Source organism: Halichoerus grypus, chromosome 11 (genome assembly GCF_964656455.1).
Source record: "Halichoerus grypus chromosome 11, mHalGry1.hap1.1, whole genome shotgun sequence".
NCBI lineage: Eukaryota > Metazoa > Chordata > Mammalia > Carnivora > Phocidae > Halichoerus > Halichoerus grypus.
Window position 1 is genome coordinate 100720407 of NC_135722.1, and position 72089 is coordinate 100792495.

Here is a 72089-nt window from a genome sequence, read left to right on the forward strand (position 1 = left end):
CTGTCTCACATTGAGGTCTTTCATCCATTTTGAGTCTATTTTTGTGTGTGGTGTAAGGAAATGGTCCAGTTTCATTCTTCTGCATGTGGCTGTCCAATTTTCCCAACACCATTTGTTGAAGAGACTGTCTTTTTTCCATTGGACATTCTTTCCTGCTTTGTCGAAGATTAGTTGACCATAGAGTTGAGGGTCCATTTCTGGGCTGTCTATTCTGTTCCATTGATCTATGTGTCTGTTTTTGTGCCAGTACCATACTGTCTTGATGATGAAAGCTTTGTAATAGAGCTTGAAGTCAGGAATTGTGATGCCACCAGCTTTGCTTTTTCAACATTCCTCTGGCTACTCAGGGTCTTTTCTGGTTCCATACAAATTTTAGGATTATTAGTTCCATTTCTTTGAAAAAAGTGGATGGTATTTTGATAGGGATTGCATCAAATGTGTAGATTGCCCTAGGTAGCATTGACATCTTCACAATATTTGTTCTTCCAATCCATGAGCATGGAACGTTTTTCCATTTCTTTGTGTCTTCCTCAATTTCTTTCATGAGTATTTTATAGTTTTCTGAGTACAGATCCTTTGCCTCTTTGGTTAGATTTATTCCTAGGTATCTTATGGTTTTGGGTGCAATTGTAAATGGGATCGACTCCTTAATTTCTCTTTCTTCTGTCTTGTTGTTGGTGTATAGGAATGCCACGGATTTCTGTGCATTGATTTTATATCCTGCCACTTTACTGAATTCCTGCATGAGTTCTAGCAGTTTTGGGGTGGAGTCTTTTCGGTTTTCCACATAAAGTATCATCTCATCTGCAAAGAGTGAGAGTTTGACTTCTTCTTTGCCGATTTGGATGCCTTTTATTTCTTTTTGTTGTCTGATTGCTGTGGCTGGGACTTCTAATACTGTGTTGAATAGCAGTGGTGATAGTGGACATCCCTGCTGTGTTCCTGACCTTAGGGGGAAAGCTCTCAGTTTTTCCCCATTGAGAATGATATTCGCTGTGGGTTTTTCATAGATGGCTTTTATGATGTTGAGGTATGTTCCCTCTATCCCTACACTCTGAAGAGTTTTGATCAAGAAAGGATGCTGTACTTTGTCAAATGCTTTTTCTGCATCTATTGAGAGGATCATATGGTTCTTGTTCTTTCTTTTATTAATGTATTGTATGATTGATTTGCGGATGTTGAACCAACCTTGCAGCCCAGGGATAAATCCCACTTGGTCGTGGTGAATAATCCTTTTAATGTACTATTGGATCCTATTGGCTAGTATTTTGGTGAGAATTTTTGCATCCATGTTCATCAGGGATATCGGTCTGTAATTCTCCTTCTTGATGGGGTCTTTGTCTGATTTGGGGATCAAGGTAATGCTGGCCTCATAAAATGAGTTTGGAAGTTTTCCTTCCATTTCTGTTTTTTGGAACAGTTTCAGAATAGGTATTAATTCTTCTTTAAATGTTTGGTAGAATTCCCCTGGGAAGCCATCTGACCCTGGGTGCTTGCTTGTTGGGAGATTTTTAATTACTGCTTCAATTTCCTTAGTGGTTATGGGTCTGTTCAGGTTTTCTCTTTCTTCCTGGTTCAGTTTTGGTAGTTGATACATCTCTAGGAATGCATCCATTTCTTCCAGGTTATCTAATTTGCTGGCATGTAATTGCTCATAATATGTTCTTATTATTGTTTGTATTACTATGGTGTTGGTTGTGATCTCTCCTCTTTCATTCATAATTTTATTTATTTGGGTCCTTTCTCTTTTCTTTTTGATAAGTCTGGCCAGGGGTTTATCAATCTTATTAATTCTTTCAAAGAACCAGCTCCTAGTTTCGTTGATCTGTTCTACTGTTCTTTTGGTTTCTATTTCATTGATTTCTGCTCTGATCTTTATTATTTCTCTTCTCCTGCTGGGTTTAGGCTTTCTTTGCTGTTCTTTCTCCAGCTCCTTTAGGTGTAGGGTTAGGTTGTGTATTTGAGACCTTTCTACTTTCTTGAGAAAGGCTTGTATTGCTATATACTTTCCTCTTAGGACTGCCTTTGCTGCATCCCAAACATTTTGAACAGTTGTGTTTTCATTTCCATTGGTTTCCATGAATTTTTTAAATTCTTCTTTAATTTCCTGGTTGACCCATTCATTCTTTAGTAGGATGCTCTTTAGCCTCCATGTATTTGAGTTCTTTCCAACATTCCTCTTGTGATTGAGTTCTAGTTTCAAAGCATTGTGGTCTGAAAATATGTAGTGAATGATCCCAATATTTTGGTACCATTTGAGACCTGATTTGTGACCTAGGATGTGATCTACTCGCTTAGATGATCTGTCCATTTCAGTGAGGAGGGTGTAAAAGTCCCCTACTATTATTGTATTGTTGTCAATGTGTTTCTTTGCTTTTCTTATTAATTGGCTTATATAATTGGCTGCTCCCATGTTAGGGGCATAGATATTTACAATTGTTAGATCTTGTTGGATAGACCCTTTAAGTTATGATATAGTGTCCTTCCTCATCTCTTATTATAGTCTTTGGTTTAAAATCTAATTTGTCTGATATAAGGATTGCCACCCCAGCTTTCTTTTGATGTCCATTAGCATGGTAAATGGTTTTCCACCCCCTCACTTTCAATCTGGAGGTGACTTTGGGTCTAAAATGAGACTCTTGCAGACAGCATATTGATGGGTCTTGTTTTTTATCCAATCTGATAGCCTGTGTCTTTTGATTGGGGCATTTAGCCCATTTACATTCAGGGTAACTATTGAAAGATAGGAATTTAGTGCCGTTGTATTGCCTGTAAGATGACTGTTACTGTATATTGTCTCTATTTCTTTCTGGTCTATGTTACTTTTAGGCTCTTTCTTTGCTTAGAGGACCCCTTTCAATATTTCTTGTAGGGCTGGTTTGGTGTTTGCAAATTCTTTTAGTTTTTTTGTTTGTCCTGGAAGCTTTTGATCTCTCCTTCTATTTTCAATGACAGCCTAGCTGGATATAGTATTCTTGGCTGCATATTTTTCTCATTTAGTGCTCTGAATATATCATGCCAGTCCTTTCTGGCCTGCCAGGTCTCTGTGGATAGGTCTGCTGCCAATCTGATGTTTCTACCATTGTAGGTTACAGATCTCTTCTCCCGAGCTGCTTTCAGGATTTTCTCTTTGTCTCTGAGACTCGTAAGTTTTACTATTAGATGTCGGGGTGTTGACCTATTTTTATTGATTTTGAGGGGGGTTCTCTGTGCCTCCTGGATTTTGATGCCTGTTTCCTTCCCCAAATTAGGGAAGTTCTCTGCTATAATTTGCTCCAATATACCTTCTGCCCCTCTCTCTCTTTCTTCTTCTTATGGGATCCCAATTATCTAATACTGTTTTGTCTTATGGCGTCACTTATTTCTCAGTCTGCCCTCATGATCCAGTAGCTGTTTATCTCTCTTTTTCTCAGCTTCTTTATTCTCCATCATTTGGTCTTCTATATCACTAATTCTTTCTTCTGCCTCATTTATCCTAGCAGTTAGAGCCTCTATTTTTGATTGCACTTCATTAATAGCCTTTTTGATTTCAACTTGGTTAGATTTTAGTTCTTTTATTTCTCCAGAAAGGGTTTCTCTAGTATTTTCCTGCTTTTTTTCAAGCCCAGCTAGTATCTTTATAATCATCATTCTGAACTCTGGTTCTGACATCTTACTAATGTCCATATTGGTTAGGCCCCTGGCAGTCGGTACTGCCTTTTGTTCTTTTTTTTTGAGGTGAGTTTTTCCATCTTGTCATTTTGTCCAGAGGAGAATAGATGAAAGAGAGAACAAAATGCTAACAGGGTAACAATGGCCCCAGAAAAATATACACTAGACAAATCAGAAGAAACCTAAAACGGGGGGGGGGGGGAGAAAGGGAAAGAGAAAGAAAGAAAGAAAATATGATCAACTATGATCAGGCTGGTGAATAGATCAGTGCCACACACTAGATTTTGGGTGTATTTTAGTTTGTTAGAAGAAACTGCCTCCCAAAATTTTAAAGAAAGAAAAGCTTATATATGTACAAAAATAAGGGTAAATACGATGAAGGGATGGAATATGACTGTAAAGATGAAAATTATAAAAGATTTTATAAAAGGAATTGATAAGATAAGAAACTGGTTGAAAAAAGAAAGAAGAGAATTTAAAAAAAAATAAAGGGAGAGAATGTGATTAGGCAGGAGACTAGAACAAAGCCATACACTGGAGATTTAGGGTATATTTTGGTCTGTTAGAAGAAACTGTATCTCAAAATTTTAAAGAGAGAACAACTTATATATATATAAAAATAAGGTTAACTACAATGAAGGGATAGAATATGACTCTAAAAATGAAAAATAAAAAAGATTTTTAAAAAAGGGATTGATAAGATGTTGGCTGAAAAAGGGAGAAAAATTTTAAAAAATAGAAAAAGAAAAAAAGAAAGTTAAAAAATTAACTTTGAAAGACTAAAGAATCATGGGAAAAAAGCCATGGATTCTATGTGCATTGTTCCCCTAGCGCTGGAGTTCTGCCGTTCTCATTGATCGGTAAACTTGGTCTTGGCTGGCTGTTCTCGCTGATCTTCTTGGGGAGGGGCCTGTTGCCATGGTTCCCAAATGTCTTTGCCGGAGGCGGAATTGCCCCGCCCTTGCCCGGTCCTGGCTAAGTAATCTGCTCGGGTTTGCTCTCGGGAGCTTTTGTTCCCTGCAAGCTTTCCGTACAGCTTTGGAGGCCGAGAGTGAAAATGGCGGCCTCCCAATCTCCGCCCCGGAGGAGCCGAGAACTCGGGGCCCCGCTCCTCAGTGTGCCCCCAGAGAAAAGCAGTCAGTCACTCCCGTCTCCCCGGTCTCCGGCCGCACTCCGTGCTCACCTGGCCTGTGACCGAGCGTTTCTATCTCTGGCACCCAACCGGTGTGGAGTCTCCAAACCCAGCAGATCCCTGCGGTGCGCTCCCGTGCCGCTCCTCCCGGGGGAGGAAGGGGAGTCTCCCCGGATCTGCCACTTGTCGGGTCCCTGCTGGAGGAGCAGTGGCCCGACTGTGCCGCGGATCACGGTTTATGGCAACCCCGAGCTGAGAGCCCGTGCCTGGGCTCCGTCTCTGCAGCTGGCTTCCCCGCTCCGATCCCTGGGAGCTCTGCCACACTCAGGCACCCCCGGTCTTTCTGTGACCCCGAGGGTCCTGAGACCACACTGTCCCGCGAGGGTTCCACTCCCCACTTAGCCACTGGAGTGACGTCCCTCAGCAGAGCAGACTTCTAAAAGTTCCGATTTTGTGCTCCGCGGCTCTATCACTTGCCAGAAGCGGCCGACGGAGGCCCCTCCCCCGCCGTCTATCCTCCCGAATATCACCTCGGATTCACTTCTCCGCACGTCCTACCTTCCAGAAAGTGGTCGCTTTTCTGTTCAGAGAGTTGTTGCTATTCTTTTCTTCAATCTCCTGTTGAGTTCGTAGGTGTTCAGAATGGTTTGATCCCTATCTAGCTGAATTCCTGGGACCAGACGGAATTTAGGTCTCCTACTTCTCCGCCATCTTGCTCCTCCTCCAAAACAACATTTATTTTAAGAAAGACTTCTTTTTGTTTTATTTTTAAAGGCTTTATTTTTCATAGAAATTTTAGGTTCACAGGAAAATTGAGAGGCACGTACAGAGATTTCCCATCTACCCCCTGACACCCACTGATGCACAGCCTCCCTCATTATCAACACCACTCACCAGAATGGTGCGTTCATTACCAAGTATCAACCTACACTGACACATCCTAATCACCTAAAATCCATAGTTTACTTGAGGGTTCATTCTTGATGTTGTCAGTTCTATGGGTTTGGACAAATTACATTATATGTAATTACATATATCCATCATCATAATATCATACAGAGTATTTGCACTACCCCAAAAATCCTCTGTGCTCTACCTATTCATCCCTCCCCCTACTCCAGCAACCAGTGCTCTTTTGTTGCTGTAGTTCTGCCTTTTTCAGAATGTCCTATAATTGGAATCACAGAATATGTAGCATTTTCAGATTGACTTCTTTCATTTAGTAGTGTGCATTTAAGTCCCCTGCTCCCAGGTCTTTTCATGGCTGATAGCTCATTCCATTGGCCAGATGTGCCACCCTTTATTTATCCATTCACCTACTATAGCAAAACTTGGTTGGTTCCAAGTTCCATAAATTATTAATAAAGCTGCTATAAACACCCATGTGCGGGCTTTTGTATGGACTTGTTTTCAAGGGCCGTTGGTTTTTATGCATTAATTTTATTAACTGCTATTTTGCTAAATTCTTTTATTTTTTGTAGTAACTTTTCCATCGGTATTTTCGAGTTTTCATGATAAATAACCATTGCACCTGAAAAGTTGTTTTAATGCTTCCTTTCCAATTCTAATGTTTCTAGTTGCTTTCTCTTGCATAGTTGCATTAGCTATCTCTCCAACCTGATGTTAAATAGTAGTGGAATAGTGGGCATCCTTCTCTTATTCCTGGTTTTGGTGGCAAAACTGCTAGGGCTTTCCCATAAGTAAGATGCTAGCTTTTGATCTAAAGTATATTTCTATGTCCAAAGAAGATCCATCAATTTCTTTTTGTTGAGTGTTTTTAATATGAATCAGTGCTAATTTTGTCAAAGTCCTATTGTGCATTTATGGAGATAATTGCACAATTTTTCTCATTAGCTTTATTAATATGATGGATTATATTAAAGGATTTGCTAAAACTGATCCAAATTTATATTCCTGGAATAAAACTCTCTAGGTTATGATATTTTTTCTAATATTTGTTTGGATTTTGTTGGCTAATATTTTATTGAAGATTTCTACGTAAATATTCATAAATCTATAGTTTTCTTTGATACACATTTTATCAAGTTTGGGGAAATACACTATACTTACTTCATAAGATGACTTTGGGAGTGTTTGTTTGCTTGTTTTTCCAGTATGCTGAAATTGTTTAATATTGGGATTAACTGATGTTTAAACTTTGATAGAATTCCTCCAATCTATTTTTGTCCTTTTCTGTGGGAATACTCTTTTACTTTTTTCTCTATTTTTCTATGATGAATTTATTTATTTAGGCTCTCCACTCAAATCAAGTTTAATAAGTTGCATTTTCTTAAGTATCCATTTTATCTACAGTTTTATATGCATTTGCTTAAAATTGTGAAAAAGTCTCTTGTGACTTTTAAGTTTTTATCTTCAGAGGTTTTCCTCCTAAGATTCTAATTGTGCATATTTGTGTTTTGTTCCCCTTTGTTGTAATTAGATTAGCCAGTAGCTGGCCTCTTTTGATTATTTCATACCTTGGGTTATAATCCAACACTAAATTATTTTGCTGTTCCAATTGTTACAGCTTTGGCCATTGAGAGCTCTTGCAGTTGGCTCCTGTGTTTGTTTTTTAGTACTTATTTTCTGGCACTATAATATGCTTCAGTCTCATCTTGTATATTCCTTGCTGTGTCCTAGAATCAGCCATTTATTCAAGGAGACCTGGTTCCTTTTATTGGAGAATGGTATTATAAATCAAGATCTGGGCACTGAGTATGTTTGTTACTATTAGAGTGTCTTTGTTTCTAGACTGTCTCAGAAGACAGAACTCAGAAATACATATGCTACTATAACCAATAATACACATATCTATAATTCATGTGTGTGTGTGTGTATATATATATAAATATATAAAATCTGAATCTCTACTAAGCTAAATATGAATTCATACTAATATTTCTCTTATCCATTATCCTTTGGTTCACTCAATGCTTTCTCTCCTGCTTATCTGTAACCCTTCACTCCCACAATGAGAAATCTGGTTCCCATCAGTCATTGTCCATTTTCTTATGTGTTCAATCCCATTATACATATACAATGGCTTCTGAATTGTTAACCAATAGTACAGTGCTTACACGCAATTGCTTATACGCAATTCCTAGACTTATTATTCCTTTTATTATTCCATAAATAAGTCTACCACTCATTTTCAAAGTTACTAGGTCACCCTAGTGATTTTTAAAAATTTTGCATACATTAAGATTCATTGTTGGTGCTGTAAGCTTGTATGGGCTTTTGCATAGTGCCATGCATCTACCATTACACTGTCATAAAGAATAATCAATCTTACTGCCCTAAAAAATCCCCTGTGCTTAGCATTTTTAGGGCAGTGAAACTATCCTGTATGATACTATAATGATGGATATGTGTCATCATACATTTGTCCAAATCTATAGAGCATACAACAACAAGAGTGAACTGTGATGTAAACTATAGACAGTGGATGACTATGTTCTATTAATGTAGGTCAAAAATTGTAACAAATGTACCACTCTGGCCAGAAGGGAAGTTTTATAATGAGGAAGGTTGTGTATGTGTGGTGGCAGGGGACATATGGGAAATATCTTTACCTTCCTTCCAAATTTGTTGTGAACCTAAAATTGCTCTTTAAAAAGTCTTAACATTTTCTAAAAAACAAAAAGCCAAAAACGCCTGTACTTCACCTATTTAACCCCTTCCTCTCCCCTAACCCTTGTCAATCACTGATTAGTTTTCCATCTTTACAGTATTTTTCAAGAATGTCTCATTAATTCAACCATTATAGTATGTAGCCTTATTTCTCTTAGCAATATGCATTTAAGTTTCATCCATGTTCTTGCATGAATTGATCCCTCTTTTTTAATTGTGGGATAATATTCCACTGTATGACTGTACTACAATTTATCCTTTCACCCACTGAAGGACTTCTTAGTCCAGTTTTTGGCAATCATGTGCAGGTATTCATGTGCACATAAATATTAATGTGCAGGTATTCTTGTGCATGTAAATTTTCAAATTAGTTAGATAAACATGTAAGTTGTGAGGTTTGTGTCTAGGCTCATTATTTGCCTCTGGACATCTAATTGTTCCAGCACTACTTGTTGAAAAGTCTATCATTTTCCCATTAAATTGCCTTTGTCAAATATTAGTTGATAATATTTGTATAAGTTTATTTTTTTATTATTAATTCCAGTATAGTTAACATACAGTGTTATATTACCTTCAGGTGTACAATATAACAGTTTAACAATTCCATATATTACTCAGTGCTCATCAAGGTAAGTGTACTCTTAATACCATTTACCTATTTCACCCATCTCATCACCCATCTCCCCTTTGGTACCCTCTGTTCTCTATAGTTAAGAGTCTGTTTTTTGTTTTCTCTCTTTCTTTTCCTTTGTTTTGTTTCTTAAATTCCACATATGAGTGAAATCATATGGTATTTGTCTTTCTCTGACTTATTTTGCTTAGTATTATACTCTCTAGCTCCATACATGTTGTTGCAAATGGCAACATTTCATTCTTTTTTATGGCTAAATAATATTCCATTGTATATATATACACCACATCTTCTTTATCCATTCATCAGTCAATGGACACTTGGGCTGCTTCCATAATATGGCTACTGTAAATAATGTTGCAACAAACATAGAGATGCATATAATCTCTTCAGACTAGTGTTTTCATATTCTTTGGATAAATACCCAGTAGTGCGATTGATGAATCATAGGATAGTGTTATTTTTAATTTTTTAAGGAACCTCTATTCCATCTTCCACAGCAACTGCACCAGTTTGCATTCCCACCAGCAGGACACAAGGGTTCCTTTTCTCCACATCCTCACCAACATTTGTTCTTTCTTTAGTTAACAGGTTTGAGGTGATATCTTATTGTGGTTTTGATTTGCATTTCCCTGATGACGAATGATGTTAATCATCTTTTCATGTGCCTACTGGCCATGTATGTCTTCTTTGGAGAAATATCTGTTCATGTTTTCTGCCTATTTTTTTTTTCTACAGAGAGCAAGCACGTGCGAGTGGGGGGGAGAGAGGCAGAGAGAGAGGAGATAGAGGGAGAGAGAATCTTGAGCAGGCTCCACACTAGCACAGAGCCTGACAAGGGGCTTGATCTCATGAGATCATGACCTGAGCCAAAATCAACCAATTGAGCCACCAGGTGCCCCTGCCCATTTTTTAATTGGATTATTTGCTTTACGGTGTTGAGTTGCATGTGAGTTGTTTTTGTATGTTTGTGTATGTGTGTATGTGTGTGTGTGTGTGTGTGTATATATATATATATATATATATTAATTTACATGTACATGTATATATGATACTAACATTTTACTGGTTAAGTCATTTGCAAATATCTCCTCCCACTTAATGCATTGGTTGTCTTTTAGTTTTGTTGGTTTCCTTTGCCGTGAAGAACCTTTTTATTTTGATGTAGTCCCAATAGTTTGTTTTGATTTTGTTTCCCTTGCCTCACGAGAGGCAAAGATATTACAGCCAATGTCAGAGAAATCACTGCTTGTGCTCTCTTCTAGGATTGTTATGGTTTCAGGTCACACATTTAGGTCTGTAACCCATTTTGAGTTATTTTTTGTGTATGGTGCAAGGAAGCAGTCGAGTTTCATTCTTTTGCATGTAGCTGTCCAGTTTTCCCAGCAGCATTTGTTGAAGAGATTTTCTTTTTCCCACTATATATTCTTGCCTCCTTTGTTGGAGGTTAATTAACCAGGCAATTGTAGATTTATTTCTGGGCTTTATATTCTGTTCCATTGATCGATGTGTCTATTTTTGTGCCAATACCATACTGTTTAAATCACTACAGCTTAGTAATATACTTTGAAGTCTGGAATTGTGATAATTCCAGTTTTGTTTTTCAAGATTGCTTTTGCTATATGGGGTCTTTTGTGGTTTCATACAAATTTTAGAATTGAGGAAACTAATATTACACTGTATGTTAACTAACTGGGATTTATATAAAAACTTCAAAAAATTTTAGAATTGTTCTATTTTGTGGAAAATGCTGTTGGTATTTTCATAGGATTGCACTGAATCTATAGATTGCTTGGGCTAGAATGGACATTTTAACAATATTTGTTCTTCCAATCCATGAGCATAAAATGTCTTTCCCATATTTTTGGTGTAATTAATTATAAATGGGATTATTTTCTGAATTTCTCTGCTTCTTCATTATTAGTGTATAGAAATGCAACAGATTTCTGTACATGGATTTTGTATCCTGAGACCTTACTGAATTTATCAGTTCCATTAGTTTTTTGGTGGAGACTTTAGGGTTTTCTACATATAGTATCATATTGTCTGCAAATAGTGAAAGTTCTACTTCTTCCTTACCAATTTGGATGCCTTTTATTTCTTTTTGTTTTCTGATTGCTATGGCTAGGACTTCCAGTACTATGTTGAATAAAAGACCTGAGAGTGGACCTGACTTTCTTGTTCCTGACCTTAGTGGAGAAGCTCTCACTTTCCCCATTGAGTATGATGTTAGCTGTGGGATTTTCATATAAGGTATTAATTGTGTTGAGGTATGTTCCCTTTAAACCTACTTTATTTAAGGTTTTTATCATGAATCAATGTTGTATTTTGTCAAATACTTTTTTTGCATCTATTGAAATGATCATATGGTTTCTACTCTTCCTCTTAATGATGAGATGTATCAATTGATTGATTTGCAAATATTGAACCACCCTTGCATCCTAGGAATAAATCCCACTTGATCATGGTGAATGATTTCTTTCAATGTATTGCTGGATTGGGTTTGCCAAGATTTTGTGGAGGATTTTTGCATCTGTGTTCATCAGAGCCATTGGCCTGTAGGGTTTTTGTGGGGTTTATTGTTTGTTTGTTTGTTTTGCTTTTTTTGTTTTGTTTGTGATGTCTTTATCTGATTTTGGAATCAGGGTAAAGCTGGCCTTATCGAATGAATTCAGAAGTTTCCCTTCCTCTTCTATTTTTTTGGAAAAGTTTGAGAAGAATAGACATCAACTCTTCTTTCAGTGTTTGGTAGAATTTACCTGGGAAGGCATCTGGTCCTGGACTCGTTCATTGGCAGTTTTTTTTATTACTGATTCAATTTCATTGCTGGTAATCAGTCTGTTCAAATTTTGTATTTCTTCCTGCTTCAGTTTTGGTAAGTTTTATGTTTCTAGGAATTTATCTATTTCTTCAAGCTTGTCCTATTTGTTGGCATATAATTTTTCATAATATTCTCTTAAAATTCTTTGTATTTCTGTGGTGTTGGTTGTTTCTCCTTCTTCATTTCTGATTGTTTATTTTAGGTATACATTGTCATACTTTATATCCCTTTATATCGTGAGTCCCTTGATTGATTTTTCCAGATATACTTATTTTTACTGCTTTTATGCTTCCTATTTTTCTCACTCTTATTTATGGTCTTTCCTTTCTACTCACAAACTTCCCTTTAACGTTCATTGAGGGGCTGGTTCAGTGATCATGAACTCTGGTTTTTTATTTGTCTGAGAAACTCTTTATCTCTCTATTCTGAATGATATTGCCTTTGTTGGATAGAGCATTCTTGGCTGCACATTTTTTCCTTTCAGCACTTTGACTTTATTATGCCATTCTCTTCTGTCCTGCAAAGTTTCTGTTGAAAAACCTGCTGGTGGCTTTCTGGTGTTTATCTTGTATGTAACTGTTTTCTTTGCTCTTGCTGTTTCTTTCTTTTCTTTTCTTTCTTTTTTTTTTTTTTTTTAAGTAGGCTCCACTGGAGCCCAATGCAGGGCTTGAACTCGTGACCCTGAGATCAAGACCTGAGCTGAGATCAAGAGTCAGATACTTAACCAACTCAGCCACCCAGGCACCCCTCTCTTGCTGCTTTTAAAATTCTTTATCACAAGTTTTTGCCATTTTAATTACTGTGTGTCTTGGTATGGACCTCCTTGGGTTGATTTTGTTGGGGGATCTCTGTGCCTCCTGGATTTGAATTTCTATTTCCTTCTCCAGATGTGGGAAGTTTACAGGTATTATTTCTTCAAATAAAGTTTCTGCCCCTTTTTCTCTCTTTTTGCATTCTGAGATCCCTATATTGCAAATGCTATTATGCTTGATGGAGTCACTGTGTTCCCTAAGTCTATTCTCATTTTGCGTAACTTTTTTCCTCTCACCTGCTCATTTCCATTACTCTGTCCTCTAGATCACTGATTCATTCTTCTTCTTCTAGTCTGCTATTTATTCCATTTAGTGTGTTTTTAATTTCAATTATTGTATTCTTCATTTCTGTTTTTTTTTTATCTCTTTGTTAAGAATTTCACTGTTGTCCTCCACCCCTTTCTCAAGTCCAGTGAGTACTTTTATGATTATTTCTTTACGTTCTCTATCAGGAATATTACATTTCTCCATTTCACTTAAGTCTCTTGCTGTAATTTTGTCCCGTTCTTTTATTTGGGACATATTCCTCTGTCTCCTCATATTGTCTAATTCTCTGTGTCTGTTTCTGTGTGTTAGGAAAATCAGTTACATCTCCTGCTCTTGAAAGTAGACGGCAGGGCATGAACTTATGATAAGGTACACATGTTCTCCACAGGCGGTGACTGGCCTCCCATATAGTGCAAAGTCAGAAGACATGGTGTTGGCAAGGTTTGCACTATTTTTCTCGGGGAGGAGACCTGCAGCCACAGGGCTGAAGCAGTCCCAGCTGGAGGGGGCATGGCAAAATGTAAGCAAGTTAAGTAGTGAATGTCCATGTCATGCTGGTTCCTGAAGGGGGGCATGTGTTTATGCTGGGGGGTAGGAGAGAGATGGCAACTGCCAGTTCCTTTGTTCCTGGTCAAGTCTCTTAGAGAACCCTGCACCCCAGGACATGCTCTGAGATTAGTAAATAACTCCCTTCCCATGTAACCCAGGCATTTTTCAAACTGCTGCTCTAATGCTTTATCTCCAGAAGCTATTTGTCATGCTGTCTCTTCCAGGGTGGGGACCCAGTCTCCTATGGCCCTCCCAGCTGTCCCAGAACTAAGCCCGCTGATTTTTCATGTTCTAGGGTTTTAGTCCTGCTGGTTTTAAGAACTCACAAAATTTGGCCCCTCTAGTTTTAAAACCAAATGCTATGGGGATTCATCTTCCCCATGAAAGCTCCCCAGTGTGATAGTCTTTTTCTCTTCCCTCTCCATGTCCGCAGCTCCCCCCCACTTGTGGATGGTCACCATTGGTTTAACTTCCCACCATGTCTCCACTCTTCCTACCCTCTTTGGTGTGGCCTCTTCTCTACCTTTAGTAGCGGAGTTTGATCTGCCAGTCTTCAGGTCATTTTTCTGGATTATTTACACTGATGTGAGTGTTACCTAGTTGTATCCATGGGGCAAAGTGAGCTTACGGTCCTCCTATTCCACTGCCTTCTCCAGAAGTCCTATATGTTTACTTTTGGGCTCTCTATTCTGTTCCCTTGATCAATGTGTCTTTTTTTTTTTTTTTTTAACCAATACTACATTGTTTGATAACGGTAGCTTTATAGCAAGACTTGAAATAGAATAATGTGAGTACTTCAACATCAGTTCTCTGTATTTATATATCTGATTCTGCTTTTTGTTTGTTTTTTAGATTCCACATATGAGTGAAATCATGGTATTTGTCTTTCTCAGTCTGACTTATTTCACTTAGCATAATATCCTAGGTCCATCCATGTTGTTGGAGATGGCAAGATCTTATCCTGTTTTATGGCGACATAATAGTGCAGTGCATGTGTGCATGTGTGTGTGTGTCTCTTCTTTATCCATTCATCTATCTATTGACACTTTGCTTCCATATTTTGGCTATTGTAAATAATGCTGCAATAAACATAGGGGTGCATATATCTTGTTGAATTAGTGTTTTCATTTTCTTTGGGTAAATACCCAGTAGTGGAATTATTGGATCATATGGTATTTCTATTTTTAATATTTTGAGGAACCCTCATACTGCTTTGCACAATAGCCGCATCCGTTTACATTCCTACCAACAGTGCACAAGAGTTCCTCTTTCTACACATCCTTGCGAACAGTTGTTACTTCTTGTGGTTTTTATTTTAGCCATTCTGACGGGTGTAAGGTGATATCTCATTGTGATTTTGATTTGCATTTCCCTGATAGTTAGTGATATTGAGCATCTTTTCATATGTCTATTGGCCATCTGTATGTCTTCTTTGGAAAAATGTCTATTCAGGTCTTCTGCCCATTTTTGAATCTGTATTTGGTGTCAAGTTGTATAAGTTCTTTATATGTTTTGGATATTAACCCCTCCTTGGATATATCATTTACAAATACTGAACAATCTGAAAATTGTTTTTAATCGGTAGAATAAATCCATTTATATTTATTGATGTGATAAATATGTTTGGTGCCATTCCAGCATGTTTTATGTTATAAACATCTTTTATTGAATATTCTGTTACTTAATGAAGTTTATATTTTTGTTCTAATGGTTTCTTTTTTTTTTTTATTTTTTTTATTGTTATGTTAATCCCCATACATTACATCATTAGTTTTAGATATAGTGTTCCATGATTCATTGTGCATAACACCCAGTGCTCCATGCAGAACGTGCCCTCCTCAATACCCATCACCAGGCTAACCCATCCTCCCACCCCCTGTTCTAATGGTTTCTAATACTTTTGTTTTTGTTTTTTTTTTAAAGATTTTATTTATTTATTTGACAGAGAGACACAGCGACAGAGGGAACACAAGCAGGGGGAGTGGGAGAGGGAGAAGCAGGCTTCCCGCGGAGCAGGGAGCCCGATGCGGGGCTCGATCCCAGGACCCTGGGACCATGACCTGAGCCGAAGGCAGACGCTTAACGACTGAGCCACCCAGGCGCCCCGGTTTCTAATACTTTTGTATAACCCTCTCTTTTTTTGTCTCTTGCTTGATACAAAGCAATTGGTCCCTTATCATGAAAAATATTGAAATTAGCTAGTAACATCCTTTTGTCCCAACCCTGGCTCTTCCTCATCTCACTTAAAGTAATATCCTTTTACTCCAGTTAATGACTCTCAATCAGCGAGCTAATTCTGCTCTTTTCATCTCTCCACTTTCTCCAACCATTTTTATAGTTTTACTGCAATTACACTGTCAGAATACACAGCCATTGTATACCATACCCGCTACCATATAAGCATTATTTAGATTTATTTCTGTAAGTAAATATATATTATTTCCTAACACAAATCCTTATTTAAAATTCTCCAGTCATTTTGGTTGTTTGAAGTTCATTCTGCTTAATAGATTGCTTAGGAAGGTCTCAGGGGAAATTGTTCCTGAATTTTAATGTGTTCATAAGAATTTGTGGTTTTTAAATTGAAGGTCAGATTGCCTTACTATAAAATGTCTGGCTCATATTTCCTTCCTTTGAGTTTCTTAAACATTTTATACCATTGACTTCTGGCACAAATTGTTGATGTTCAAGAGCAAAGAAAAAGACATGAATAAGCATAAAATGAGATGCTACATAAGGAACAATCTACAAAAAAGATGTGATCCTACATTTGGGTGATTCTAGCAAAAAAACTCAACATACAAAAGCAAAAACAGAATTATAAGCTAAAATTGATATAGGCACATAGTGCGAAATTGTATTACATCATTCAGAAACTTTTAAATCAAACAGACCTAAAATTAATAAATGAATATAAGGTCTGAATGCAATTGATATGCATAAGCTTGATCTAATAGATAAACATTGAGAAGTAGGGAGGCAATTTAAGGGATTAAGGGATATATTTTTATTTCAGATACTGTTTTGTTCTGTTGTAATTCTGTTTGGTTCTTTAATATTTCTCTATCTTTGCTGAGATTTCTTATTTTTCCATTCATTACTTTTTTTTTTTTTTTTTACTTCATTGAGCATAGTTATAATAGCTGTCTCAAAGTCTTTGAGGTTATACATCTAGGTTATCTGAGGGTTGGCTTCCATTAATTGTCTTTTCCTTTGGGCAGGATTACATTTTTTCTGGCTCCTCCAAGCTGTGTAATTTTGAATTGTATCCTGGACATTGTGACAGTTATGTTATGGAGACCTTAGATTCTGTTTTACTCCTCAGATTGTGTTGATATTTTTGTTGTGGCAGGCAATTAACTTGGTTCAACTGAAACTGCAAATTCCATCTCACCTGTGTTTGGAGTAACTCAAATCTCAGTTGAGTTTTTTTACTTTAGCTGCAAATTGCTTTGCGTCTACCCCATAGGTATGCTTCAGGGGTCAGTAGAGATTTGAGTAGTGTGTTCATACTCACAATTTGAGTCATGCCCTCCTCTGGTTCTTACTGATCTGGGATTTCACCCTCTTTCCAGTGACTGTGGCTGCTGCAGACCCAGCTCCCAAATTGTTGAAGCCATTTTTTAAAAAGGGTAGGTTTCTATTGCATTTTAGCTACTCCAGGCTTCTCTGTAAAATGTGTTCAGGTTAAAGCTTCAAAAACTGAAAACTTACCTCTTCATGGCTCCTTCTTCCAAGTTTCATCTTTCAGAATTTGCCTGTCTTTGTTCACTCTCCATAGCCTTCAAGTATTTGTTTTTAGTATTTTGTTCAGAGTTGCTTATTGTTATGTGAGGAAGAGTCAATCTGTCACAAGCTACTTGGCCATATATGAAGCAGATCTTTTTTCTTAACTTTTTTTCATTCATTCTCCACCCATACTCCATTCCCTTTTTCCTATAGTCACCCATTCCAAACTACTATTCCCCACAGGAGTCCAGCTCTTATTCAATACATATATTTAGGCATGTATGTGACCTTGAAAGGCATATGGTATTGTGTTAGTGTATTTATCTTACTTTACATAAAGGCTTTTTTATTCAAAACTATTTTATATGTCTAATTTACATTGTTGTATGTAAATCTAATTCATAATCTCAGAGCTGCATGTATTCCATTTTATAAACATACAAAGTTTAACTTATCCATTCTCCTAAATTAATTGGATCCATCTGTTTCCTTATGTGTCTAATAAAGTCATAAACATTTTGTATGTTTTAATTTACATTTTTGTCTATTTTTCTATTGAGCTTACTGACATTTTCTTTTTTATTTTCAGTAGTAACTTTTATACTCTATTTCTGAATTCTTTATTCGTTTTAAATGTTCCATACATATTATTCTAGTCTGTCACCTATCTGTTAACTTGATTATGGTGTCCTTCACTTGAATAAAACTTTTATTTTGACTAACTGAATAAACACTTTTTCTTATAGTTTCTGTTTTGAGAACTTTTTAAGAAATACGTCCTGATTTGAGGTCATAAAGAAACTATAAATTTCCTTATATTGCATTTTTAGTTATAACATTCATATTGAGGTCTTTAATTCATTTGGGCTTTTCTGTATGCAGCATGAGATAGGAATCTTTGCTTTTTTAAACTTGTCACAAGTGAGACAATTTTCCCAATACAATTTACTAAATATAATTTTCTGATCTGTGATGTTACCACTGACATATAACCAACTGCCATATATAAGCAGGTCTGTTTCTAGAGTATCTATTCAACTTGATCGGTTTATTTGATACTACAGTTGTATAATACTGTTTTATTATGATAATTTATGCTAGGTGTAGTCCTATTTTTTAAATGTTTCCCAGGTATTCACAGACTATTAGGTTCCACAGAATTTTACAATCAGGTTTTCTCTCCCCAACCCAAGAAAATCTTCTCAGGAATTTAATTAGAAATAATTAAAATTAAGGGAATTTTAAAATTAAGGGAAAATTAACAATTTTATAATATTAGGCCATCCTACTTTTCAGTCTTAGAGCTTTTCACTCAGATCTTTTAAAAATGTCCTTAAGAGAGTTTTCAAAATGCTTCCATGAAGGTCAGAGCTTATCTTCTATTGTACTTTCTAATGATTAGATAAATGCTATTGTTTTTTTTCTCTTTTGTGCATTTTTATTGAAATTCTAGTTAACATGCTGTGTAATATCACTTTCAGGTGTACAATATAGTGATTCAACACTTCAAGACAACACCCTGTGCTCATCAATCACAAGTGCATTCCTTAATCCCCATCACCTATTTAACCCATGACCCCACCCACCTCTCCTCTGGTAATGATTGGTTTGTTTGCTATAGCTGAGAGTTGGCCTAAGTTTACCTCTTTTTATTTTTTTAACCTTTGTTCATTTGTTTCTTAAATTACATATATGAGTGAAATCATGGTATTTGTGACTTATTTCACTTAGCATAATATTCTCTAGTTCCATCTTTGTCATTGCAAATGGCAAGATTTCATTTTTTTTTTCTTAGCAATATTCCATTGCACATATATACTAAATTTTCTTTTATGTCTCATACCTAGGGTTAGGGTTAGGGACAAGGTAAGTGTCTGGCATAGGGTTAGGGCCAAAATGCTATTGGTTTTTACAAGTTTATTTTGTATACAGCTCCCTACTGACTAATGTTCATAATTTGCTAATTGTGTTTGGTCTTCTTCGTGGACAAGCACAATATCTGCAAAAAAAAAAAAAAAAAGAAAGAAAGAAAAAAAGGAGGGTTTGCTTTTTCCCTTAGAATCCTCATAACCTCTGTTTTTTGGTTTTTTTTTTTAATTTTATTGTTCAGGATTTCTAAAGTGGCTAACGTCTTTGTCTTCTTCCTGACTTCAAAAAGAAAGTAACTTTTCCATTTATTGAATTTTAATGCTAAATAAATATTGAAATATATCAAATGCTTTTTTGACAACTGTGCTCCTAATCAGATAAATTTGGGAACAGTGAAAAACCATGAAATATTTGTCTTTAAATCACTAAAATATAAATTACACTGCAAGATTTTTCTCTCTGGGGCCATTTTTTAATCCTAAATTAATACATAATCGACCATGACTAATAAATACACACGTACACATAGCTACATCTATATCTATGTTGATAGATATAAAAAGAAGAGAATCTTAAAGCCATGTTCAACATATTCAAAAGGGAATAGGCTTATATTTTTCTTATATTGGGCTTATAAAGTTTTAATTTAAAACATTTCTCTTAAAAATAATTGGACAATTTTTTCCTCTTATGTAAACTAGGGATATCTGCACCCACTGATAAAACGATCTCAGCCTGTGAGATCTTTCCCCTTCTAGGAGTGGGGAAAATGGTAACATGTTTATCATCATTATTACATTATTATTACTATGATTATTACTTATATGTATTGAGTGGCTATTTTCTGTCCAATTTTTCTATTCCCTTTAGTGCAAATTAAGGTTTTTAAATTTTCCAGAAGTACACTCAAAGACTCTTAGAATTTTATTAATTTGCATCTCTCTCTTTCTTGGTTGATGTTGTCAGAGGTTTGTCAATCTTACAAGTTTTTTTCGAAGATTCAACTTGGGTTCTTTTAATCCTTGTTTCTTATTATATCTCATTTCTTTGTTTTTTGTTCCTTTTGGTTTGTTCTGCTTTGTACCATGAGGTACAAAGGAGAACAAACATTTACTGATTGATGCTGGGGTGCAGTACAGCCATTTTTGGTTAAGCTTTATGTGTGTTCTAAAGTTTACAAGGTTCGACAACTACTGGGCTATAACCATTGTCCTCAATTATTCAATAGTGAGACTGCCTGGGAGGCTTTTAAAAAACATACTCTTGAGCAGGGCATTTAGTGTTTATGATTCAGTTGAGGTGGGCTGCAGGGTGGGAATCCATATTTTTAGAAAAGTTTGCAGGTACCCTATTAAGACTTGGAAATCACTGAATTTGAGTCACTGTAAAACACAGTCCACTGCTAAAAGGATGGTAAGAAGGGACCTTTAAGGTTCTAATGATTTTCAAGTTAGAAGTTAACCCCTGTTTAGGTAGTTTTGGGCAAAATGTGAACGTGGTAAGCAATCCAGGAAGAGAAAAAAGGTGTAAAGAGCAAGAGCTGAAAGAAAGAAAGGTCAGCTCCTGAAAAGAAAAACTTCCTCTTATTAAAATATGGAATGAAAGAGGAGTGGCAGAAACAAGAGAGGTGAAAAGAAGCCACAGCATAAATTCATATTAAGATTGGACTTTATCCCAAGGGTAATGACAAGCCATTGAAGGGGAGAAGACAGGAAGAGTTTTGCTTGAGAAAAAACAAAAATAAAACTCTGTTTTAGCTACAATGGAGAAAACTATTTGGAGAGAAAGCAGGAGTGAAGACGTTTTCACCCTAGGAATGAGTATTGTAATCCAGGCAAGAAATGATGGTGGCTTGAACAATTGGGAAAAGAAAGACAATTTTTAAATTGAAGTATGATTGACATGCAATATTTAGTTTTAGGTATACAACATAGTGTTTCAACACTATGCAATACTCAGCACAGTAAGTGTAGTTACCATCGTCACCAAAGTTATTACCATATTACTATATTCCCTAAGCTGTACTTCCCAGTGACATTTATTACTGGAAGTTTGTAACTCTTAATCTCTTTCCACTGTTTTACGCATACCTCCATGCCCTCCTCTCTGGCAACCACCAGTTTGTTCTCTGTATTTATAAGTCTATTTCTGTATTGTTTTATTTTTTGTTTTTTTAGATTCCACATATAAGTGAAATTATGTGATATTTGTTACTCTCTGATTATTTCACTTAGTGTAATACATTCTAGATCCACACATCTTGTTGCATACTGCAAGATTTCATTCCTTTTTATGGGCTAAATAATGTTCCATTTTATACATATACACACACACACAGCCCACATTTTTATCCATTCATCCATAAAAAGATACTTAGGTTGCTTCCATATCTTGGCTATTACAAACAATGCTACTATAAAAATAGGGGTACATATATCTTTTCAAGTAAGTGCTTTCATTTTCTTTGGGTAAATACCCAGAAGTGGGATTACTAGATCATATGGTAGCTCTATTTTTAATTCTTTAAGACACTTCATAGTGTTTTGCATACTAGCTACACAAATTTACATTCTCACTGACCATGCACAAGGGTTCCCTTTCCTCCACATCCTCACCAACACTTGTTATTTCTTGTCTTTTTGATACTAGCCATTCTGACAGATGTGAGGTGGTATTTCATTATGGTTCTGATTGCATTTCCCTGATGATTAGTGATGTTGAGTATCTTTTCATATGTCTGTTGGCTATCTGCATGTCTTCTTCAGAAAAATTACTACTCAGGTCCTCTGCCCATTATTCAGATTTGTGTGCATGTGTGTTAAGTTATATGACCTCTTTAAAGACTTTGAATATTAACCCCTTGCCAAATATATCATATGAAAATAATTTCTCCCATTCCGTAGGGTTTTTTTCACTTTGTTGATGTGTCCTTCACTATGCAAAAGCTTTTTAGTAATTTATTCCCAATTATTTATTACTGCTTTTGTTGCCCTTGCCAGAGGAGACAGATTTAAAAAAAATACATTTCTGGGGTGCCTGTGATGAGGGAGCAGAAGGTAAGCTGAGGACAAAGCACAAGCTGACACCCTGCAACCTCCCCCCCCACCCCCACCTCACACTCCTGGGTGGGACATGTGTGACATTCTTCCAGGAATCTCCCAAGTGTCGTAATGTTAATACCTTGCTAGAGGGGGAAACAACCTTAACTTGACAAGGGCAAGGCCTCTGGTACTTGTAGGTTGGTCCTCTTTAGCATATGAAAGTTCTTTTGAAACCTCCCTTTTCCTTACTTCTCCCAATTCCTGAGTATATAATCAGCACTCCTCAAGACCCCAGTGCAGCAGCTTTCTGCTTTAATAAATCACCATTTATTTGTTTGTTTGTTTGGAATATATGTTTTACTTTTGGGTGAGGATTTTTTTCTTATGATTTTATTTATTTGTCAGAGAGAGAGCACAAGCAGGGGGAGTAGCAGGCAGAGGGAAAAGCAGGCTCCCCACTGAGCAAGGAGCCTGATGCGGGACTCAATCCCAGGACCCTGGGATCATGACCTGAGCCGAAGGCAGACGCTTAATGACTGAGCCACCCAGGCACCCCAATAAACCACCATTTTGCACCAAAGACATCTCAAGAATTCTTTCTTGGTCATCAGCTCCGGACTTCACCCCACCAAACCTCACCTCTACTCCAAAACCACATCAACCTGGGTGGCTCAGTTGGTTAAGCATCTGCCTTTGGCTCAGGTCAAGAACCCAGGTCCTGGGACTGAGCCCTGCATGTTGGGCTCCCTGCTCAGCAGGGAGTCTACTTCTCCCTCTCCCCCCCTGCTTGTGCATGCTGCCTCGTTCTCAAATAAATAAATAAATAAATGTAATAAATATATTTATTTGGATTATTTGGAATATATATATATAATATATATATATTTATATATAAGCAGTATTGCTAAGACCAATGTCCAAGAGTTTATCTTCTATTTCCTTTTGGGTCTTTAATCCTTTTTGAATTTACTTTTGTGTATGCTGTAAGAAAATGGTCCAATTTCATTCTTTACGTATAGCTGTCTTGTTTTCCCAACACCATTTATAAAAAAGACAAGTCTTTCCTCATTGTATATCCTTGCCTCCTTTGTCATAGATTAATTGACCATATAAGCATCAGGTTAATTCTTGGTTCTCTGTTCCCTTCCATTGATCTATGTGTCTATGTGCCAGTACTACACTCTGAAATCTGACTCTGTTAGTTCTACTTTTGTTCTTTTTCAAAATTGCTTTGGCTCTTTGGGGTCTTTTGTGGCTTTATACAAATTTTAGCATTATTCTAGTTCTATGAAAAAAAGTGTTTTGATTGGGATGCCATTGAATCTGTAGATTACTTTATGAGGTATGGATATTTTAACAATGCCAATTCTTCCGATCAATGAGCATGGTATATCTTTCCATTTGTTTATGTCATCTTCAGTTCGATCAATATCTTGTAGTTCTCAGAATACAAGTCTTTCACCTCCTTGGTTAAATTTATTCCTAGGTAATTTTTGATGCTATTATAAATGAGATTGTCTCATTAAATTCTCTTTCTGCTATTTCATTATTAGTGTAGAGAAATACAACAGATTTCTGTAATTTTCTATCCTGCAACTTTTATGAATTTATAAGTTCTAATAGTTTTTGGTGAACTCTTTAGTATTTTCTCTATATAGTAACATATCATCTGGAAATAGGGACAGTTGTACTTCTTCCTTACTAATTCTTGGAATGCAGTTTCTTATTCTTGTCTAATTGCTGTGGCTAGGATCTCCAGTACTCTCTTGAATAAAACGGGTTATAATGGACATCCTTGTCTTATTCCTGATCTTAGAGCAAAAGTTTTGTTTTTTACCACTGAGTATGATGTTAAGTGTAGATGTGTCATATTTGGCCTTTCTTATGTTGAGGTATGTTCCTTCTATACCTACTTTATTCAGACTTTTTATCATGAACAGATGTTGAATTTTGTCAAATGCTTTTTCTGCATCTATTGAGATGATCATATGGTATTTATTCATAGTATTAATGTGGTGTATCACTTTGTGGCTATTGAGTCATTCTTGCATCCATGGAACAAATCCCAGTTGATCGTGGTGAATGATGCTTTTAATGTACTGCTGAATATAGTCTGCACACATTTTGTTGATGATTTTTGCATCTATGTCATTAGGGATATTGGCCTGTAATTTTCTTCACTTATACTGTTTGTCTGGTTTCATATCAGAAGAAGTCTTACCTTATAGGATGATGTAGAAGCATTTCTTCCTCTTCTATTTTTTAAGCTGTGAGAAAGATAGTTATTAACTATTTTTTTAATGTTAGGTAGAATTCACCTGTGAATCTATCTGGTCTTAGACTTTTGGGGAGAGTTTTATATTACTGATTCACTTTCATTGCTGGTAATTAGTCTGTTCAGATTTTCTATTTCTTCCTGATTAATCTTGGAAGATTGTGTTTCTAGTAATTTATCCATTTATTGTACTTTGTCCAATTTGTTGGTGTATAATTTTTCACAGTAGTCTCTTATAATCCTTGTGTTTCTGTGGTTGTGTTGTAACTGTTCTTTCACTTCTAATTTTATTTAAGTCCATTCTGTCCCTCCCTCCCTCTCTCTCTCTCTCTCTTCTGGGAAAGTTTTATTTAGTTACACCAATTACTAAAATCATTGAGTTATTGTAGTACTAATTATAATCTATTAAAATACCATTTTAATATTGCTTATCATAATTACAATCCTTTCTTATAGCACTGCTTTTTAAAAAATGTTTGAGTACAGTTGATACACAATGTTACATTAGTTTCAGATGTACAACTTCTCTATACATTATGCTATATTCAACACATGCATCTGGCTAATGGTTTAAAAATTTTGTTTCTTTTCTAAGGGCCAGCTATTGGTTTCTTTGATTTTTTTTCCTACCTATTATTTCTGCTGTAATCTTTATCATTTCCTTCCTTCTACTAACTTCAGGCTTTGTTTCTTGTCTTCTAGTTTCTTTAGGTCTAAGTTTAGATTAAGATTTTTGTTTCTTGTGGTAGGTTTGTATTGTTATAAAACTTCCACTTAGAACTACTTTTGCTGCATCCCAAAGATTTTGGAACACTGTGCCTCCCTTTTCATTTGTCTCCAAGTTTTGGTTTTTCATTGTTGTTGTTGTTGTTTTTTTCATTTTCTCTTTTGATCTCTTCCTTGACCCATTAGTTGTTTAGTAGCATGTTGTTTAGCCTCCAGGTGTTCTGATTCCTCCCAGGTTTTTTTCTTGTAATTGATTTCTAGTTTCACAGCACTCTGTTGGGAACAGATGTTTGATATGATTTCAATCATCTTGAATTTATTTTTTTCAAGATTTTATTTATTTAAGAGAGAGCGTGAGCACAAGTGGTGGGGAAGAAGGGGGTGGAAGGGTAGAAGCAGATTCCCTGCTGAGCAGGGAGCCTGACCTGGGGCTCAATCCCAGGACCCTGAGATCATGATCTGAGCCAAAGGTAAACGTTTAACTGACTGAGCCACCTAGGCACCCCTTTAATTTATTTAGACTTGTTTTGTAGCCTAACATATGATCTGTCTTGGAGAATGTCCCACGTGCCCTTGAAACAAATGTGTATACTGTTGTTTTGGATGGAATGTTCTATAAATCTAAATCTATAAATCTATAAAGCTTAAATCTTAAGTTCATCTGGTCTAACATGTCATTTAAACCCATTGTTTCCTTAATGACTTTCTGAGTGATCTATCCATTGACATAATTGGGGTATTAAATTAACCCACTAGTACTGTATTGTGTTTCTCCCTTTATGATTATTAATAGTGCTTTACATATTTAGGCACTCCTATGTATGTAGATGTTTATAATTGTTATATCCTCTTCTTAGAATAATCACTTATCATTATGTTATTCTCCTGTCTTTTGTTACATTGTTTTAAAGTTTATTTGGTCTAGGGGCACCTGCGTAGCTCAGTCAGTTGAGCATCTGACTCTTGATTTTGTCTCAGGTCATTATCTCAGGATCCTGGGATTGAGCCCCTCCATCAGCTGCACATTTAGTGGGGAGTTTGCTTGACGATTCTCTCTCTCCCTCTGCCCCTCCCCCCACCTTGTGCATGCTCGCTTGCTCTCAAATAAATAAATAAATCTTTAAATTCTATTTTGTCTAAGTATTCCTACCTCAGCTTCCCCCCACACACACACACACACTCGTTTGCATTGAAAATCTTTTTCTATCCCTCTACTTTCAGTCTGTGTGTCTTTAAATATGAAGTGAGTCTCTTTTAGGCAGCATATAGAGGTTTCTTATTTTTTATACATTCAGTAACCATATGTTTTTTGATTGGAGCATTTAGCCCATTTGCATTTCATGTAATTATTGATAAGTATGTACTTATTGCCAAATGTTTGTTTTCTGGTTGTTTTTGTAGTTCTTCACTGTTTCATTTCTCCTCTTGCTCTCTTCCCTTGTGATTTGATGAATTTCTTTAGTGTTATGCATGGATAACTTTCTCTTTTATATTATAGTTATTTTGCTTTATTGTCCTATGTGGTTCATATATAACCCCTATGTATATAGTAATCTATTTTAGGTCGTGCTTGCTTAACTTCCAACACATTCTACAAACACCATTTTTATTCTTACCCATGTTTATGTATAAAACGTATTTTACATCTTCTTTATCCTCATTCTGTGTTTTCTTAATTATTGAAATATAGTTGACATAAAATGTTATATTAATATCAGATGTACCACATAGTGATCAATAATTCTATACATGATGCAGTGCTTCCCATGATAAGAATAGTTACCATCTATTACCATGCAACATTACATTATTGACTATATTCCCTATACAACAATTTTCTTCATGTAACTTATTTTATAATGGGAAGTTTGTAAATTTTAATCTGCTTCACCTATTTTGCCCATCCACACAGCCCCCACCTCTTTGGCAACCATCAGTTTGTTCTCTGTACTTATGAATCCGTTTCTGGTTTTGTTTTGTTGTTTAATTCATTGTAAAGTGAAATCATGTGGTATTTTTGTTTATTTTACTCAACATGGGCTGGATCTAGAGTGTATTCTATCATGAATGGCAAGATTTCATTATATTTTATGGCTGAGTTATACTCCATTGTATATACATTTAACACATCTTCCTTATACATACATCTATTGATGGACACTTGGGTTGCTTCCATACCTTGGTTTATGTAAATAATGTTTCAGTGAACATAGGAGTGCATATATCTTTACAAAATATGTAATTTTTTTTCCTTTGGGTAAATACCCCACCATGAGTTTACAGGATCATATGGTATTTAATTAGTTGAGGCACTTCTGTACTGTTTTGTACAGTGGTGGCTGCAACAATTTACATTTCTACCAACAGTGCACAAGGATTCCTTTTTTTTGCATTCTCACCACTTGTTATTTCTTGTCTTTTTGATGACCATCTAACAGGTGTAAATTGATATCCGACTGTGGTTTTGATTTGCATTTCCCTGATTAGCAATGTTGAGCACTTTTTCATGTGTCTGTTGGCCATCTATATGTGTTTTTCAGAAAAAATGTCTATTCAGGTCCTCTGCCCATTTTTTAATCTTTGTGGGGTTGGAGTGTATGAGTTCTTTACATATTTTAGAAATTGACCCCTTATCAGATAGATCCTTTACAAATAACTTCTCCAAGTCAGTAGGTTGCTTTGTCTTTTTTCTTGATGATTTCCTTCACTGTGAAAAATCTTTCTGCTTGGTGTAATGCCAATATTTTGCTTTTGTTTCTCTTGCCTGAGGAGACGTAATTAGAAAATTGTTGCTAATGCTAACATTCAAGAGAATACTGCCTGTTTTCTTCTAGAAGTTTATGGTTCCAGGCCTCAAATGTAGGTTTTAATATGTTTTGAGTTTATTTTTGTGTATGATGTAAGAAAGTGGTCCTGTTTCATTATTTTGCATGTAGCTGTCCAGTTTTCCAACACCATTTACTGAGACTGTCTTTTCTCCACTGTACATCTTGTCTCCTGTGTTGTAGACTAACCATGAGTTTATTTCTATGTTCACTATCTTGTTGCATTCATATATGTGACTATTTTTGTGCCAGTACCATACTGTTTCAATTGCTATATGTTTTCATTGTATCTTGAAATTTAGGATTATGATACCTCCAGCTTTGTTTCTCAAGATTGCTTTGGCAATTCAGAGACCTTTGTGCTTCCAAAGTACTATTGGTACTTTTGTTGGGATGCCACTGAATCTGTAAATTATTTTGGGTAGTAGGACTATTTTAACAATATCAGTTCTTCTGATCCATGAGCATGGTATGTCTTTCCATTTGTTTGTGTTGTTTTCAATTTCTTACATAAGTATCTTATAGTTTTCAAAGTATGGATCTTTTTGCCTGCTTGATTCTATTCATTCATACTTTATTCTTTTTTAGGCAGTTGTAAATGGGATTGTCTTAAAATTTTTTCTCATACTTTGTTATTAGGGTATAGAAATGAAACAGATTCTGAATTTTCTATCCTTCAACTTTAATGAATTCATTTATTCTAATGTTGGTTTTTTCCCCCCAGTGTCTTACTATTTCCTGTATATAATTATATGTCATCATATAATTATATGAATTATTTATGGCTTTACTTCTTCCTTACCAGTCTGGATGGATTGTCTTTTTCTTTTCTGGTTAATTTGAGGACTTCCAATATTCTTTTGAATGTAAGTGGTGAGAATGGACATTTGTGTCTTCTTCCTGATCTTGGAGGAAAAGCTTTCACCATTGAGTATGATGTTAGATGTGGGTGTGTCACATATGACCTTTATTATGTTGAGGTATGGTCCCTCTATACCCGCTTTGTTGAGAATTTTTATTGTGAACAAATGTTGAACTTTGTCAAATGCTTTTTCTGTATCTATTGAGATGATCATATAATTTGTAATGGGTTTTTTGTTGTTGTTAATGTGTTGTATCACATGGATTAATTGTGGATATTAACTCATCTTTGCATCCCTGGAATAAATCCAACTTGTTCATGGTGAATGATATTTTAATGTATTACGGAATTCAGCTCATATTTTGTTGAGAATTTTGGCATCTAGGTTTATTAGGGATATTATGTAGATTTGGGTTTTTGTAATGTCTTTGGTTTTGGTATCAGAGTAATGCTGGCATCATAGAATAAATTTGGAAGCATTCCTTCCTCTTTTATTTTTTGGAGTATTTTGTAAAGGAAGTATTAACCCTTCTTTAACTATTTGATAGAATTAGCCTGTGAAGCCATCTGGTTTTAGACTTTTGTTTTTGGAGAGATTTTTTAAATTACCATTTCTATTTTTCTACTAGTAACCAATCTGTTCTGATTGTCTATTTTTTCCTGAGTCTTGGAAGATAAAATTTTTCATTCTAGTTTCTCCAATTTTTTGGCATGTAGTTTCTCATAGTAGTCCCTTACACTCCTTTATATTGCTGTAGTGTTGGCTGCTCCTTCTCTTTATGATTTCATTTATTAAAGTCCTCTCTTTTCCTGATGAGTCTGGCCAAGGGTTTGTCAATTTTGTTTATCTTTTGTTTTCTTTTTCAGTCTTTATTTCATTTATTTCCACTGGATTCTTATTTTCTTTTTTCTAACTTTGGGTTTCTTTTTTTTCTTTTTCTAATTCCTTTAGGTACAAGGATAGATTGAGATTTTTCTTGTTTCTTGCAGCAGCCCTGTATTGCTGTAACTAGGAACTGTTCAATGACTAAAACATTTTGTTTTCATTTCGTCTTTGATTTCTTTCTTTACCTATTGGTTATTTAGTAGCATGTTGTTTAGCCTCCGAGTTTTTTTCCTTATGTTTCATCAATGTTGTGGTCTGGAAAGATAGTTTATATGATTTTATTCTTTTTTAATTTGTTGAGAATTACTTTGTAGCCTAACGTGATCTATCCTGGAGAATGTTCCATATGCATTTAAAAAGAAAGTGTACTCTGCTGGTTTGGGATGGAACATTCTGTATATATCTCTTAAGTCCATCTGGTCTAATTTGTCATACAAAGCCACTTTTTTTTTAATTAAATGACTTCTTGTCTTGATCTATCCATTGATGCTGGGGTGTTATAGTACCCCACTATTATTGTATTACTTTATTTAGGTGATTCTACATTTGGTGCATAAATATTTACAACTATTATATACTCTTGTTGGCTTGATCATTTTATCATGTAATTTTCTTCTACCTCTTGTTACAGTCTTTGTTTTTAAAGTCTAATATTGCTACCCTTTTTGTTGTTCCATTTGCATGGAATATATTTTTCCATTCATTCATTTTCAGTCTGTAGGTGTCTTTAAGTCTGAAATTAGTCTCTTGTAGGCAACATATAGATGGGTTGTTTTTTGTCTTTTGATTGGGGCATTTCGTTCATTTAAAGTAATTATTGATAGGTATGTATTTATTGCCATTTTGTTAATTATCTTCTGTTTTTGTTTTTTTTTTTTTTTAAAGATTTTATTTATTTGACAGAGAGAGACACAGCAGGAGAGGGAACACAAGCAGGGAGAGTGGGAGAGGGAGAGGGAGAGGCAGGCTTCCCGCAGAGCAGGGAGCCCGATGCGGGGCTCGATCCCAGGACCCAGGGATCATGACCTGAGCCGAAGGCAGACGCTTAACCATCTGAGCCACCCAGGCGCCCCAATCTTCTGATTGTTTTTGTAGTTCTGCTCTGTTCCTTCATTTCTTGCTTTCTTTCCTTGAAGACTTTTTTTTTTTTTTGCTGTTATGTATGGATTCCTTATTTCTTCTATACCAATTATAGGTTTTTGTGTTTGGTTATCATAGAGTTCATATATAACCCCCAAGTATACAGCATTCTATTTTAAGTGGATGGTGACTTAAGTAAGTTTGAACACATTTAAAACTTCTCTCCAATTTTTATGTATATGATACCATGTCCCTTAATTATTGTAGATATATAATTGATTTTGCCATTCTTGCTTTCGACCTTTATAGCTCTTTATTTTCCCCTTTAAAAAGTCTCGAACATTTCTTGTAAGGTCAGCATAGTGGTGATAAACTAGGTATCCAATTCTGAATGATGTTTATTTTTTTTGTAGGTGTTTCCCTTTTAGCACACTGAATATAACATGTCACTCCATTCTGGTCTGCAACATTTCTGCCGAAGAATCAGCCGCTACCCTCTAGGAGTTCTTTGTAAGTGACTAGTTGCTTTTCTCTTGCTCTTTTTAAGACACCCCCCCCCCCTTTTTTTTTGACATTTTAAATATATGTGTGTTTGTGTGGACATCTTTCTATTCATCTTGTTGAGATATGTTTCATTCCCCAGTTTGACATTTTCAACTATCATTTTTTTTTAGTACACTTTATGCCCCTTTTTCTCTTTTCCAGGGAGCTAGAATATGAATGTTACTATGCTTGATACATTGTCCAAGAGATCCCTTAACCTATTCTTTTTTCTTTTTGTTATTCAGCTTGGGTGCTTTCCATTACCTATCTTCCAGATCACGGATTCATTCTTTATCCTCTAATCTGTTGATTCCTTCTGCTGTATTTTTCATTTCAGTTATTATATTCTACAGCTCAGATTGGTTGGGTTTTTAATTTTCTATCATCTCTTTAGTAAATTTCTGAGATCATCCACCCTTTCTTGAGTCCTGTGAGCATCTTTTTGACTATTATTTTGAACTCTTTTTCTGAGGTTTTATCTTGATTATTTATTTGGAACAATGGAATTTGACTGTATTAGGTTAGGTCAGCTACATCTCCTGGTCTTAAAAGCAGCAGCCTTCTGTAGAAAGTGTCGTTGGGGGCCCAGTATATAATACTTTTTGGTCACCAGGGGTGACTCCTGGATGGGCTGGGCTGGCCGCCAATAGGTGGGGTTAGCTCCCAGCACAGCTGGCTGTAGCTGCATCTGGGTGGGAGGGGCCAGCCTCTAGTAGAGCTGGCTGAGAGGCCTTACCACAACTGCTGTGGACATGCTGTAGGCAGAGCTGGCTGCCCTCCCCGACCCCTAAGGTAGATGGAAGGTGCCTCAACTGGCTCCTGCCAGGCTAGGGTGAGAAAAATGGCATCCCCCCCCCATTGCTCTCAAAGAAAGTGCCTATAGATTTCTGCCCCTCCAGCACATGCCCTAAAATTAGTATAATTTTACATTTATGTATAATCTAGATTATAGAATCTAGATATGCTTTAAACTGCTGCTTCTTGGACCATGTGATATAGTGTTTGTTTGTCCTTCAAGAGAGGAGTCTTTATTTCCTATAGCTCCCTCAGGCTCTCCCAGTGTTAAGCCCTAATGATTTGCAAACCCAGCTTTTTAGTGAAAGGTCCCAGGGCTTTGGGCACCCAATGTGGGGCTTGATCCCCTTGCTCCTCAGGGAGTAACTCAACACCTGTGATGTGGATCACCACATCGGGAGTTTAGTTCACAGTATTCTTGTCAATGTGACTTTCTCGTCATGTTTTTAGTTGTGGAGATCTATTCTGCCAGTTACGGGTTATTTTCAGAGTGAGTTCCATTATATGTAGTTGTTGCTTCAAAGTATCCATGGGAGGAAGTGAGCTCAGGATCCTCTTTTTCTACTATTTTCCACACCTATAAACATTTTTTAGAAGGCCTGTTGTGGGCAAATATATTGAATCCAAAATACATCCCTCAGAGAATGCTTATGAATAATTAATTGATTCAGGTGCATTTATGCTTCCTTTAATGATACACCTCAAATCCTGTCATGACTAAGTTATGTTAGTTCTACCTCAATATATATTTTACCTATGTCTAATAGTCTTTTACTCCCCGAGAGGGGAAGATGGAACATTCTGAGCTCACTTCCTCTCACAGATACAAGGCTGCAACTGCATATAGTGCAACTCACTCTCAGATATAGAGAAAAAGCAACATCTAAAAAGATAGGATGGGCAGAGATGCAGTCAGGAACACCCAGAAGTGGGAGGGATATCACAGGTGTGGAGGTACTCTGCAAGGAATGAGGGGTTTAAGATCCTCATTGAGCACACTCAGTCATTGGGATCTGCAAAGCCATAACATCTGGCTTTGAAAATCAGGAAGAGTAGAGGGCTACAGGAAAGATTATACTCTTAAAGAGCCCATGCACAATATTACTCTGAGACCACAGAGACAGCAGTTTGAAAAGTGCCTGAGCTACATCTAGGACATTTATAAACTAATTTTAAGACATGTACTTGAGGGACAGGGATCTGTAGGACTTTCTGCAGGAGAAGAAATGCTGGCAAGTACCACTTTTCTTGCACCCCTTCAGCCTGAAACAGGTGGGTGCCATTTTGTCACTTTGCATCTACCTTGCGAGCACCATTCACCCTGCTCAAGTCTTCCCTGTGGACTTACCATGGTAGGTGCTCCTGCAAAGAGACTACTGCCTTGCCACACCTAATGGTCAATCCTGTCCAGAACCGGCAGCCCTGCATAATACCACCAAACCTGTGGCAAGTTGTAGCTGACCTACCTAATACATAGAAACAAGCAGAGAGAGACAAAAATATAGTAGAAGGAATCAACAGTAGATTAGAGGATATAGAACAGATATGGAAGAAACCTCAAGGAGAACATGAAGGATAATATAATTCACAATATATGAGTTTCAGAAGAAGAAACAGAAACCTCAACTAAAGAAATAATCATTGAAAACTTCCCTAACTCCAGGATCCACAGAGAGCCCCAATGTGAACCCAAAAAAGGTCCACACCAGGATACATACTAATTATGACATAAAAATTGAAGAGAATTTTTAAAAGAGCAACAGAACAACAATTACTTACCTACAAGAAAATCCACATAAGGCTATAAGCTGATTCTTGAGCAGAAACTTTGGTATCCTGCAACCAAGTATACTCTAACCAGCAAGGTTATCATTCAGAATTGAAGGAGAGATAAAGAGGTTCCCAGATGAACAAAAGTTAAAGAGTCTAAAACCACTTAAACAGCCATATAAGAAACTTCTTTGAAGGGGAAGGAAAAAATTTCACTGCTACAAGCAAACATACAGAAAAGGCAGATCAAAAATTTACAAAGCTAGTAAAATACAAAAGTACTAATAACTGAAACATGGAAGAGGGAGTAAAAAATGTAGTTTTTAGAATGTGTTTAAACTTAAGCAACAGTCACCTTTATATGGACTGCTATATACATAGGATGTTATATATAAACATCATGGTAACCACAAATCAAAAACCTATAAAAGGAATCCATGCATGACAAGAAAGGTACAGAATAGAATGACAAAACAACTAGAAGAAAATTAACAAAATGGCAATAAGCACATACCTATCAATAATTAAATGTAAATAAACTAAACACTCCAATCAGAAGGCCTAGGGAGACTGAATGAATTTTTAAAAAAAAAGACCCACCTCTATGCTGTCTATAAGAGACCCACTTCAGACCTAAAGACACATACGAACTGAAAGTAAAGGAAGTGAGGGAAAAAAAGGAGCCGGTGTAGCTCTACTAGACTAACAATAGAAAAGAAAGACTATAGCAATAGACAACAGCATTAAATAATAATAAAGGGATGGATCAAACAAGAGGATATATAACAATTATAAATATCTATGAGATATTAGATATAATAGAGCACCTGAATATATAAAGCAAATATTAACAGACATAAAGGGAGAAATTGTAATACCCTAGTAGTAGGGAACTTTAACACCCCACTTACATCGAGTAGTGGCTTTAAATGACACATTAGACCAGATGAACTCACGCTGATATAAACAGAACATTCTATCCACAAATAGAACTATACACATTCTTTTCAAGTTCACATAAAACATGTTCCAGGATAGATCACATGTAGGAACACAAGTTTCAATGAATTCAAAAATTTTTTCCAAACACAACAGTATGAAACTAGAAGAAGACACAAATACATGGAGGCTAAACAAAATGCTACTAAACAACCAATGGGTTGATGGAGAAAACAAAAAGGAAATTAAAAAACGCTGGGACACAAATAAAACTAGAAATACTACAGTCAAAAATCTTTGGGACACAACAAAACAGTTCCTAGAGGGACGTTTATGGCAATAGAGGCCTACATGAAAAACAAGAAAAATATCAATCTAACATAGCACTTAAAAACAAAACCCAGGGGCACCTGGGTGGCTCAGTCAGTTAAGCATCTGCCTTCAGCTCCAGTCATGATCCCAGGGTCCTGGGATCAAGCCCCACATCAGGCTCCCTACTCAGTGAGGAGACTGCTTCTCTCTCCTTCTGCTGCTCCCCCTGCTTGTGCACGCTCATTCTCTCTCTCTCTCAAATAATTAATTTAAAATAAAAACAAAACCCAAAATTAATAAAAGGAAGGAAATAACAATAGAAAAGATAAATAGCTGGTTATTTGAAAACTTGATAAACCTTTAGTCAGACATATCAAGAAAAAGAGGACTCAAATAGCACAAATGAAAGACAAAAAATAACCAACAGCACAAAAATAAGGGACTACTATGAAAAGTTATACGCCATAAAATTGGGCAACCTAGAAGATTTCTTTCCAGAAATCCTGGAAACAGACATACAGTCTTCCAAGATGGAATCAGAAATAGAAAACTGGAATACTGTTTACTTGTGATGAAATTGAGCTGCTAATCAAAAATTCTCCCAACAAGCAAAAGTCCAGAACCTGATGGATTCACAGGAGAATTCTACCAAACATTTAAAGAAGACTTAACCTATTCTTCTCAAACTATTCCAAAAAAATAGAAATGGAAGGAAAACTACCAAGTTCATTTTATGAGGCCAGCATTACCTTGATACCAAAATTAGACAAATACACAACAAAAACAGAGGCCAATATCCCTGATGAACATAGCTGCAAAAATCCTCACAATATTTGTAAACCATATTCACAAACATTAAGAGCTTCATTCACTATGTTTGAGATTTATTCCAAGGATTATTCAGTACAGCAAATCATCAATGTGGTATACCACATTAACAAAAATGAATGATCAGGGAGCCTGGGTGGTTCAGTCGGTTAAGAGTCTAACTCTTGATTTCAGCTCAGGTCATGATCTCAGCATTATGAGATGGAGCCCCACATTGGGCTCCATGCTGAGCATGGAGCCTCCTTAAGATTCTGTCTCTCCCTCTCCCTATGCCCCTCCCCCATCGCTTGCACTCTCTTTAAAAAAATCCATATGATCATCTCAATAGATGCAGATAAAGCACTTGACAAAATTCAACATTCGTTCATGATAAAAACTCAACAAAGTAGGTTTAGAGGGAATATACTTCAACATAATAAAGGAAATACATGACAAGTCCTCAGCTAGTATCACACTCACTGTTGAAAAACTAAAGCCTTTCCTCTAAAATCAGGAACAATACAAGGATGTCCAGTCTCATCTCTTTTATTCAACATACTACTGGAAGTACTAGCTGCAGCAATTAGAGAAGAAATAACTATTATCTAAATTGGTAAGGAAGAAGCAAAACTGCCACTATTTCTAGGTGACATGATACCATATATAGAAACCCTAAAGATTTCAACTACTAAAATAAGTGAATTCATCAAAATTGAGGATGCAAAATTAATATAGAAATCTGCGTATCTATACACTAATAACAAACTAGCAGAAAATTTAAGAATATAATCCCACTTATAATTGCATTAAAAAGAATAAAATACCTAGGAATAAATTTAACCAAGTGAAAGACCTGTACTTGAAAACTGTAAGAAAGACACTGAGGAAGTAATTAAAGGTGACACAAACATGAAAAGATAAACCATGTTAATGGATTGGAAGAATATTTTTAAACCGTGCATTCTACGCAAAGCAATCTATAGGTTCCATGCAATCCTGATCAAAATACCAATAGTTTTTTTCATAGAACATACAATCCTAAAACTTGCATGCAACCACAAAAGTCCCCAAACTGCAAAAGCAATTTTGAGAAAGAACCAAGCTAGAGGTACCAGAATTCCAGATTTCAAGATATACTACAAAGCTACAGTAGTCAAAACAGTACAGTACTGACACAAATATAAATACATATATCAAGGGAAGAGGATCTAGACCCCAGAAATAAATCTACACTTTTATGGTAAATTAATCTATGAGAAAAGAGGCAAGAGTATACAATGGGGAAAACATAGTCTCTTCAATAAATGGTATTGGGAGAACGGGACCACTTTCTTACACCATACACAAAAATAAACTCAAAATGGATTAAAGACCTAACTGTAAGATCTGAAACCATAAAACATCTAAAACAAAACAAGCAGCATTTTATGGATATGTCTCCTCAGGTAAGGGAAACAGCAAAAATAAACCACTGAGACTATGTCAAGCCAGAAAGATTTTGCCCAGTGATGGAAACTATCAACAAAATGAAAAGCAACCAATTTAATGGGAGAAGATATTAGCAAATGATATATCCTACAAAGTGTTAATATTCAAAATATATAAAAAACTCACACAATACCAAATATGATAATCTAATTAAAAATGGGCAGAGAGGGGTGCTCAGGTGGCTCAGTCCGTTAAGTGTCTGCCTTCAGCTCAGGTCATGACCCCAGGGTCCTGGGCATAGGGTTCCCTGCTCATGCACACACACATGCTCTAATAAAAAAAAATCTTTTAAAAAAATTAAAATTTAAATTAAAAAAAAATGGGCAAAGAACCTGAATAGACATTTTTCAAAGAAGACATATGGATGGCCAATGGACACAGGAAAAGATGCTCAACATCACTAATCATCAGAGAAATGCAAACCAAAACCACAATAAGATATCACCTCACACCTATCAGAATAGCTAGTATCAAAAAGACAAGAAATAACAGCGTTGGCAGAGATGTGGAGAAAAAGTACTTTAGCACACTGTTGGTGAGAATGTAAATTGGGTGCATCCACTATGCAAAACAGTAGGGAGATTCCTTGAAAGTTAAAAATAGAAATACTATTCGTAATTCCACTTCCGGGTATTTACCTGTAGAAAATGAAAACCTTAATTCAAAAAGATATATGCACCCCTATGTTTATTAAAGCATTATTTACATGACCCAAGATATGGGAGCAACCTAAGTGTCCACTGATTGATGAAGGGATAAAGGACATATGATGTACATACAAAAGAGAGTATTACTCAGTCATGAAAAAGAATGAAATCTTGCCATTTGCATCAACATGGATGGAACTAGAGGGTATTATGCTAAATGAATTAAGCCAAACAGAGAAAGACAAATATCAAATAATTTCATAAACAAATGAGCAAACTATTGCCTTGAGGAAAGGGCAGAGTAGGGATAAGGGAAACAGATAAAGGGGATTAAGAAGTACAATCTTCCAGTTATAAATAGTCATGGGGATGAAAACTACGGCTTAGGGAAGATGGTCGATAATACTGTAATAACTTCATATGTTGACACATGATTATACTGATTTTGGTGAACATTTTGTAATGTAAAGAATGGGTAAATCACTATGTTATATACCTGACAGTAATATAATATTGTATATCAACAATTTAAAAAATAATTTTTAATTTACAAAATGTTTACATGTCATTCAACATTATCAGAGTTTAAATAATATGATGATAGGTAAATAAACATTCAAATTCATAAGTAAAATGACTTGGTTCATTTCATTATGTCACATACCTTGTAATTTCAGTTTTGGTCTGGTCTAAACTTACCTATCTCCTTCCATCACTGGAATACCTCCATGAAGTCCTCATACCCTAAAATATCACTGAGCCCATTAAAGCCACCAACAGAGACTGAGCAAAGAATAAAGGGAATCATGGAGAAACTAAACCAGCTGATCCCACCCAGACCTTTCACCCACATGAACACCACTACCAGTGCCGCACACAGCACAGCCAACATCCTCCAGCCTTGAGACACCTACTGCAGGGAGAGATCAGCTAGACATCCGACTAGAGGGGAGGGACCACTTGGGATACAGGAAGGAAAGTAGGTGGTATTTCCCGAGGGCCAGGATGTCATCCCATCTCTAAAAGCAGGCACTGCAGGAAAGGTGACAGACTTCCACAATGGCACCTACCTTGTCAGTGTCACTCTGTTCTGGGAAGGCCAGGTCTCTGTCCTCCTGATCATCCACCCCAGTGAAGGAGTATCTGCTCTCTTGAGGGCAAGGAACCAAGGCCATGACAGGGTTATTTTCAAAGGTAAATTTGTTAATGGCACCACTCATGTCTTCGCTGAATATGGCCTGACCCTAAACTCAAGTGCTGAGCTGCGTGAGACCTCAGCACACACCCTGTGAGGCCCTGATTCACATGACCACTCAGAATTGAGAGATTCTTATCTTACTGTCAAGGAATAAAGCCTTTTTCACACATAAATATACTTTTAAACACTCTGAGAAGTTCCCATGGGCAGAGCTATATTGCCCATCTCAATTAATATTGAACATGACATTTTCAGATGCCTCTTCTACTCAAGGTGAGACATGTGGTGTGTTTGTGAGATCCCTTTTTATGATTCCCACTGCCAAGATCGGCATTCTCACCAAAATGTTCACTAACAGAGGGCTGCCCAAAGTGGAACTCTGTGTTATATGTACTTTTACTTTCCCATGATGATCAGTATTCTCAGATTCAATCATGTCTTTTACTGTAGACCTAGGTTTACAAAATATGTTCAGTGTAAAAGTATTCTGTGTTTAAAATGTTACACCAAAAAAGGATTCTTTGATAAAATGAACATCCATGTGCCTTCATCCCCCATATCCTATTACGTAGATTCCACCTCTTAAATATCTTTTGCATTCATCCATTTCTCTCCATGCCTAGTGCTGCTGAGTTCAGATCATTATCACCTCATTTAGACTACTTGTCATAGCTTCCCTCCCAACAATCCTACCATCTCTAATCCACTGTCCACACTGCATCCTGAGTAATCTTTCCCAAAAGCCAACTCCTACTGGTCATCTCCAGTTGATCTCAAGATCAGACTCTCCTCAGCATGTGCTGCTCAGGTTGAAGGAGTCCATATTCACCAAATTGTGATGTAGTGATTCTTAAAAGCCACCAGTTAACAGGCCTCCACAAACTGGGATATAAGCATATTTCTCTCATCAATCATGGCTGCATCAATTCTATATCTTTCTTCCCTTGCTCACAATAGATGCTCACTCCTTGGTCTACCAGTTCTCCATTAAGCTGGAAAACTTCATTGCTTAGAATGAACTATCGTGATCTCTTCATGAGCCATTCTGCAAAGGGTAACTCTGTACCACCACAAATACAGAACCTGTGGGCCAAGCCCTGAGACAACTTATCAGTTCCAGATTCTTTTGCTCCTTTGCTAACTTTAAGTTTCAGAAGCTCAGTCCGATTCCTCTTCCTTTCCATTCTGCTACTATCCATTTTGATCCTGAGGAATAATTTTCCCTAAGCCTAACGACAGAGTGGAATGCTACCTTCTTCCCTCAAGCTTTCAAAAAATATGCTAAGAGGAAGTAAAATATGGATAGCAAATACAGAAAAAATAACATGCATTCCAGATTTCGTGTAGCTATCCAAGTGTCGATCTGTAGTCCCTGACTCCCTTCTGAAATAAGTAAAAGCTCAGTTGGGTTTCTGTTCTTTCTCTTTGATCTCTGATGGTGCATCACACCAAATCTTTTCCTACCCACTAACCATTCTTATGCCTAAAGTCACAGTAAGGATGAAAATGTGATCTCTTCCTTTTTTTCTGAATTGAACCTGAGAGTCATGTACAGCAGAGAATTAAGTACCACTTATATTTGTTATACCTAGCACCTGGATCCCCATTCCTCCTATATTCCCTTTTACATATACACATACACAGGTTTGAAACAAAGAGTGAGTCAAAAGGAGGATAAGAGCTTTGAAGCAGGAAGAGTCATCAGCTGGAGGAAAAGAAATGCAATGTATATTTATTCATGCATCAGACTAAACATGACTTTCTGCCAGCCTCTTTGAAGATACTAGGGAGCTAGCCGTGAATCAGGCAAATGCACTACCTTCCTTGATATAGTTCACAATCATCAGAAGGTGAGTTTCTAGGAAAAATGGAAGGTAAGCATAGCAAGAACGTAGATAAAGAAGCAGGAACCCTGTGAAAAAAGGTCTGCATACCATGCTAAGGAGCCTGAAGTCCTTAAGTAAGTCATTGGGATTTTAAATAGTAATGAATGCAGTTGCATTTGCAACTAGAAAGGGTGTTCTGGCAGTTGTATTGAAGAATATAGGTGGGATAAAACTGAGGCAGCTTGGTTAATTAGAGGCTCACAGTAATCCAAGAAAACTATTACATGAACTTGAATAAGTGATGCAGAAACAATGAAAGAAGAGAACTTGCTTATTAGATAAATATTTTGAATTGAAAATCCCAGGACACACTGATTGCATGGGGCAGATAAGCAGAGTGGCCCTGGACTTCAGGTGCTCTCAGAAAGGTAGAGTTTTCCAAAATGCTAATCCATATACAATGCCCAATACATACAAAATTCACAACAATAATTTTCAGTTGTAGAAAATTTTAAATTATTTTTTACTCACAAACAAAAGACTTCTATTACCTGTATTGTATGGACAGACAGCAGGCTAATTTGTTATCTTATTTTCTGAAGGTTCAATGCGGGAGTTGAAATGGTGAAACCTCTTAAACTCATGGACATCTCCAATGTAATAGTAAGTTTGTTCTGTCCTGTGGTGGGTGGTGCTTGGCATGGGTCTTCCAAGAGACATTCTTATGCAGGGGTAAGTTTATCAATATGAATCCTAGTAATCATGGATTTCCCGGAGCACAATTCCTAGCAGGTGTTTGTGATGTCAGTCATCTTGGATTTTAAAGAGAGAAATCAGCTCAAGGAAATTATTTCAAATTTTTTTTATAACAGATTTTTATAGTTGTTTATCCAAAAGAGGAAAGTGTTAGTATTCTACATTCATATTTAAACATAGTAGTGCATCTCCTAGAGTCAGTGATCTGTCTGGGGCACTGTGCAAATGTCTTTGATGGTTACCCACAGCTTCAGAATAGGAACATTTTGGTTTGGTTATCCTAATTCTCTGTTGGCATAACTTCCTAACCTTTAGTTTATGCACTTAGCAATTTTATATGGAATGTCCTTTTTATTAAATGTGTTTTAGTGGCAAATGCAAAGCCATGTTACTTATAAAAGAATAATGTTTATACTTGGCTTTAAAATAACTTTCTATAAAGCCTATCTGAGTTTACCAATAACATTCATTTTGAGATTTATTTCAACTAATGATTTATTGCCTGATATTTATTCATGTATTCTGCAAATGTTTATTAAGGTTCTAATAGATATGAGGAATTATGGGCAAATGGAGAAAAATAAATGTTCAGCAAGGTTGCAATCCAAAAGACATTCAACCTACCAATTCTATGAAGAAAGTAAAAAGGCAAGGGCTTATGTTAAAGTTGATATTTGACTTAGCCCTGAAGGATATCTGTAGACAGAGAATGAGGTGAAAGGGAAAACTCATAAAGATCATGAGTAGGGTTGCCAGGTTTAGTAAATAATCATCTAGGGTATAAGTTAAATTTGAGTAATTTCTAAGTGTTTATGCATATTACATAAGATAAAGAGTAAATACGGCACAGAAAATACACTAAGTTATTCCTTATTAGAAATAATTCAAATTTAATTTGGCATCCTGTATTTTTTTTTATCTGATAACTCTACTCGTAAGCAAAATCACCATGAACTTTGTTCAATAGGCCAATGGAGTGAGAGTATTTAGTGGACCATAGCAAAGGAAGAGGCTAGAAAGAAAGGAAGAAACCAAATGACCATGCTGAGAATTTTAGGGTTCATTCAGTAAGCTTTTGAAAGCTACAAAAATCAACTAAGGAAGAGAGTGATATGATCCACTTTGTGCTCTGAAAAGCTATTTCACAAATTTAACAAAATGTGCATGATCTAGGGGCGCCTGGGTGGTTCAGTCCATTAAGTGTCTACCTTCGGCTCAGGTCATGATCCTGAGGTCCTGGGATCAGCCCTGCATTGGGCTCCCTGCTCAGCCAGGAGCCTGCTTCTCCCTCTGCCCCTCCGCCCGGCCTGTGCTCTCTCTCACTCTATCTCAAATAAATAAATAAAATCTTTTTTAAAAAAATTTTAAAAATTTTAAAATGTGCATGATCTACAGAAAGAGACGTTTAATGTTACTAAGTGATAAACTAGGGGCTTTTTTTCTTCTATTTCTATAAATGTTGTTGGATGGGATGACTTGATGTTGAAAGGTGTCAAAGTGGCTTAAAACAATAAAAATATATCATCTTGCAGTTCCGTGGTTTAGTAGTCAAACATCTGTCTCACTGAGCTAAAATAAAGGTATTGGCAGCATTCTTTTCTAGAGGCTCTAGGGCAGAATCTGCTTCCTTGCCTTTTCCAGCTTCTAGAGGTGCCCTTGTTCCTCCTCACAGCCCCCTCCACCATTTCACAAAGCTACAACAATAGGTCAAGTCCCCACATCACATCCTTCTGACCCACTCTTCTGCCTCCCTCTCCCCCTTTTGAGGACACATGAGATTTAGATTGGTCCCACCTGGATCATCCAGGAAAATCTCCCATCTCAAAATCCATACCTATAATCATATCTGGAAAGTCCCTTTTGCCAGGGAAGGTAACATATTCACAGGTCCCAGGGATTAGAATGCAGGTATCTTTGGGGAGACATTAGTCCCTCTACCATAATCTTTAAACTAATCAATAAATATAATGGAATCTTATTATTAACATACTGTTAAGTAAATGTTAATACTAATCATAAGGAAATTTGTTATATATCTGATATAGTCTTTCAGAGCACTTAGCTTGACACTTGGCAAAATGAATACCTTGACACATAAATATTGTACAAGATATGGTTTACAATAATAAGCTTAAAGGCTCTCTTCTCACCAAAGCATGCCACTACATTATTAGGATGGATGTATGGATCTTAAGATTCCAGGGTAACGATATTCAGTCATCCAGGGTGCAATGCTATCAAACCTCACAGAAACCCAACCATGTCACACTAAAATTTTAATTATAGGATTATGGAAACTCTCTTTAGCAAACCAAATCCCAGGACTTAGCTATTCCAGGATTACCTGAAAAATTCTTATTTCAGAATTTTCCAATTCTTCCACCATCACTATTTTTCCACTTTGTCCACACGTTACAAACACAGTACAACCATGCTTATGACTATTCTGTGGATCTAGACAACCACGGAATGCAAGGTCTATGGGGGACTAAGCATGGAGAGTAAAGCAGAAACTGGGCGTGGTCTCCCAGTATCCATTCTCCCTTCCCTCTTTGGTAACAAAACACCATTATTTATCTGGGCCCATGGTCACCCACCTAAAGGCTATAGTCTTCCTTGCAGCTAGTGGTGACCATAACTATATTTTGGCCAGGATTATGAGTGGAAGTGCTATGGGAAACATCTAGGTCATGCCTTAAGAGTAAAACAACTTGCCCTCCCCTTCCTATTGATTAAACTCTAGATATAATGCGGAGAGATCAAAGAGCCATGTTAGACCATGAGATTGCTGTCATATGTTAAAAATAGCACCATGGGGTGTCTGGGTGGCTCAGTCGATTGGGCGTCTGCCTTCGGCTCAGGTCATGGTCCTGGGATTGAGCCCCACGTCAGGCTCCCTGCTCAGCGGGGAGCCTGCTTCTCCCTATCCCTCCACCTCTCCCCCCCACCCTCCCACTCATGCATGCTCTCTATCTCAAATAAATAAATAAAATCTTAAAAAAAAAAAAAAAGAATAGCACCTTGATTGTGATGATGGTATCATGGGTGTAAGCATATGTTCAAATTCACCCAACTGCATACATTAAATACATGTAGTTATTTGTTGTCAGTTATACCTCAGTAAAGCTATAAGAAACTAATAAAGTTAAGATTATCATACCTTCTCCAAAAAAAGAGTGGCAGAATAAGGCAGAAGGAACTGGAGCCCTTGAAACCATGGAACATCATATTGGCCTTGGCCTGCTTACTTTAGGACTGTTATGTGAGGGATAAATAAATTTATATTTTTAAGTCATTATTATTTGCTTCCTGTCTAATACAGAGTATGGTATCAGTACAGAAATGCTATGTAACAAACCTAAAATAGAAGGCATTCACTCAGTGGGGATGGGGAGGGGCATAGTGAGTTAAAAGGAAACTTGACAGGTGAGAAATCTGATGATTTTCATTATGCCATAGCAAAACTTTTGGTGCATTGCTACATACGATGCCTTGGAAGGCAGACATGTGCTAACAGAGCCTGTAATTCTAATGGAACTTGCTGGAAAATCTCAGAATATTGGTTTGTGTTGTCTGCTGTATGTTACTTTTTGTGAAATCCTATTTTTAAAATATCAATTCAAACTAGGTATTTTACTATTTGGATTTTTTTAAATGTGGGTGTATTATATTTTTAAGCTAGTTTTTAACAAAAATATTCCTATGGAAAAAAAATTTCATAGAGAAAATAAAACTACTGCTTCATTAATGGAACAAAGGTAAGTAGTTTGGTGCAAGGACACCAATTTTTAGACCACTAATATTCAAGTTAGAGACAAAGAGCTAACTATGGGAGAAAATGAACAAGAAGGAGTCAAGATGACTCATCTCTCAAATGAATGAGTAGAAGTGGCTAAAACAAAGCTGGTGATCAAAAAAATAGTAAGAGGAAGGGAAGGAATTAGGAAATAGGAGTTTGAGGAAGAGAGAAAGAAATCAACAAAGGGAAGGACAAAGAAAGAAGGTTAGATATTTATTTTATGCCAATAAAATCACTTACCACAAGTGTTTCTGTTACTAGAGAGTGAAAAAATAAAAGACAAGTACCAAGTCAGAATGAAGATTCCTGTCCCTGGTAGTTATACTTCAGAAGGAAGGTAGATTACAATATTTTATAACCAGATTCAGATAAGTACAATTGAAATAAATGACTGTTTGAAAGGAAAATTCTTTTACCTCCTGGGAGACTCTACACTGCACCAGTGGATCGAATACTTACCCAAACTTGCAAAAAGTATGTAATTATTTTACATTCTTCAGAAATTCAGGCTGATATTAAAGGACTTTTAATGAGATCTCTATTCTCTCATTTTGGTTATTTTATTTTCAACTTCATTTAGATTTCTAGATTTGAGCCTTTTAATTTAAAATATATTTTATTCCCTTTTTCACAAGAAATGATGTTCCTTTTTATAAATTCCAATGAAAACTTTACATTTTGATTGATATTTCATACATATGAACAGATAACCTACCCTAAAGTGTAGGATGTTCCAATCAAAAATAATCTAGATAGATGAGTATTTTAAATGATAGAATATTCTTTTTAAAAATATTAATCATTGCCTTTGAGTTAAAAAAATTTTTTTTATTAGCACTAAACTTTTTTGATCTTCATGGAACTGGAATTTTTTTGACTATTTATTTATTTGAGAGACAGAGAGCATGAGTGAGGGGGGAAAAGGAGAAGCAGACTCCCCGCTGAGCACAGAGCCTGATCCCAGGACCTTGAGATCATGATCTGGGCCGAAGGTGGACCCTTAACTGACTGAGCCACCCAGGCGCCCCATGCAACTGAAATTTTTAAGAAACATTTGCTTTTGGATGCAGACAGACACATTTAGATTGGGTGGAAAAAACATAGCTACTCTTTTGTCACTCTTTCAGCTCTACTCTGTGATAGATGAGGGTTATATCCCTCAGGAAATTGACTGGATATCAGGTGACAAAAATGAAAAGATTATCATCACACTTGGCCAGCACTTCAGGCCCTTCCTCACTGACATTTTCATTCACAAGGCCATTGGTGCCTAAAAAGCTTCTCAAGTACTGTTCCTAAAAAGCCCAGCCACTAAAGTGATCTTTAAGACAGAAAACATCAGGGAGACACAGAAATGTTTGGAAAGTTTCATGGTTATATTAAATATCTTGCCATAAGGACATTTTCAAAGATCTCAGTGTGTGTGTCGTTGCATATGTGACATGACCATTTGCATATGGCATGAAGTGTCCACCCACATGATCATGTAATTGGAAATCAGATTAACGTGTTCTTTTAAAAAAAAAAAAAAAAAGAATTTATTTATTTATTTGAGAGAGAGAGAGAGCAAGAGCATGAGTGGGAGAGGGGCAGAGGGAGAAGCAGACCCCCCACAGAGCTGGGAGCCTGATGTGGGACTTGATTCCAGGACCCTGGGATCATGACCTGAGCCGAAGGCAGACGCTTAACTGACTGAGCCACCCAGGCGCCCAGATTAACATGTTCTTAAACTACATTTGCTGAAGCATAAATATACAAAATCCCTAGAAACCAATCTCTACAAATAATTCTACTTGTATTGTCAGAAAAATTTTATTTTAGAGACAAAGAAAATCAAAATCAAAAGAATCTGTCTGGGCAGGGAGGACATTTAAGAACAAAGACAAACAACACTGGATGCAAAGCCAGGAGAATAAGACATGAAGAATGACTATACCATCCCTGGAGACTGTCTACATGTGATAATAAATGTTCACATTCCTTAAACAAGTTTGGGTCATAATTTCTGTTACTTGCGGCTGAAAGCATCCTACCTGATACTTTAGTAGGGTAAAAGAGAATAAACATGTGATCATCATGATGTGTCATCTAACATTTCTGTTGGTTAAGCGACTGCCTTCGGCTCAGGTCATGATCCTGGAGTCCCTGGATCGAGTCCCGCATCGGGCTCCCTGCTCGGCAGGGAGTCTGTTTCTCCCTCTGACCCTACCCCCTCTCTCTCGTTCTCTCTCTCTCAAATAAATAAATAAAATCTTTAAAAAAAAAAAAAAAAAGAGCAGGAGATGTAGCTGACTTTCCTAACACTTAGAAACAGTGAGTTAGAAAAAATGAGGAGATGGCAAATATGTCCCAAATGGAAGAACAGAACAAAATCACAGCAAGAAGCTAAATGAAACAGAGATAAGCAATATGCCTGATAGAGAATTTAAAGTCATGGTCATAAAGATACCCACTGGACTTGAGAAAAGAGTGGAGGATCTCAGTGAGAACTTCAACAGAGAGAAAAGAAATATAAAAAAGAACCAACCAGAGATGAAGAATTCGATAGCTGAAATTTAAAATACACTAGAGGTAATAAATAGTAGACTAGAGGAAACAGATCAGTGAGGTGGAAGACTGAGTAATGGAAAGTAACTAAGCTGAACAGGAAAAAGGAAAAAGAATAATAAAAAATGAGAATAAGTTAAGGGAACTCAGAAACACCATCAAGTGTAATAACATTTGCATTATAGGGATCCCAGAAGAAGAAGGAGAGAGAGAAAAGGGGGCAAAAATTTATTTAAAGTAATAATAGCTCAACACTTCCCTAAACTGGAAAAAGAAACAGACATCCAGATCCAGGAAGCACAGAGAGACCCTAACAAAATCAACCCAAGGAGGTCCACACCAAAACATATAGTAATTAAAATGGGAAAAAGTAGTGAAAAACAGAATTTAAAAGCAGCAAGAGAGGGGTGCCTGGGTGGCTCAGTCAGTTAAGCATCTGCCTTCTGCTCAAGTCATGATCCCAGGGTCCTGGGATCGAGCCCAGCATCAGGCTCCCTGCCGAGCAGGGAGCCTGCTTCTCCCTCTCCTCCCCACTCATCCTCTCTGGCTATCTCTACCTCTCTCTCTCTCTCAAATAAACAAATAAAATCTTTAAAAAAAAAAAAAGCAGCAAGAGCAAAGAAAATAGTTACATACAAGGGAAAACCCATAAGGCTATCAGCTGATCTTTCAGCAGAACTTTGCAGGCCAAAAGGGAGTGGTGTGATACAAAGTGCTAAAAGGGAAAAACCTACAACCAAGAACACTCCATCCAATAAGGCTATCATTCAGAATAGAAGTAGAGATAAAAAGGTTCCCAGACAAACAAAGTTAAAGGAATTCATCACCACTAAACCAGCCTTATAAGAAATGTTAAAGGGGATTCTTTGAGTAGAAATGAATTCCATAAGCAGGAGTAAGAAAAGTAGGAAAGGAAAAAAAAAAAATTCACAGGTATGCATAACACAAAAGGTAGTAGATTAATCACTTATAAAACCAGTATGGAGGTTAAAGCACAAAGGCAGTACAATCAAGTATATCTATAAAAATCAGTCATTGGATTCACAAAATAAAAGGATGTAAGGTATGACACCATATACGTAAAACATGGTGGGGGGGAGAGTAAAATTTCAGTTCTTTTAGAATGGGTTCAAACATAAGTGACCATCATCCTAATATAGACTGCTATATGCACAAGATATCATCTATAAACCTATTGATAACCACAAATCAAAAACCTGTAACAGGCAAAAAATAAAAAGGAAACCAAGCATATCACTAAAGAAAGCCATCAAACCACAAGAGATCAAGAGAAGAAAGGGGTAGAGAAAAAGAAAAAAAGCCATAAAACAAGTAAAAAAATGGCAATAAATATATAACTAACAACAATTATTTTGAATGTAAATGGATTAAATGCCTCAATCAAAAGACACAGGGTGACTTCATCAATAAAAAAAAAAAAAAAACTAGACCAATCTATATGCTGCCTACAAGGGCCTCATTTCAGACCTAAAGACACATGCAGATTGAAAGGGAAGGGATGAAAAAATATATATCATGCAAGTGGAACTGAAAAGAAAGCTGGTGTAGGAATACTTATATTGGACAAAATGGACTTTAAAATCAAAAACTAATGATGTATTGTATGGTGACTAACATAATAAAATTAAATTAAAAAAAATAAAAAGTAAATAAAAATAAATAAATAAAACAAAGACTGTACCAAGAGGCAAAGAAGGACACTACATAATCATAAGAGAACAAGCCAACAAGAAGATATAACAATCGTAAATATTTATGCATTCAACATGGGAGCACCTAAATATATAAAGCAGCTGTTAACAAACATAAAGAAACTGGTAGTAATACAATAATAGTAGGGGAATTTAACACCCCACCTATATCAGTGGATAGATCATCCAAACAGAAAATCAACAAGGAAACACTGACTTTGAATGACACATTGGACAGATGGATCTAATGAATATATTCAGAGCATTCCATCCAAAACAGAAGAATACACATTCTTTTCAAGTACACATGGAACATTCTCCAGAATACATCACATGCTGGCAACAAAACAAGTCTCAACAAATTTAAAAAGACTGAAATCTTATCATGCATATTTTCCAACTGCAATGGTATGAACCTAGAAATCAACTGCAAGGAAAAATCCAGAAATAACACATGGAGGAAATAATACATGGAGGTTAAATAACATGCTACTAAACAATCAATAGGTCAAAGATAAAAAAAGATTAAAAATACTGTTTTCAAAGGAATACATGCACCCTGATGTTATAGCAGCATTATCAACAATAGCCAAATTATGGAAAGAGCCCAGATGTGCATCAACTGATGAACGGATAAAGAAGATGTGGGATGGATATATACATATATATATATAAATATATAAATATAAATATAAATATATATATATATCTCATTGGTTATTACTCAGCCATAAAAAAGTATGAAATCTTGCCCTTTGCAACAACATGGATGGAGCTAGAGAGTATTACACTAAGTGAAATTAGTCAGTCAAAGAAAGATAAATGCCATATGATTTCACTCATATATGGAATTTAAGAAACAAAACAAATGAACATAGGAAGGAAAAAAGAGGAAAACCAAGAAACAGACTCTTAACTATAGAGAACTGATGGTTACTAAAGGGGAGGTGGGTGGAGGGGTTGGGTTAAATACGTGATGGGGATTAAGGAGGGTACTTGTGATAAGCACCAAGTGTTGTATGTAGGTGTTGAATCACTAAATTCTACACCTAAAACTAATGTTGCACTGTATGTTAACTAACTGGAATTTAAATAAAAGTGTGGAAGAAAAAACTAAAAAAAATTTTTTTTAATGGGTCAACCAAGAAATCAAAGAGGAAATTAGAAAATACATGGAGATAAATGAACATAAAAAGACAATGGTGCAACATCTTTGAGATGCAGCAAGTTGTTCTGAGTGAAGATTATAGAAATACAGGCGTACCTTCAGAAGAAAAATCTCAAATAAAGAACCTATTCTTATACCTAAAGAAGCTAGAAAGAGAAGAAACAAAACCAGGAGAAAGAAGGAAATAATATTAGAGCAGAAATAAATGAAATAGAAACTTTTTTGAAAAGATAAATTGAATAAACCTTTAGTCAGACTTATCAAAAAGACAGAGAGAAAGGGAGAAAAGAGAAAGAGAGAAAGGGAGAGAGGACTCAAACAAAATCACAAATCAAAGAAGAGTAATAACCAATACCACAGAAATACAAAGGATTATCAGAGATTATGAAAAATCATATGCCAACAAATTGGATGACCTAGAGGAAATGGATAAATTCCTAGAAACATATAACCTCCCAAAACTGAATCACAAAGAAATAGAAAACTTAAACACACCAATTACTAGCAATGAAATTGAGTCACTAATCAAAAAACTCCCAACAGAGAGAAGTCCAGGAACAGATACCTTCATAGGTGAATTCTACCAAACATGTAAAGAAGAGTTAATACCTATTCTTCTCAAACTATTCCAAAAAAGAGAAGAGGAAGGAAAGCTTCCAAATTCATTCTATGAGGCCAGCATTACCCCAATACTAAAACCAGATAAAGATACTACAAAAAAAAAAAAAAAAAAAAGAATTACAGGCCGATATCTCTGATGAACACTCATTTGGCACAATCAAGTAGGATTTATTGCTGGGTTGCAAGGGTGGTTCGATATGCACAAATAAAGATGATAAATCACAAGAACAACAAAAGGATAAGGATCATATGAGCAATCATCTTAATAGATGCAGAAAAAGTATCTGACAAAATTCAACATCCTTTCATGATAAAAACTCTCAACAAAGTAGATTTAGAGGGAATATATCTCAACATAACAAAAACCATATATGAAAAACCTGCAGCTAACATCCTCTATAGTGAAAAACAGCTTTTTCTCTAAGGTCAGGAATAAGATAAAGATGTCTACTTGTACCACTTTTATTCAACATAGTACTGGACGTCCTAGACACAGCAATCAGACAAGAAAAGGAAATAAAAGCATCCAAATTGGTAAGGAAAAAGTAAAACTTTATCATGGCAAGATGCTATATATAGAAAACCCTAAAGACTCCATCAAAAAAGAAAAACCTAATAGAACTGATAAATGAACTCAGTAAAGTCACAGGACACAAAATCAATATACAGAAATATGTTGCATTTTTGTACACTAATAAGTAGCAGAAAAATTATTTTTTTAAAGATTTTATTTATTTTTGCAAAGGGGGGAGAGAGAGTGAGCATACGAATGAACAGGGGGTAGGGGCAGAGGAAGAAGCAGACTCTCGGGGTGCCTGGGTGGCTCAGTTGGTTAAGCGACTGCCTTTGGCTCAGGTCATGATCCTGGAGTCCCAGGATCAAGTCCCGCATTGGGCTCCCTGCTCAGCAGGGAGTCTGCTTCTCCCTCTGACCCTCCCCCTCTCGTGCTATCTCATTCTCTCTCTCAAATAAATAAATAAAATCTTTAAAAAAAAAAAAAGAAGCAGACTCTCAGCTGAGCAGGGAGCCCAATGTGGGACTCGATCCCAGGACCTTGGGATCATGACCTGAGCCAAAGGCAGACGCTTACCCGACTGAACCACCCAGGTGCCCCAGAAAAAGAAATTAACAAAAACAATCCCATTTACAACTGTGCCAAAAAAAATAAAATATCTAGAAATAAACTTAACCAAGGAGGTGAAAGACCTATACTCTAAACACTATAAAACAATGATGAAAGAAATTTAAGATGACACAACAAATGGAAAGACATACCATACTCATGGATTGGGAGAATTTTGTTAAAATGTCTCTACTACCCAAAGCACCTACAGATTTAATGCAATCCCTAAAAAATATCTTTAAAAAAAAAATAAATAAATAAAATAAAAAATAAAAAAAAATAAAAAATATCAACGGCGTTTTTCACAGAATTAGAACAAATAATCCTAAAATTTGTATTGGAACCAGAAAAGACCCCAAAGAGCCAAAGCAATCTTGAAAAATAAGAACAAAACTGGAGGTATCACAATTCCAGGCTTCATAGCCATATTACAAAGCTGTAGTAATCAAAACAGTATGGTACTGGCACAAAAACAGACACATAGATCAATGGAACAGAATAGAGAGCCCAGAAATAAACCTGTGATTATATGGTCAATTAATCTATGACAAAGGAGGTAAGAATGTGCAATGGGAAAAAGACAACCTCTTCAATAAATGGTGCTGGGAAAATCAGACAGCTACATGGAAATAAATAAAACTGGACCACTTTCTTACACTATACAGAAAAATAAACTGAAAATTGATTAAAGACTTAAATGTGAGACTTGAAACCATAAAAATCCTAGAAGATAGCACAGGCAAGTAATTTCTCTGACATTGGCCATAGCAACATTTTTCTAGATACGTCTTCTGAGGCAAGGGAAACAAAAGCAAAAATTAACTATTGGGATTATATCAAAATGAAAAGTTTTTGCACAACAAAGGAAACCATCAACAAAATGAAAAGGTAGCCTATTGTATGGGAGAAGTTATTTGCAAATGATATATCCAATACAGGGTTAATATCCAAAATGTATTAAGAACTTATACAACTCAACACCAAAAATTTAAAAAATGAATAGAAGATTTCAACAGATTTTTCTTCGAAGAAGACACATAAAAGGCCAAAAGATATGTGAAAAGATGTTTAATTAACATCATTAATCATCAGGGAAATGAAAGTCAAAATCAAAATGAGATACTACCTCACACCAGTCAGAACTGGCTAAAATCAAAACCACAAGAAACAATAGGTGTTGACAAGGATGTGGAGAAAAAGGAACCCTCATGCACTCTTAGTGGGAATGCAACTGGTACAGCCAATATGGAAGTTCCTTAAAAAATTAAAAATAGAATTATCTTATGATCCAGTAATTCCACTACTGGGTCTTTACCCAAAGAAAATAAAAACACTAATCCAAAGAGATATATGTACCCCAATATTTATTGTAGCATTATTTACAATAGCCAACATATGGAAGCAGCCCAGGTGTCCATCCATGGATGAATGGATAGAAAAGATGTATATATATATATATATATGTATATATATATGTATATATGTGTATATATATATACATACACACAATAGAATGTCACTCAGTCATAAAGAATGAGATTATGCCATTTGCAACAAATGGATAGAAAAGATACATACATACACACAATAGAATGTCACTCAGCCATAAAGAATGAGATTATGCCATTTGCAACAAAATAGATGGACCTAGAGAGTATAATGCTAAGTGAAATAAGTTAGGGAAAGACAAATACCATATGATTTCACTCATATGTGGAATTTAAGAAACAAAACAAATGAACAAAGAAAAAAGAGACAAATGAAAGGAATAGATTCTTCAAAGAACAAACTGGTGATCATCAGAGGGGAGGTGGGTTGGGGGGATGCATGAAAGAGGTGAAGGGCATTAAGCGCACACTTATTTTGATGAGCACCGAGTCATGTATAGAATTGCTGAATCATTATATTGTATACCTGAAACTAATAGAACACTGTATGTTAATTATATTTCAATTAAAAAAAGAAAGAAAAAGTTTGGTAAAAATAAACACAAATTCCTTAGATGTTGAGGGGAAAACTAGGGAAATAGAAGAAAACTCGCATAACTTGAGAAAGTTTATCTGCTAGAAAACTGCAATAAATATCGCTTAATGAATGAAATATAACAATATTTCTTATTAATGCCAGGAAGAAAACATGAATGACTTCTACTCAACAATGCATAGGTGGTTCATGTCAGAAAGGAACAGAAGTAAAAAATAATAATAAATAAAAATAATAAAAATTTTAAAAAAGAAAGGAAAAAAAGTAACCATTTCTGGTTATTTGCTCACTCACCAAAAAAAAAAAGAACAAAAAACAAAAAACAAAACCAAGAGGCTAAATATAAAAATTTAGAAGGTAACATGACACAAGCTCAACATACGAAAATTAATAGTTTTTATCAGAGCAGCAATAGATAATTAGACAATATAATCAAAATTGCATGGTATCTCTGCATAAAGAATGTGAACATGTTTTATTATATTTAATCCCAGGAACTTCGTAGTTTTTGACCTATTATAAATGTATCTTTAAAAATCTTTCGTATTATAAAACATACAATATATTTAGAAATGTGCACTCAGTGAACTATCAAAAACATTGGGTAACCCAGTGGTCAGGAATAAATACAGTGATGGGCAAAAACACACATGCACACAATCTAACCACATATTGAAAGACTAGACAGACCTATAGATTCAACACAATTCCAAACAAAATTCGAGCAGGTTGTGTATGTGGCAGGGGGCAGGGTGTAATTTCATAATATAATTCTAAAATTCCTAAGGAAATTAAAAAGGCCAAAAATAAAACACTTCTAAAATAGAAGGCTGCAGAACTTACTTTTCCAGATATCAAGACTTATTTTAAAGCTATATATAGAATTTATGATAGTGTGGTACTGACGCAAAGAGAAACAAAAGACCAATGAAATAGAATATAGAGAACAAAACTCTTGGTTCATGACAAATAAATCACTGCAGAGCAGTGAGAGAAGCACAGCCTATTCAATAAATAATTCTGGGGAAACAGGATATCCATAGGGAGAAAAATGAAATTGGAACCCTATATTACACTGCACACACACACACACACACCAGTCCTGGGAAATCATAGACTTAAATATGAAAAGCAAAGCAATAAAGCTCCTCAAAGCATACATCTCACACCATCTATAGTGAAAAGCCACTTTTTTAAAAAAACATCTAAACTTTCAAAGATCCACGCTTGGTCCTACTGTGCATGACTAGAACACAGCTTATGAAACCTGACTCATCACATGGGTTTTAAAACACTAGAACCCCCAAAAGATGAATCTGCTAGTCAGTCACACCCTTGCATGCCATGATAACATCACATTCCCACAAAAGTTTCTGAATGCTTACTCTCAATTTCTATACTTACCATGAGTCACTAAAAACAGTTTAGAACTAGCACAGGTTCTCAGACTAAAGTTTGATTGGCACAATAATAAGTAGCTCTTGAACTGTTGGAGATAATATAAGAAAGTATCTTAGTGACTTCAGGGTAGAATATGTTTTCTTAGACTGAATTCTAAAAGCACTAATTGTAAGGAAAAATACTGGTAAGTTTTAGCACATTAAAATCAGGAACTGCTTATCAAAAGCTACCATTAAGAGAGTGAAAAAATAAACTGAAAACTGTGAAAAAGACATTTGTAACACACTGAATATAGGATTAGGATTCTCTTTTCTCTCTGTCCAGACTGATAACTTAAAATCCAGATTTATAAGACAATGTGAAAAATAAAACATGTCCCCTCAAAAACCATAAGCAAGGTAAAAAGATAAATTACAGAGAAAAAACACTTGCAATTTGCACCCTAAACAATAAATTAATATGCCTATTATATAGAGAGCTCTTAAAAATTGAAAAGAAAAAGGCCCAGAAAGAAAAATTAGCCAAAGTTGTGAGTAGGCAATTTAGTAGAAAAAACAAAAATGGGCCTTAAATACAGAAAAAGAAATACATATTTGAATAGAGACCATTTCTTGTGTATCAAGTTAGCAAAAATCCCAAAGATTGAAAACATACAATATTGATGAGACTCTGGAAAAATGGACATTCTCAAACATTGCTGCTAGGAATCCAAAATGGCACAGCCCCTGTGGAGAGAAATTTGACAATATTTAGAAAAATTATATATGTATTTACCTTTTGACCTGGCATTCTCAAAGACACCAGAAAAAATATAAAATTACTATGCACAAGATTATTCACTGGCACATTCATTTCATACAAATTCATTGCTATTTGTAATAGCAAAAGATTGGAAAACAAACCAACTCTGCACCAATAAAGGACAAATGAAACAAATTATGATACAGCTTCTCAAGAAAATACAATACAGCCATATAAAGGAATGGGAGGGCACCTAGAAACTGGGATACTGTAGTTTCCAGGATATGTTAAAGGAGAAAAGCAAGTTCCAATATACAATATGCCACCTCCCAGGTTAAAAAAAAAAGGAAGGAAGGACATATATGAATGTATTTCCTTATACTTGCAACAACAATTAAAAAAAAACCCCACTGGAATACAAATGAAAGACAAATAGCTATCTATAAAGGCATGTAAAATTCAGAGTAGAAGGGACATGGATAGAAACAAGACCTCTCTTATGCCCTTTTACACCATTTTGGAACCACATATATGATTTACACACTAAAAATTTAAATCAAAAACAGTAGTTCCTAAAAATGAAAAAAATGAGTCTAACTGTAAATCAAATTGGTGAGCATTACCTTGATCCCGAAATCAAAGACCCCCACCAAAAAGGAGAGTTACAGACCAATATCCCTGATGACCATGGTTGCCAAAATTCTCACTAAGATACTAGCCAATAGTATCCAACAGTACCTTAAAAGGATTATTCACCATGACCAAGTGGGATTTATTTATGGACTGCAAGGGTGGTTCAACATTCACAAATCAATCAATGTGATACACCACATTAATAAAAGAAAGATTAAAAACCATATGATCCTCTCAATAGATGCAGAAAAAGCATTTAACAAAATACAGCATCCATTTCATTCTATTTCCAACAATTAAGATTTTAACTTCAAAATACACCCACGAGACCTTCCAAAAAAAATACAAAAATCCCATTTACAAAAACAATTACCTTTACATGCAGTAAAAACATTCCTTTTTTGTCAAGGTTTATTTTTTCAATCCTCATCTAAGGCTGGTAGCTGGCAGCATCTTCTTTAAAGATAGGGGTTTTCTTCATTGTTTTACAGCCTAAATGTACAAAACTTCGAGCGAGGGCTCCATTGCAATAGGGCCGAACATGCGGAGTTAAGTCTTAAGGTTTTCTGTACCTCTCAGCAGACTTTGGAGAGGCAAGACTGATGTTGTGGAGCACAGTTATTCTTGCTGTTTGCTCCTGGTCATGTTGCTTGTGGCACTTGGTAGGGAAGAGGTACCAATTCGAAGATGAACACCAAATAGCTGAGAGCTACATTCACCCTGAAGGCTTATAACTATAATGTAGGAAAGCTTGAGTTCCATCACTGCATACTAGCAGAGCTCATGTGGCCTCTCAGAAGGTCCAAAGCTTTCAGGTACCTATACACCTGTGAACTCCATCCCCAATATTCTTAAGGGTCACTCCTTAATCCACAATCCGTGTGTTCCCCTGGCACCTGTGTGGCTGTGACAATGAAGAGGACTAGCAGAGCCAAAGTTGCAGGAGCAGAGCCACCAGGGGTGCAGCTGAGAATTTTGTCCCAGGACATGATACTCGAAGTCTCCTAAGTGGCCCTGCATGCCACTTTGGTACCAACTCCTTTCTTGCCCAAGACTCCTTTTCCTCTACTTCCCACTCCCCCACGCCTGGTTTCTCTGTTCTCCTCCATCTCTGCAGAGCACAGAAGACACCTCCACAGAGATGCTCCCCAGAGCTATCCTTGGAATGGTTTTATTCATCTCTAGTTCTTTAAATAGGGCCATGCACACCATAGCATCCAATCAATATTTGCCAAATGAATGATGCTACATCTCTATAGCTCCAGAACATGTTGTAAAGCAGAATATAAGTGGTAGTGTACACAGAAAAGACACAGCACATTTTAAAAATCAAATTAATATAATCTTCTGTAAGGTGAGAGAAAGAGAAACAAGATAAAAGAGTAAGCAGCACAATCATCCATGAAGAAGGGTGATGGGCCAAAACTCTGTGTTTACAATTAGGGTCACTGTTGACACTTCTTTACACCTGCTGTTCACTGGGTGAGGGTGGAGTGATTTGGAGCAGACATTATAATGTAGGGAATGGAGAAATAATCTAAGCATGAGGAAGTCTGGGTCTTAAAAAAATTTCACATGCAGTCACAAATCACCTTGTTTTTTATTTCCCTCCTTTTTGATTATGCTAATGATACATACTGAGAACCTAAAAGGTCCCAACAAAGATATTGAAGCCATTGTAGGAAGAACAAGGCTCCGTTCTGAGTATCATTCATTCAATGCACACTTTTTTTTTACTCAACTATTTTATGGCAGACCTTAGCTGGGGATAAAGCATTAAACAACTGTGGTCCCAGTCCTCACATAAGGGACTGTCTAGAATGAAGAGTAGGATTCAGGGATGCAAAAGAGGAGCTGTAAGGAGAGCAACCTAGAGGGAAAGCATTCCAGAAGGAACAGCATGAATAAAAGGGCTCAGCTTTCATGTGACTTAGTATGCAGTCCCTCTCATTTGCTTTCTTGTTTTCAAATAAGATGATTCATAAAACATCACCGGTACTTATGTTAGGGCTAAATGTATAGATCATTTTTACAATTGAAAGGATTCCATAAAGACTGGGAAAAAAAAAAAAAAGGTTTCATTTCTCCACTTATTCAATATAACCTCTCTCAGGATTCAGTCTATCCTAGGTCAGACCAAGAACATAGCATTAAATGGCCTCATGATGTACTGTGGGCTTTTTAAATTAGGAAATACTTAATATTCCCTCAGTTTACCATGATTTGATAGCCTGGGAGACCAAAGTAAAGGAGGTAGATAGAGCTAAACCAACTCTGCCTTAACTTGGGTCCCCAACTAAATTTTAAATTACTTTTTTAAGATTTTATTTATTTATTTGACAGAGAGAGAGAGCTCACAAGCAGGGGGAGCAGCAGAGGGAGAGAGAGGAGCATGCTTCCTGCTGAGCAGGGAGCCTGATGCCAGGCTCAATCCCAGGACCCTAGGATCACGACCCCAGCCGAAGGCAGACGCTTAAGGGACTGAGCCACCCAGGCGCCCCTAAATTACTCTTGAGTACGGAACTTGCCTTGAATCCCCTGTACTATATACCTAGTACAAGACATTTTAGAATGTTTGTTAAACAAGAGGATATATTGTTCAATACATTTTAAAGAGATATCATGGTTTCTGAAATGCCTGAGTTTCTGTAAATGTGAGTCTCTCCCCTTTGTGGCCCAGCTGTGAGAGGGTAACTATGGAATGAAAAAGTCTCTTTCTAAACTATACATACAAAATAGAACTCAAGAGCTCTCCTAGCTGCCCCATAGGACAGTTCTGGTGGATGTGACAAAATCTAGGAGTTTCATGCTGCTCAGTTTCTGCACCAACCTCTAGGGTTGTATTCACATTAAGTAGTAACACCTGCACCACCACCCACACACACGCGTGTGTGCGCACACACACACACACAGGAGGGGCTGTACAATGGTTAGATCACAGGCTTGAGAGCCAGATTGCCTATATTTGAATCATCACTTTGGTAGTTATTAATTTTATGGCCATAGGCAAATTACTTAACATCTTCCTGCTTCATTTCTAATACATGAAATGAATATAAGATAGGACCTACCTCAGAGTTGACTGTTTCCCCATATTTACTGAATAAGTAGGCAGCTGGCTGTCTGTATTTTCTCCGAAAAATCCTTCCACTGCCCTGAAAGACCTGAGATCTCACATCCAAACCAGTTCAAACCTTGAGCCTTCTGGTGATTTGTCTCTCTAAATATCAGTGACCTTTACACTTCATATATTTTGACAACCCACTTTAATGGCCACACCTTGAACCTTGTCATCTCCAAATGACACCTCATACTTCACACTTTCAAACCACAGATTCTTACTCTTCTATATTTCTTATTTTCTCACTCTCATTACACTTCCCAGAAACCTTGAATTCACTCACTAATTCACTAAACAAAAATGTACTGAATACCTTTTATGTCCCCATCATTGTTTCCTGGATTCTCCCATTGCCTTTCAACTTATAAGACCCCTGCTAGCCCATTTCCTTTTCTTCCCAACATAGGTTCTGTGGTTAATTACTTGAATTGTTTTTTCCCCTTAACCCTCAAATTCATGGAACACATGTGTTTTTTTTTCCGTTTGAAGTCTGTTTCCTCAAAGGAAAGCATATATTAATTATTAATTTGTTAATTCTTAAGTCTCAGTTTCATCTTCCTAAAGGTTAAAGGAGTAAAATCAAAATTGTTTCACTAGATATCACACATTCCTGGAGGTTACAAGTTAATTTGTATTCTCACCTTATACCACATATCAAATAAATCTCAGATTATTTATAGATTCCACTGTTTTTAAAAATCCAATTTTTTTTAATTTTAGAGAGAGTGAGAGAGAGAGCACAAGAGGGGGTAGGGTCAGAGGGAGAAGCAGACTCCCCACTGAGCAGGGAGTCCGATGTGGGACTCGATCCCTGGAGTCCAGGATCATGACCTGAGCCGAAGGCAGTCACTTAACCAACCAACTGAGCCACCCAGGCACCCTAAAAATCCAATTATTATAACAAACTCACGGGATATAGCCTCTATGAGCCCTTCTTTTAAAACTGTAGAAGACCGACTTCAGATAAACAAGAGATAAATTGTAAGAACTCTTACAAACAAAATGATAATAATTATCAAATCCACATAACTATACTACTAGCCAAAAACAAAACAAAACTGTGGAGGTTATGGTTGGAAAACAGAATGTAAATATTTTAAACTGAAACAACACAGCAATATTATAAATGACATTATACACATATATTAAAATATTCATATATGCACATATATTAAACATTTTATACCTACATAAAATGTATGTTTTAATAAATAAGTTATATATGTAACTAATATATACTATTGTATAAGCTATATTTATTAGATATAGTATTTATGTTATATATAATAAATATAGTACATACTATATACTATAATATCTAGTATATACTATATATCATATAGTATGTATACAACATATTAGACTATACACTATAGTCTATGTGCTACATACTATATATATATATATACACACACACACTACATAGTATAGACTATATACTATGTATAGTCATATAATTAACTATAGTATATATTATTTTTGAAAAACATACATTTTTAAGTAAATAAGGGTAAACACAAAGGCAAATAATTTAATGAGCAAAAATATAGTACTGGAGAGAAAGAAACTGCAGCAAGGAAGTGTAAATAAATCATTTACCTCCTTATGGTAAGAAGTCAACACATTGCCGATGAAAGATAGATGAAATATCTTATATAAATTTATTGTATTTATAAATTCATGTTATAAAAAGACAATGACTAGAATAAAAACACAAACCTTTCCATTTTTTAGAACATACACACACGAATGCTTTTAAATTTCAACCCAGGGCCTCCTGGGTGGCTCAGTCCGTTAAGTGTCTGCCTTCAGCTCAGTTCATGATCCCAGAGTCCTGGGATGGAGCCCCACATCAGGCTCCCTGCTCAGCGGGGAGCCTGCTTCTCTCTCTGCCCCTCCCTCCCTCCTGCTCTGCTCTCTCTCGCTATCTCTCTAATAAATAAAATCTTAAAAAAAAATAAATTTCAACCCAGTAATTCCATTTCCAGAATATAAGTATGAGATTATTCATTTCAACACTATATTAGTAGAAGATTGGGGAACTATATGTCCACTAATAGGGGACAGGTTAAAGAACATACAGCCATACAATGGAATACTGTGTGTCCATCTTAATGGATAACAGAAGCAGCTCAATATGTACTGACATGAAAAGATATTCAAAATGCATCCTTGCATAAAAAACAAAGCACAGAATAATGCATGTAATACGCAATAACTCACATAAAAAATGAATGTATGTAATGTGTGTATGCATCTTGTACACATGCAGGCTCTAGAAAGATATTTATAAAAGAGATGAGTGATTAACTTGGAAAGGGAAACTCCTTGGTGGGAGACAGGAATGAAAGAGGATTCTTAATGCAAGGATGGTTCGATATTCACAAATCAATCCATGGGATAAACTACATTAACAAAATGAAGTATAAAAACCATACAATCCTCTCAATAGATGCAGAAAAAGCATTTGACAAAATTCAACATCCAGTCATGAATAAAAACTCTCAACAAAGTGGGCATAGAGGGGACATAATAAAGGCCAAACCCATAGCTAACATCATACTCAATGGTGATAAACTAAGAGCTTTTCCCCTAATATCAGGAAGAATACGAGGATGTCCACTCTCACCACTTTTATTCAACATAGTACTGGAAGGCCTAGCATCTGCATTAAGGCAAGAAAAAGAAATAAAAGGCATCCAAATTGGAAAGGAAGAAGTTTAAATGTCACTATTTGTAAAGGACATGATACTGTATAGACAGAACCCTAAAGACTCCATCAAAAAACTATTAGATCTAATAAGCAAATTGAGTAAAGTTGCAGGATATAAAACTTCTGTACACTAATACCAAAGTAGCAGAAAGAGAAATTTAAAAAACAACTCCATTTATAATTGCATCAAAAAGAATAAAATAACTAGACATAAACTTAACCAAAGAGGTGAAAGACCTGTACTCTGAAAACTATAAAACACTGATGAAAGAAACTGAAGAGGACACAAAGACATACTATGCTCATGAATCGGAAGAATATTGTTAATTTAAAATGTCCACACTACCCAAAGGAATCTATAAATTCAATGCAATCCCTATCAAAATACCAATAGTAGTTTTCACAGAACAAGAAGAAATAATCCTAAAATTGGTGTGGAATCACAAAGAAACCTGAATAGCCAAAGCAATCTTTAGAAAGAAGAATGAAGCTGGAAGTATCACAGTCCCAGATTTAAAGATTTACTACAAAGCTATAATAAGGCAAATGAATATGGCACTGGCACAAAAATAGACACAAAGATCAATAGAACAGGATAGAAAGCCTAGAAATAAACCCATGCTTATATGGTCAAGTAATCTACAACAAAGAAGCCAAGAATATACAAAAGGGAAGAGACAGTCTCTCCAATAAATGGTGTAGGAAAACCGGACCACTTTCATATACCTTACTCAAAAACAAAACAAAACAAAAAACAAAAAACAAAACAAACAAACAAACAAAAAAACCTCAAAATCGATTAAAGACCTGAAAGTGAGACATGAAACCATAAAAATCCTAGAAGAAAACACAGGCAATAATCTCTTTGATATCAGCCTTACCAATATTTTTCTAGATATGTCTCCTCAGGCAAGGGAAGCAAAAGCAAAAATAAGCTATTGGGACTTCACCAAAATAAAAAGCTTTGCACAGCAAAGGAGACTACTGACATAACAAAAAGGCAACCTACTGAATGGGAGAATATATTTGCAAATGACATACCTGATAAGAGATTAATATCTAAAATACATAAAGAGTTTATACACAACTCAATACCCCAAAAAACCCTCCAAGTAACCCAATTAAAAATGGGCAGGAGGGCGCCTGGGTGGCTCAGTCGTTAAGCGTCTGCCTTCGGCTCAGGTCATGATTCCAGGTCCTGGGATCAAGTCCCGCATCGGGCTCCCTGCTCCACGGGAAGCCTGCTTCTCCCTCTCCCACTCCCCCTGCTTGTGTTCCCTCTCTCGCTGTCTCTCTCTCTGTCAAATAAATAAATAAAATCTATAAAAAAATAAATAAAATAAAAAAAAATAAAAATAAAAATGGGCAGGAGACATGAAACAGACATTTCTCCAAAGAAGACATACAGATAGCCAACAGACATAAAAATAGATGCTCAGCATCACTAATCATCAGGAAAATGCAAATCAAAACCACAGTGAGATAACACTTTACACCTGCCAGAATGGCTAAAATCAAAAAGATAAGAATTAACAAAGGTTGGAAAGGATGTAGAGAATAAAGAATCTTCATGCACTGTTGGTGGGAATGCAAATTGGTGCAGCCACTGTGGAAAACAGTATGGAGGTATATCAAAAAGTTAAAAATAGAATTATCATATAATCCAGTAGCTCTACTACTGGGTATTTATGCAAAGAACACAAAAATACTAATTCAAAAAGATATATGCACCTCTATGTTTATTGCAGCATTATTTACAATTGCCGAATTATGGAAACAACCCAAGTGTCCATGGATAGATGAATGGATAAAGATGTGGGGGTGTGTATACACCTACATACACATATGTACATACACATATAGTAGAATATTACTCAGCCATAATAAAGAATGAAATCTTGCCATTTATAACAACATGGATGGATCCAGAGGGTATAACGCTAAGTGAAATAAGTCAGTCCGAAAAAGACAAATACCATATGGTCTCATTCTTATGTGGAATTTAAGAAACAAAACAAAAGAACAAAGAAAAAAAGAGACAAACCAAAAAACAGACTCTTAACTATACAGAACAAACTGATGGTTATCAGAGGGGAGGTGGGTAAAGGAATGGGTGAAATTGGTGAAGGGGATTAAGAGTACACTTATCATGCTGAGCACTGAGTAATGTATAGAATCACTGAATCACTATATTGTACAACTGAAATATAACACTGTATGTTAACTATACTGGAATTAATATCTTTAAAAAACAAAACAAACACAAAAATACACACACACACACACAAATTAAAAATAACCAAAGAGGTGAAAGACCTGTACTATGAAAATAGTGATGAAAGAAATTGAAGATGACACAAAGAAATGGAAAGACATTCCATGCTCATGGATCAGAAAAACAAATACCATTAATGTCTATACTACTCAAAGCAATCTACATATTTAATGCAATCCCTATCAAAATATCAACAGCATTTTTCACAGAGCTAGAACAAACAATTCTAAAATTTGTATGGAACCACAAAAGACCCCAAATAGTCAAAGCAATCTTGAAGAAGAAAAGCAAAGCTGGAGGCATCACAATTCTGGACTTCAAGTTATATTACAAATCAAACTTAGTAAAAAAAAAAAAAAAAGAAAGAAAAGAAAAAAAAGCTATAGCAATCAAAACAGTATGGTACTGGCACAAAAATAGACACATAGATCAATGGAACAGAATAGAAAGCCCAGAAATGAACCCACAACTATATGGTCAATTAATCTTCTACAAAGCAGGAAAGAATATCCAATGGGAAAAGGACAGTCTCTTCAACAAATGGTGTTGGGGAAACTGGACAACAACATGCAAAAGAATGAAGCTGGGCCACTTTCTTACACCATACACAAAAATAGACTCAAAATGGATGAAAGACCTAAGTGTGAGAGAGGAAACCATCAAAATCCTAGAGAACACAGGCAGTAACCTCTTTGACATTGGTCATAGCAACTTCTTACTAGATATGTCCCCTGAAGCAAAAGAAATAAGAGCAAAAACAAACTTGGGATTTCATCAAGATAAAAAGCTTCTACACAGCTAAGGAACAATCAACAAAACTAAAAGGCAACCTATGGAATGGGAGAAGATATTTGCAAATGACACACCTGATAAAGGGTTAGTATCCAAAATCGATAAAGAACTTATAAAACACCCCCCCAAAAAACCAATAATTCTGTTAAAAAATAAGAAGATATGAATAGACATTTTTCCAAAGAAGACTTACAGATGGCCAACAGACACATGAAAAGATGCTCAACATCATTCACCATCAGGGAAATGCAAGTCAAAACCACAATCAGATATACCTCACACCAGTCAGAATGGCTAAAATCAACAACACAAGAAACAGCATGTGTTGGTGAGGATGCAAAGAAAGGGGAGCCCTTGTTCACTGTTGGTGAGAATGCAAACTGGTGCAGCTGCTCTGGAAAACAGTATGGAGGTTCCTCAAAAAGTTAAAAATAGAACTAACCTATGATCCAGCAATTGCACTACAAGATATTTACCCAAAGGGTAAAAAAATACTGATTCAAAGAATACCCCAATGTTTACAGCAGCATTATCTACAATAGCCAAATTATGGAAAGAGCCCAAATGTCCATCTACTGATAAATGGATAAAGAAGATGTGTTATATATATAAATGGAATATTAGTCATAAAAAGGAATGAAATCTTGCCATTTGCAATGACATGGATGTAGCTAGAGTATAATGCTAGGCTAAATAAGTCAGAAAAAGACATATACCATATGATTTCACTCACGTGCAAAATTTAAGAAACAAAACAGATGAACTTGGGGAGGGGTGAAAGAGAGGCAAACTGGAAAATGCACTCGTAACTAGAGAGAGCAAACTGAGGGTTGCTGGAGGGAGATGGGAGGGGCGATGGGTTAAATGGGTGATGAGGATGAAGGAGTGCACTTGTTGTGATGAGCACTGGGTGATGTATGAAGTGATGAATCACTGAATTCTACACCTGAAACTAATATTACACTGTTAACTAACTGGAATTTAAATAAAAACCTGAAAAAGGAAAAAGGAGAGAAGTTTCTTTCACACTGCATTCCTTTTTGTAACTTTTGAAATTTGAACCATGTTTATGTGGTACCTATTCAAAAATTAGTAAATTTTTACAAAAGGATAACTTCATATTTCACTGTTAAAAATGTTTAGTTTTTTACTATGATATTTCCTTTTATTCTATTAGGACTTAAAAATAGTGAAATATTTCTTAATATTTACTTCTTTCAATTTACAGTTATAACCATTTCTTAATCAAAACAAAATTTCTTAGCATATATTTTTAAGTTGAATATTTTTTACTGAGTTTTAGCATCCTATAGAATAGTGGTTTAAGTAAAAATGGAATAATTGATGCATATGTTTTATCTAAAACTTTAGCACTTTAATTATGGCAATTCCTGGATTGGACATTTGGTAGTAATATATGAATAAAGATACAACTCCATCATGAAGGTTAACAGAGACAGGCTCAGCCATGTACATACAATATGTCACATTCTTTTTTTTTTTTTTAATGTTTTATTTATTTATTCATGAAAGTCAGAGAGAGAGAGAGAGGCAGAGGCAGAGGGAGAAGCAGCATCCCCGCCTAGCAGGGAGCCTGATGCAGGACTCGATCCCAGGACCCTGGGATCATGACCTGAGCCGAAGGCAGACGCTTAACCATCTGAGCCACCCAGGCGCCCAATATGTCACATTCTTTACCATTTCAGTTTTGGTGTGGATAAGAGATGCCTGCCTTTCTGCATCACAGGAGTACCTTCATTATGTTCTTACACCATGAAGTGCCCCTGGATCCAGCCAGTTTCATCAGCAGAGACTGAGCTAAGAATAAATGGAATCATGGAGAAACCAGACTAATTGATCCCACCCAGACCTTTCACCCATATGACACCACCACCAGTGCCACCTACAGCAGACCTGCCATCCTCCACCCTTGAGACACATACTGCAGGGAGAAATCAGTGAAACATACTGCTGGAGGTGAGGGACCACTTGGGATGCAGGGAAAGAATATGGCCGGAATTTCCAGGGGCCAAGATGTCTTCCACAGCCCAGAAGGCAGGCACTTCAGGAAAGGTGAGACCAAAAATGGGACCTACCTTGTCAGCTTCACTTTGTTCTGGGCCAGGTCTCTGTCTTGCCTCCTCATCTACCCCAGCAAAGGGGTGTGGACTCTCTGGACGGCAAGGAATCAAGGCTATGACAGAATGATCTTCACAGGCCAATTTGCCAATGTCACCTCGAGGGTCCTCTCTGACCCTAAACAAAACTGTTCAACTGTGTCAGTACCTACATGCTGGAGACCAAGCATGAGGCCTCATCACATGCCCTGTGAGAGCCTGACCCACATGACCACCAATGACTGAGCCAAAAAGAGTAGAGCCTTTTAAGGTAAGCAAGCCTTCAAACCTAATGTGCAATTGGTAGCTTATTTTCCTTTATCAACTACCCCAGTCATTTTAATTAACAGTGAGCCCTGCATTCTCAATGTCAAAATACCTATTGGTTATTAGCTTTGTTTTACTAGAGGCCACACAGTTCTATCAGCTGACCTTCTTCACACAGCTTCTTTTTTGGTCCTTCAGGACTAGAGATGAATGACTCCCTGCTGTTGTGAGCCCCAGAGTACTGCACCATCATTGTTGGTTTCCTTAAATCTCACCCTTTATTAATCCACCTGGGTTACCAAGTTTGAGTGCGTCATCTGTTTCCTGCTGGGCCTGTAACTGAGCCAGAGGAAACTTCACGTGCAAATTTACCGAAAGGGTATTCACAAAATTTAAAAAAAGACAATGTGGCTGGGGGTTAGTAGCCAAGGAGTAAAGTGATGGAAGGTAAGGCACAAAGGTGGCCAGGACCAGCCATATCATGAAGAATCTTTTGTAGGAGTTTGGATTTTATATCAAGTAAAATGGAAAGATATCAAAGTGTTCCATGCAGAGAAGCACTGTTTTTTATTAGTATGTATTTTATTAAATTAATACATACACATTGTCCAAAAAATCAAATTGAGCTAACTATAGCATCGACCATACCAATTTCTACCACACTCTCCCTTCCCCAGATGCAACTGCTTTGAAATATTTTAATTGCTTTAAACACTACTTACCACCATATTTTCTAAATGTTGTGTTTATGTAGCTTGGTCAGCTACACAAATCTCAATTTTCTGAACAAATGAGGGATTTCATTTTCTGGGGTAAAAGAAGCCTGGAGGCAATGCAGGGCTGACACAGCACCTAATTTGCCTCCAAGGACCCATCTGAAACCCCTCTGTTCTGCTTCCTCAGCATGTGGCTTTCTCATGCTTGTCACCTCAGTATCTCAAGAACGATGCTCCACATTCATCAGCTCAACTGTGTTCTAGGCAAGAAGAGGAAAGGCAGAGGGCAAGAGGTAAAGCCACATTCCAGTTGCATCTGCCACTTAGTGATTTCTGGTCATACATCACTGGCCAGGATGATGTAAAATGACCACCTTTACTGACAAGAAAGGTAGGGAAATATAATATGTTGCTAAGCATGCTGCCACTGTGTTCTATAAATAAGGGAGAGAGGAGAAAGGACCCTGCATTGGTCACCAGCAGTATTAAAACATTGCTATTTCTTGGTGTTTCCATTTTCCATTTCATTCCATTCCATTATCAATTTCCAGGGTTGGTAGTAAAAGCTTCAGTTCTCTTATATCACACTTGCACCCCATTTGCCTTCACTATATTCTCCCAATATATCCTCAGTTGACCCTTGGACAACACAGGTCTGAAGGGCACAGGTCCACTGATGTGTGGATTTTTTTTTCAATAAATATATGGAAAATTATTTGGAGGTTTGTGACAATTTGAAAAAACTCACAAACCACATAGCCCAGAAATACAGAAAAAAAAAATTAAGAAAAAGTGTCATGGATTCATAAAACATGTAGATACTAGTCTATTTTGTCATTTGTTACCATAAAATCTACACAAATTATTAAAAGTTAAAATTTATCAAAATTTATACACATAAACACAGACCCTACATACATGGCATCCCTCATAGTCAAAAGAAGTGTAAACAAAGACGCAGCATTAAATCGTAACTGTATAAAAGTCACTGTAGTACATACTGCACTACTGTCCTAATTTTGGTAGCTACCTCCTGTTGCTATTGCGGTAAGCTCAAGTGTTGTGAGTATTCATGTAAAGTGCCCTAGGTTGGTAATCATCCCTGCGTGAACAGTTTCTCTCTCCAATAAGTTATGTATCATAGTAAAAAGTAATCTCTTGAGGTTCTCACATTTTTTATTGTGTCTTGTGCAATACCATAAACCTTGAATAACACCATGGGACTCATACAAAGTGACACTAGTGATTCTGGGAGTGCCCCCCAAAAGTAGAGAATAGCCTGACATTATAAGGAAAAGTTGACTTGTTTGGTATGTACCCTAGTCTGCAGCTGTGGTTTGTCCATCATTTCAAGATAAGTGAAGCCAGGGGTGCCTGGGTGGCTCAGTCGTTAAGCGTCTGCCTTCGGCTCAGGTCATGGTCCCAGGGTCCTGGGATCGAGCCCTGCATCAGGCTCTCTGCTCAGCAGGAAGCCTGCTTCTCCCTCTCCCACTCCCCCTGCTTGTGTTTCCTCTCTCGCTGTGTCTCTCTCTGTCAAATAAATAAAATCTTAAAAAAAAAAAAAAAAGTGAAGCCAGTGTAAAGACCACTGTAAAAAAAAATAAAAGGAAATTTGCAAAGTTGTCACTGCAGCTATGCCAGCAGGAGCGAAAACTGCACATTTTGTAAAATGCCTTTCTATCTCATAATGAAAATACAGCTTTTATGGGGGTGCAAGGATTGCTATAAGAAAGGCATAGCTGTAGACTCTTAATGACTCAAGAAAAAAATGAAGTCATTATATGACAAAGCAAAAGGCAGGTGAAGGATCTAAAGCTGGGGAATTTAATGCCAGCAAAGGATAGTCTGATAATTTGAGAGAGAAGTTTGACTTTAAAAATGTCAAGCTAACAGGAGAAGCAGCTTCACCTGACCAAGAGACAACAGATGGGTTTCCAGACACTATTAAGAAAATCACTGAGAAATGATTTCTGCCTGAACAGGTTTTTAATGCAGATGAAAGTGCTCTATTTGGGGGCGGCGGGGTGGGGGGGGAGCTGTGCCATAAAGGACATTTATGAGTAAGTGAGCATGAGGGTTTAACACAAAAAAGGATAGGTTAACTCTGCCATTTTGTGCAAATGCAGTTGGGTTTGTGATCAGGACTGCCCTTGTCTATAAAGCTGCTAGCTTCTAACGCTTGAGAAAGATAAACACCAGTTGCCAGTCTTTTGGTTGTACATAAGAAGGCCTGGACAGTGAGAACTCTTCTGGGTTGTTTCTACTGATGCTTTGTCCCTGAAGTCAGGAAGCAACCTGCCAGTGAGAGACTGCCTTTTAAAGTTCTTTTGATATTGGGCAATGTTTCTGGCCACGTAGAACCCTTTGAGTTCAACATCAAAGGTGTCAAAGTGGTCTACCTTCCCCCAAATACAATGTCTCTAATTCAGTCTCTAGATCAAGGAGTGAAAAAGAACCTTTAAAGCTCATTACACATGGTACTGTAGGGAAAAG

The 72089-nt window shown here is 36.3% G+C and overlaps 1 pseudogene; it reads left to right on the forward strand.

Annotated features, from left to right (window-relative positions):
- Positions 1 to 41732: 41732 nt before the first annotated feature.
- On the forward strand, positions 41733 to 47107 carry LOC144379389 (NXPE family member 1-like; annotated as a pseudogene).
- Positions 47108 to 72089: the final 24982 nt, after the last annotated feature.